This window comes from Pistacia vera, unplaced genomic scaffold (genome assembly GCF_008641045.1).
Source record: "Pistacia vera cultivar Batoury unplaced genomic scaffold, PisVer_v2 Contig375, whole genome shotgun sequence".
NCBI classification, from domain to species: Eukaryota; Viridiplantae; Streptophyta; class Magnoliopsida; order Sapindales; family Anacardiaceae; genus Pistacia; species Pistacia vera.
In genome coordinates this window covers 211,288-277,844 of record NW_022196196.1, presented here as the reverse complement: position 1 = coordinate 277,844, position 66,557 = coordinate 211,288, and the positions used below count along the sequence as shown (strand labels likewise).

Below are 66,557 nucleotides of genomic sequence, written 5' to 3'. Positions count from 1 at the left end.
ACTTCCAGAGATCGTTTATTTTTATAGCATGTAATAAATTGGGTATATGTACGGAGGCTTAAGTGACCAAAATTTACTATAATCCTAAAATAAGGTTGTTCCAATGACTAGAGCTAGCACCCAAAGGCAAAAAACCGAAATAAAATTTTGAATCACTCAACCTGGGGCGTACGTCTAGGCTGGTTACTTACTTGAGGTAATCATGGTGAATTCTGGTTCTGGGTATTGACATGGGGTTTTCTGACACTCAATAAAGAGTGCAGTAAAGTTAATTTTAATATGACACGATGACGCAGTGGTCTGCCTGTCATTAGTTATTTACCACTTCTGCAGTTGATAATGTACCAGAGTCATTAATTTCTCCTAGAAGATTGCTTTTTAGGTACATATAATACTGTATTTATCAGTCACATGCATGGGGGAACCTTTGAAATACTTTACTCAAATTTTCCAGAACTGAAAGGAGTACAATTCTTAGGGAATCAGTTAGATCATTTTCATTTATTTAATCATTATTATTCTTTTTTTTTTTTTTTTTGTTCGTACACTTACAAAATCTTTCCAGATGTTTTTGATGAATAACACACAAAGTTTTTTACGGAATCAAAGGCAACATCCTGAGAATAAGTATAGTATATGTTTATTAATTTTTGGAAGCTGGGTATCAGCACAGTCTTCTTTTCCAAAATTTACAATGAAGTTATAAAGGTTTGGACCTTATATGAAATTGTGTATCGCTGTACACGGTATTAAAATATGATATCTGCTTCTTGGTGTACTGAACCCTACATGGATCCTTATAGATATTTTCTCCAAGTATTTCCTATAGTTAAGAAATGAATTAGACTTAATCAAATCTAAAATACAGTAACTTGGTAATGTGCGTGGGATCAGCTGCCCACCAACTTTCTTGTTTGGTGAAATGGAAGTATTAAATTGTATTGATTTATCATTGTTTCTGTTCAGCACCATCTGGAAGACTGGAACTATCTTGTCTCCTACACAGTTTTATAATGCTGAATTAAAGGGTCAATTCAATGCAGCATTTTTTCTTTTATGTTCTTTTCTCCGTTGGCGATTATGCAGGGTGGACGAACAATATGATTTCATTCTTACGAAAACTATGCAAGAAATTAGTGTTAGAATACTAGGGTCTACTACGAGTTGTCTGAATTGAATTAACAAGAGATTAATTGGATAATCAAACAACTCTGAAAAATCTGAACATCCTGAATCATTCAATCAAGGCATGAAAATAAAAAAGAAAGAAAGAAAGCAAAAAAAAGCAACACGCAATAGATTTATAATAGTTCGGCTAAGTAGCCTACATCCACTCTTCAAGGCTCACAATAGGATGTTATTAATCATGATTTCAAGCAGTACAAAGAAGAATTAAAATAGAGAGTACAAGGAAAGAACACACCCAAAAATCAGACCCTAGATTTCTCTATGAGAGCTGCTACTTTCCTTCACCAGCTCACCTCATTATAAACACAAACACTCCTCTCAAGATCGACCTCCATATGTCTTGAATTTCTCCATAGCCATGAGATGAACAAAGGGCTAGAATCTTCTTCATATTCATGCTTCCAATGAGGTGGAAATGAGAATAAAGTTATTGCAAGAGAATCGGATCAAATGACACACATTGAAAATTGATCCAAGGAGAAAAACGATGTCGCGCAAGCCATCGAAAATTCTTTTAAAAATAGAAACAACTATCAAAATTGCATATATTAAAGCCAATTTCAATCATGAAAGAACCAAACTTTTTATACCACTATCGTGGTGATTGTTTTAGGCCATATAAAGATTTTTTCAAAAGGCAAACTTTACCTGGTGAACCGTAATACCCTTTAGGTTGTTCCATCAGTATGTTCTCCTCCAAATCACCATGCAAGAAGGTTGTCTTTACGTTCAGTTGCTCTAATTCAAGGTTGAATTGAACAACAAGGGATAACAACACCCTAATGGATGCATGTTTAACCACTGAAGAGAATATTTCATTGTAATCTATGCCCTTTACTTTTGTAAATCCTTTTGCAACTAGTCTAGCCTTGTATCTAGGTGATTCCTTAAGAGTTAAGCCAGGTTTCCCCTTAAAAATCCACTTGCTTTTGACAACTCTATAGCTTGCAGGTTTATCAACTAATGTCCAGGTTTCATTCTTCAAAAGAGAATTGAATTCTTCTTCAATTGCTTTCTCCCATTGCAATTTTTCAACCCCTGAAATAACTTCTTGAAAGGTCTTGGGTTCATCACTCATTTCTTCTTCAACTTGTAAAGTATAGGCAACCAGGTCAGCATATCCTAACCTTGTAAAGTATAGGTAATCTGTAAAGTCTAACTCATCATCATCATTAGCTCCACCTTGATTCAGAGTATGGTCAGTTTTTGAATTTTGAACCTCCAATTCTAGATGATCTAACCCCAAAGAACTCTCCTCTAATTTCCGGACTCCTTCTCCAGACCAAGTAGAACGTCTTCTTTAAAAACAACATCCCTGCTTACAATGCATTTCTTAGATTCTAAATTCCAGAATTTTTAACCCTTTGCCCCATCTGGGTATCCTAAAAATATGCATTTGATAGCTGTAGGTTTTAACTTATCTTCTCTAACATGGACATAAGCTAAACATCCAAAAACTCTAAGATTTATGACATTCACAGGATGACCAGTCCACTTCTCCAGAGGAACTTTAAAACTTATTGTTGAGTGTTGATGCGTGATTTTGACACCAACTAAACACACATGTGAAATGCTGAGCTGAGTCAGATGACACACGTGAACGAATGTATGAGACTGGATAAGAGATGTAGAACAGTGTTTAAAGTAGTTCGGATGCTTAAACAAGTGACTCCTACGTCCATTGATATTGTATTAATGTACTGAGGTCAGGTCGCGTTCAGCGAGCTGATTTACAAGTGATTACAAAGCAAAAATATGTATGCTATTCTAGAGAGAATTTAGCTAATCCCACAAATGGGAGAGGATCCCTTTATTTATAATGGAATGAATTGAGGTAATGATTACTAAATCAGGGAGGGGGTCAAATTGCCATGCAAATCCTTCCTTGCGTCTCATTACTCACCTGCTCGAGTGATTTACTCGACTCTTGCAGGGATTGGACACATGGATCGCCCTCAACCTTTCACCAGCCTGGCGCACACCTACTACACTAGTAAGAACATGCTGCTTGGGTCAAGGTGTGACGTGGCTGCATCTGAACAACTGCTGGACTTACCTAAGCTCTGACCACTTACGCTGACAGGGCTCTGCATCAACCCTACTTTTCCAGGCATAACACTGAGGATGATGTTTTACTTATCAGGTAGACCATTGTGTGTGCTGCTTCTACCCAAAATTTGATTGGCAACTTAGGACAAGACAGGATACTCCTAACCTTCTCTGAAATAATTCGGTTCATTCTCTTACAAAGGCCATTTTGCTGTGAGGTATTCCTAATTGTTTTATGTCTCACAATCCCATGAGTTTTACAGAAATTGTTGAATTCCTAATTTACAAACTGCTGACCTTTATCATTCTTAAGTTTCTTTAATTTCTTTCCAGTTAGTGTTTCTACCATGATTTTCCACTCGTTAAACCTAGAGAATGCCTCATCCTTTGTTTTGAGAAAATAAATCCACACATGCCTGGAAAAATCATCTTCAAAACTGATGAACTATCTACATCCCCCAAGAGAATAGTGTTTAGATGGCCCCTAAACATCTGAGTGAACATACTCAAGTGGTGAACTTGAGTAATGTTGACTAGATCCAAACTTGACTCTACTTATTTTTCCAAATACACAGTGTTAACAAAAAATTAGACTCCTAGTTTTATCCCCACACAACAAGTTTTGTTTACTCAACTCTACTAAGCGCTTTTCACTAACATGAGCAAGTCTTTGATATCACAATGAAGTTTTATCTTGACCTTCTAAAGACCCAACAGCAACAATTCCACAATCAGTCCTAACCTTTAACACATATAACCTATTTTTCTTTTTAGCTCTCATAACCACCAAGGATCCTTTCATTACACTAAGACTGTTATTAGCAGCCTTATTACTTAGGTCTATTGAGTCTAAAGTACCAAACGAGATTAGATTTCTTTTAAGGCCAGGAATAAACCTTACATCAGTAAGGGTTTTTGTTAATCCATTGTGAAGACTCAACCTAACAGTTCATATACCTTTGATATGACATACATTGTTTCCCATCATTACTTTCACATCATCTAAGGGTTGAAAAGAGTTGAAACACTCCCTGTTTGGTGTCATGTGATAGGTACAGCCAGTGTCTAATATCCATTCTTCACTAATTTTGCCCTTAGAGATAACTAGGACCTCTGAATTCTCATATCCTTTGGCTACAACCTCAGCACTACCTCTCTCATCTTCTTTTTCATATTTATTTTGGTTCTTTCTCTCAGGACAATCTCTCCTAAGGTGACCCTCTTTGTGACAAAAGAAACATTTCCATTTCCCTGTTTTTGATTTAGACCTATTCCTATTGTGTCCTCCCTTTTTCCAATTTTTCTTCTCTGGTCTACCTCTAACCATAAGACCTTCTCCATCACTACTATGTTTATCTCTCATCATATTCTAACTATCCTTAGTTGAAATAGCCTCTACAACCTTTTCTAATTTCAGTGTTTGTTTACCATATTTTAGGGTTTCCACAAAGTTAAAGTAAGGCTTTGGTAAAGAGTTTAACAGTATTACAGGTTGATCCTCATCATCAATCTCTACTGAAATGCTTTCTAGATCTTGTACAATTTTTAGAAAATCATCCTTGTTATCTTTCATAGATTTTTGTTCATCCATTTTAAACCCAAATAATCTCTGTTTTAAAAACAACCTATTACGGACAGCTTTAGATTGATAAAGGGCATCTAACCTATTCCAGATTTCAGCAAATGTTTTCTCCTTCTTAATCTCTCGAAGGACTTTGTCACCCAGTCCAAGGATCAAAGAGCTTTTAGCTTTATTTAGCACATCCTACTTCTCATTTGTTGTCATCGTTTCAGGCAGTTCAATTTCCCCTTTTAACGCCAAAGCTAACCCTTCCTTTATCAACATTGCTTCCATCTTCATCTTCCATAAACCGAAGTCGTTTTCCCCTGTAAACTTTTTAAGTTCGAATTTAGTCAACATGTTTTTCCAAAAATTTGAAAGACAACAAAACAGAAAAGAATACAGAGGTAAATGAAATCAATTGAGTGACAGGCTAAAACAAGAACAACTGAGTAAAAAACCCTAACGAAGCCCTGAACCAGGCTTTGATACCAATTTGTTAGAATACTAGGGTCTACTGAGTTGTCTCAATTGAATTAACAAAAGATTAATTGGATAATCAAACAACTCTGAATAATCTAAACATCCTAAATCATTCAATCAATGCATGAAAATCAAAAAGAAAGAAAGAAAGCAAAAAAGAGCAAGACACAATAGATTTATAGTGGTTCGGCTAAGTAGTCTATATCCACTCTTCAAGGCTCACAATAGGATGTTATTAATCATGATTTCAAGTAGTACAAAAAAGAATTGAAACAGAGAGTCCAAGGAAAGAAAACACCCGAAAATCAGACCCTAGATTTCTCTATGAGAGCTGCTCCTTTCCTTCACCAGCCCACCACATTATAAACACAAACACTCCTCTCAAGATCGACCTCCACCTGTCTTGAATTTCTCTACAGTCGTGAGATGAACAAAGGGCTAGAATCTTCTTCATATTCATGCTTCCAATAAGTTGAGAATGAGAATAAAGTTGTTGTAAGAGAAATGGATCAAATGACACGGATTGAAAACTGATCCAAGGAGAAAAACGATGTCGCACAGGCCATCTTTGATTTCTTTATAAAAAAGACTGACTTCTTTATAAAAGGCTAACTCCACCGTGGCAAATATAAGTCACATCACCACAATTAGCTTATCACAATGCAGCAAAAACAGCCATCTGCATTAGATTTGAAAATCGTGAAAACCAAAGATGGGAGGTTTTTCGTCACATGCGTTGCCCATACACGATACATGAACCATTCTATAACTTGGTTCGACCACATTTATTTCCTGGATGGTGCGAGGGACCAAAACAGGTGATCACAGATTACTCTGTGTGATCATTTTTACATTAAAGGAATCTACTATCTTTCTGTGTTCCTTTCACATGGAATTCATGTGAAAGCATGCCCGTTTAGATTTAATTAATATTTGATTTTAGAAATTAAAAATGCTGTGTGTCACAGCCCATACATACTAAAATCAACACATTAGTATCATAAATAGTAAGTGGGACCTGATCAACAAGTGTTCTTCTTCGATAGATCATAAAATCATCTGTGGTTTTCATATTACATTCAAGTGTACACATTATCAGATAAGTTATAAAGCCAGTGCAGCTTTCAGAAACTCTTGCTTTTCTATTTCAAAACTCCATTAAATTGCCAAGTTGGATTTAGGAGTTCCTTAGTAGTTTTCTTTCAATGCAGTTACTGATAATTAAATGCAGTTTGAATCACAATTTTCTGGGTACACCTGGCGTAGGGACCTCTCAATTTAATGTCTTATCCTTCCATGAAAAAATTAATTACTCAAATCCTACATATCGGTATTAACGATTCATAACATCATCTACAATATCACATTTATTGTAAGACCGGCCTTTAACATAAATTAAGACTCTGAATGTGGTTAGTATTAGCTCAAATCTCATAAATATTTGGTTAATCATAGCTGATCATGAAAGTGCTGTCACATTTCTTTCCCAGATAATAAAAATTAATGAGTATGTGTATAGCTATTTCATTTCCGTTTGTGTGCCTAAGGGCCTGAGGAGGGAGAGAAGATTATCCTGTTTAATAGATTATCTGGAAGCAACCCTGATCGGTTCTCATATTTATATGTTACTGTTAGCTTATCTTGAAGCAAACCTGATAGATTCTTATATTTATATATTACTGTTAGCTTGCTGCACTACACATGGAGCGTACATGTACCATTTATGCCTGCCTTATATTAACACCACATGCGGTTAGTGCTATGAACAGTATAATTTTCGAGATTGAGTAATTCGTTTATAGCTTTTTCCTGTCTTAGGTCGATGTGCCAATCCAAACCCTGACAAAAGAGGAGGCTAGAGCAGGAAATCTGCTAGAAGAAAAGACTTATCTGAATCCAATTGAAAAAAAGTTCTGGAACAACAAAATAACATCCTAACAAGCATTAGTCTGTTAGATTCCATATATAATCGAGGGGCAATTGTAGCCGGGCATGTAAGTGGTGCAGAAATAGGATTCTGATATCAGTGAGTACACAAACAAGAAATAAACATAAATTCAGAAAGTCGTTTCTGCTTATTGCTTCGATTAAATTAACAATATGAAGAATGTCTTGCTCTATTATTTTGATTGTTTCACAACTCCCGCGTTTTTTTGCAGTTAAATGAAGCAATTTCTAGAAATACACAACTCCAAGAAGAGAGGGGACATTTCTTTGCTAACCCTTTCTTCTCTTGGGACTGAAAATGAAGTCGTCGTCGTCACTATCTTGGTTTAATCTTTTTTTGGCTTTAACATCTCCATTTTTGGATGCCTGTTGCTGCTTCTGTGAACTCTCAGGTCTACTACTGATGAGTGGTTTTGAAGGTTTAACTGGAGTTCCCATTCGCTGTTGCTTTTGTTTTCTCTGCTTCTTCTCATTTGCCTTTTTGGCTCTATCAGGGGACAACAAGCCATGTTCCATCATCCTGCAAAAAGACATATATTACAACTTTGATATTACTTGGCAATAAATGCTGTATAAAGTTGGAAAAACAGGAACTAAATATTGTACATTTGGCAGAATAATCTTTTATTACGGGAAAAAAATAAATTTAACATTGTCCTGATCAATTACTCCGAATTGTAGGAGAGGGGTTCCTTTAAGGTCCTGCTAACCTAAGCCCAATCATATGTTGATAGGTTGATAGCAGTCCAACAACGCAGGCAGCAGACTAGTTAAAGCTAAAGGGCTAACCCACCCCGAACCATATGTAGAACAAATTACAGCAGCAGTCCAGTTATTAAGGTCGGTTCAAAATGATTTCAGATTTCTGTGACGTTGCAGGTTCTAGATTGCTGTGGGTCTGCAAACTGTCTTCTTTCTTAATACAATCTACCAAGATTGATTGTGTGGCATAAACAGCTGACTGATTTGATGGAAAAATCAAAATCAATAAATCTATACCTTGTATATATATGTATACAGTGTATATATGCATGTGTTCATTAGGGCAGGCACAAGTTGATTTGATTACCAAAGGACTCAAAGCAAATGAATAAAACCTAAGACTGGTTCTCATTTTCAACCAAAGCCAACTCTATATCAAAAAACTTTGGTTGAAGTTCACCTAGGGGCCAAAAAGAACCAAGAGGATGGAGATAGATATGCTAATTGGGCTAACAATTGTCATGGCCCCAAAGAAAATACAATGGAATTTGGATTGTGAGGCAACATGACCCCACCAAATGGATGCTGCTCTTAAATTTTACACAAGGGCCCTGACTGAATATTATTATTCCATATTGAGGTTTGCCAACAAAGTGCTACTCTGAAATGAGTCCCAGATGTTAACAACTAAAAATCATTTCATGACGACAAGGCATCAAAGTCCAAATCAAGATACTCAAAATATAGTTTCTAGTCATGAAGTATACTAACCACACAACAACTAATTTCACAAATAAGATAGGCACAAATATACACCCAACAAAGCACTAGCAGTAATAAAATAGCCAACAACATGATTAAGTTTCCCAACCAAGTGGGTGCCAAAACATGTGTTATTGTGATTATTTGATTTCAAAATACCAGACTGAAATGCTGATTCCTCTAGGATTTTAGGCATACTGTTACTAACAAGGCACGTCAGCACATCGAAGGTCAATATTAAGCCCTGCAGAAGGATAATAAACCAGTATCTGAGCGTTCCAACTGCTCAGTTGGTAAAAGGTCCTAAAAGTCATACAGAATCCACTTCAAATCTGCTCATGAGCTTGATTTATTTTCACCTTTCTAACTGTCACTTACTCAGAATACAAAAAGCAAAAAGTAAATATATAGATCTATCTTTATCAAGAAAAGAGAGCCTAATACAGGAATGTATAGACAGTATATAATGTCTTTCTTTATCAGTAACCTATCTAAAAATACTAATAGCAGCAGAATAAGCAACTCTTAATAACATGGTGTCACACATTATGTAGGAAATCAAATCTATAACTGACTATTCTATTCTCATAACAGGTGGAATGAGTCCTGAGTCCCAACTGGTTGAGTCTTCCTTTACAACATTAAAAATATGTGAAACAAAAACATAAACAACCCAGGCCCAGAGCTGCCACCTCCAAAAATCTCAGTTCACTGACTTGCATCTCGCTCTTTAAAGTTCTATGGTTGGGAAGTTTTGGTTTATGAATGAGTTGAAACAAGCAAAAGCCACTTTGATTATCTAAGCCAGAACCTAAGTCCCTATCAGTCTCCACTCTGCCAATATGACATTATGTGGGCACAAGCAATGTGGTGAAATGATGGTTCGATTTCCTACTAATCAAGTCAAGATAGTCTAAAGCATCCATTTTCCGCTGATAAAGAAATCTATAATCTCTGCTGATACACGGCAAGAAGCTTCACTTACTTCCCAACATTTCCAGTATCTGTTCTAATTGAAATCCTTCTCCTCATCTGCATCAGACAACTAGTTCCCTACAAACCCTCACACTAGGGCCTCCGTACTATATTCCATGTGTAAAATCTCCACTGCAGAGACTTTAGACTTTTTAGCAGAAAAAGGAAGGCCTTGAATCTTTAGTCATAAGAAGCTAAAAACCACCCGCAGTTTAGCAAACAGAACTGTTCTTCAAAATTTCTGAGTTAGGCAACTGAAACATATTTACAGAACCTCTTCCATTACACTTTGATCAAAAATTACACCTGATAGTCCAAACATATGACATATTAACTACCTATCAAGTTTCAAACTTGTAGACCATTGTTATCACAAGGCATTTGTTAGATGTACATCAAATAAATGATTTTGTAACTCTCATATCGGAACATAACATTATTAGGGCGGTACTAATAACATCCATCAACTGTGAGAAAATGAGAGAGACGGAGGTCCGCCCACACCCCCCAACCCCCCGCCCCATCACCTTTATTGTTCCCCAAATCAATAAAAAATTCAAGTATACATTATACTGACCATTAACTTGTTAAATTGAACGAACAGAAATTTAGTACGTAGTCACTAGTCAGCATCTTCATAATCAACCAATTATTATTTTACCAATCCAACAAAATAAAAAGTTAGTTCTAGCCCACAGCCACAGCTAAAATACCAGTCTCCATATTACCTTCCTAAGTTCCTAAATGCATCCAAGAGGTCACCTAGGCTTGAATCGGCTAGGCCCAGAGAATGTCCCTCTAAGAAATAATATACTATCAAAACATGCATTTTCAGTAGGAAAATTATAGGAGCTCTTTCTATGTGAAATTATTCAAGTGACCTCAAAAGAAGGATTGGAAAATAATTTAAGCAAGTTTCAAATCAATGAATAAACGATTTTAAAAGAATTTCTTTTGCTCTCTCTACAAATACAGTAAGATTAAATAAAGAAAGAATTGCAGGGAGATTAAAAGAAAAGCTAACCAAAATTCTGCCATTTCGCTTGATGGTATCTGTTTTGACAACGATTCATAGAATATCCTTAATGGCTCTCTCTGTTGATACAAAGCACCAAAAGATGAAAGAATGAGTGGCATTAGACCAAAACAACGTCGTAATATTTCTGAAGAAAAACAGAGAATAACTATTATTATGTTCTCTACCTCTTCAGGAGGATCATATTTCTGTCCAGGCAATGTGAACACTTTCTTCTGTCTCACTTTAGTGGTTGTAGTTATGGTGGTTTTTGAGGAACTTGAACTTGGTTTTGACTTTATCTTCACAATTGAGATAAACAGATAGGAACCCATCACACCAAATACAAAATTATACAAACGACAGACTTTTAAACAAAAGAAACGCTAGATGCCCAGAGCCAAATCTCAACAAAAGATAAACCAAAATAAGTGCGCCAAAATTCCACAATTCATTACAGATTAGTTGATTGTATAAAGCTCCATGCCCAGATCAACTAATTCTTTGCAATTGCAGAATGTTCAAATTAAAAATCTGAAATTACCAAGTCCACATTAGTGAATTCATCACAACTTATATAGAAAGCAATTCAGAAACTAAAAACCCCAAATACCAATACAGAAAACAGAAAAGCAAAGTCCCACCTTCAAAAATCAACAATATAAGATTCTAATGAAGAGAAGAACAGAGGTTTGTCAAGCAACAAGTGAAAAGCTTTGAGATGGGTACCTCTGTTTTTGTGACAGTGGAAACTGATCTATTTTGCTTTGAATCAGACGGTTGATGTTTGCCTGAGCTATCAATCTTCTTCCTGTTGACATCAATCTTTCCCTTGGAAGAACCATCTTGATTGCTCGACTTCACCTTCCCAACACTACCCTTAGTATCTGTGGCCATCAACTCTTCTGTCTATCAATCAATTTGTTTAGCTAATTGAAATTCAGGACTCATAAATATTTAATGCCTGAAAGAATAGCACAAAATGGAAGAAGAAAAAAAAAAAAAAATTAAAGTTGCTGGTTGTTGCCGCTAAACGGCTTTTAAGGTTGTCTACGTGATAAACAATGCTTTGTTAGGTTATACCTACTTAGTTCTTACAAGTCTGTTGAGGGAAAATACAGATTTAACCTCAGGTTTTTTATGTGGAAATAATTGAGAGATATTATGGTAAGAAAATCTGGAAGCTCATAATCATACGGCTGAGAGCAAACTGCTAATCTTGACAGTAAAAGTACAGGTAAAAATCTAGTGCACTGACTTTCACGTAACCGATGGTCGGGACACGTGGTGGAAAGTTATGCGCAGTTGATATAGTTATTGTTAATTATATTTATTAATTTATAGCCGCCAAAAGGATAAGGATAAAAACACATTATCTGATTGGTAATGGTGATTGCGTTTGGTTCATTATTTTGGATAGGATTTTGGGAATATGATTGGATAATTGGATAGGGTTATGATTACGAGAATAAGACTTATAGAATATGTGTTTGGTTGAGTATTTTAATCTTGATATTTGTATTGAATATTTGATTAATATATTTTTTATAAATGATTTATTAATATAATATTTTGTTGAAATAATGTATTATTATATATATAACTTATCAAGTTATATTTTAATAATACTAAATATTTTATTGGTAATTTTGTCACCCGTAGATATTAAAAAACAAAAACCCATATTAATTTCAAGTACTAATTTAACTGTTTAAAAACATCACATTAATACATATATAACAAAAGTACTAACTATCAACCCTTACAATCATTATTACACGTATACTCCATTAACAACTACGACATGATCTACTGTGCTGCCCACAGTGCATTCATTATGTTATCCCGTACAGTCGTCATGTTGTCTAATATTCAAATTTATTCACACCACAACCACCAAAACTACCACCGATCCGCCACTAGCACCGTCATACCACATCATTAATCACTCTATTATCACAAACATCCACGACCATTAAGTTCAATACCACCAATTACAACAATTTCTACACACGAAAGTCAAAGAAATAGAAATAAAAAACTAGAAAATACTTTCGTCGAAGAAAATTAATCAACGAACTTTGTATAAAAATAGCCGAATGAGAAGGAGAACAATGGCATGGAATTGAGAGAGAAATCAGCTTCACAGCTTGCGATTTGCGAACGTGAGAAGAGAAGTGACAAATCTGGGTTCACGGTGGTTGGGGAGCTGAGGTGGGTTCACGGTGGGGAGCTGAGGTGGGTTGACGTTGGCTTGGGGAGCTGAGGTGGGTTCACGGCTGTGAAGATGCAGTAGTTGAGGTGGGTTATGTCTGGGGAGCTATAGTAGCTGAGGTGGGTTCACGGTTGTGAAGATGCAGTAGCTGAGGTGGGTTCACGACTGGGGAGCTGCAGTAGCTGAGGTGGGTTCACGGCTGTTGCGATGCAGTAGGTGAGGTGGGTTCACGACTGTGAAGATGCAGTGAAGAAAATGGTGAAGAATGCAGTAAAGAAAATGGTGAAGAATGCAGTGAAGAAAATGGTCCACGCCTCAGTCAGATGCAGTGCAGAAAATGGTGAAGCAGTGACGAAAAGTGAAGAATGCAGTGAAGAAAATGGTTTAATTTTCTTAGTCAGATGCAGCGCAGAAAATGGTGAAGCAGTCAAGAAAAGTGAAGAAAAATGATGAAGAAAATGGTTCACGCAGTGCAGAAAAATGAATAAAAAAAAAAAAATTGAAACGGTCAAAACCTGAGAAAGCTGTGAAGATGCAGACAATTCAAACTTGTGTTAGGATCATGTTTTGGGGATAGAGTTTTGAAAAAAAATGAACCAAACATTATTTTAATAATCCGATCCAGAATAGGAATAAAAATAATGAACCAAACATGCTGGATAATTTACCAAAGTGCTAATCCTGACAGTAACAATACAGGTAAATGTAATGAAGAATTTTCCATTTGAGATTTTCCCCTTATAGCCCATACTTAAGTGACAGAATATGATATATATATATAATTCCTTTTATACTAACCACCACAATTTTGTTTTTTCACTTCCCCAAATGCCTTCAGAATCATGGATCATTGAATTTAATTATACAGGTGATTAAAAAAAAAAAAAAAAAAGAATCATCGGTTCATTTTTGGCCCAATAATTTTCTTTTGGCTTTCTACAAGAGAAAGAGGCATACACAGCAAGAACAACTTTATTATATCAATCTATATACATAAAAAATAATGTATTCCCAATAATTTTCTTTTGGCTTTCTACAAGAGAAAGAGGCATACACAGCAAGAACAACTTTATTATATCAATCTATATACATAAAAAATAATGTATTCCCAATAATTTTCTTTTGGCTTTCTACAAGAGAAAGAGGCATACACAGCAAGAACAACTTTATTATATCAATCTATATACATAAAAAATAATGTATTCCCAATAATTTTCTTTTGGCTTTCTACAAGAGAAAGAGGCATACACAGCAAGAACAACTTTATTATATCAATCTATATACATAAAAAATAATGTATTCCCAATAATTTTCTTTTGGCTTTCTACAAGAGAAAGAGGCATACACAGCAAGAACAACTTTATTATATCAATCTATATACATAAAAAATAATGTAATGAATACCATCACCCGTGTAAAAAATTCCTAATATTAACCCTTTTATTTCATCTTCTTTCTACTTCTACCTCTGGAAATACAATTCGTATGTATTGCACCATTGACATGTTTCTTGCTTATCTGGGTCTTGCTAGAAAAACTCTATTGTACCAAACTGAGTGGAGAATCATATTAAACATATCATACTTCACAGGCTTGGGATGCCAGAGAAAATGCTGTTGTACCTTCTTCACCCTCATCTGCATCTCTCGGTATCTCTTCTCCGGGATCGAAAGCAGTATATTTTTCAAATTCGGAATGTCTTTCTCCAAAACAAAAACAGCAAAGGATTCCCAGTTCAAAATCTCAAAAAATGGGGGCACAAAATTGTCAGATATGATCACTGGAACACATTCGTAGAAAATGGCCTCCACTACTCGTGGGCTATTGACTTCATACCCTTTTGCACAAATACAGTACTTGCTGCTTTTCATATAATGAACGTAATTCATGTTTCCCTTCACCTTAGGCAATACACCAAAAATTTTCATGTCAGGATCTTTATTTCCCCAGTGCTGTAACAGAATGGGTCTTAAATATCCATGCATGCCCCCTGCAAAGAAAGCCAGAATTGACCTCTTTGAAGGAGGTTTCCCTCCAACCTGCCTAAGAGGGTTCTGAGGTGAGCGCACATATGTCTCAGGAAGAGACACATCCTTGCCAAAGACAAAACCTTCTTTAACATCAGCATTGCAAAGGGCTCTGATGCACTTTGCCATATCTCGCTTTGTCTCAGATGGGGCCTGAAAAGCAGGGTTCATAACAAAAAACATATCAACTGATATGTGGCCCGGACAAAATAAAATCAGAATCATTTTCTGCAATTACACAAAGCATTTCATGTTACATGTTCATTATTGGACACTAGTTACTACCCAATAAGTAAGAAAGTATCAGCCCAAGAAATTAAATATTTTAGTAAGCTGAGAAAAAAATGCATTATGATTAAAGCAAAAGATAAATTTACAATGACCTCAGGAAAGTAACAAACATACTGATTTGATTACGTCATATCAAATGCTACAAAAAATAGATAGAATTATTTTTAATGCCAAGTAAAATAAAATGGAATAATTGAGAAATTCATGTTGATCCCAACCCAGAAGTCACAAGAACCAAGCCATTGCAATTAGAATAACTTAAACAGACAAAGCATGGAAAATGTACCCAGTCGTGGCAAGCAACAAGAAAATGGTCTGCTCCATCCGTTCTATTCCAGAAACGATGCTTAGCTGCAATGAAGTCCAAGTAGTTCTTCAAATGTTGTATAAGATTTTTATGACTGTGAGAATTTTGAACATATAAGGTTTCCTCTAACATTCGAGAACTGAATGGCAAGTAAAACAGTTGAGCTTTTCTAGGGTCTTTAGTAACAATTTTTTTGTTAGCTTGCAGCAGCTTCATGAACCATCCCTCAGAAGCATATATTCCCTTGAGTACTGGCTGATGGAATATGGGCTTTTGTCCTTCTTTGTAAACATATACTTTGAGTTTCTGTTCCATTAACTCATAGCTCCTGCAAATTGATTGTATCTCTTCAATCAATTCATTGCTCCAAGATATGGGATGACAAAAACATCAATATACATAAAGGATTCACTTGAGCAGCACTAATTGATTAGTTTGAAAATGACATAGCTTCTAGCCTTCTATGCAGATCAAGTATCTTTGAAGAAAAAAAGGACCATTCCCAAAATAATAACAGCAGTTCTACCACAAATTAATGAGTTGTTTGATTTTCAGCAAACAAATAAGACACAAACAATTTGTATGTTCCAGCTTAGATTAAATCAGATAGACACGGATAATTACCAATACAACCTTAACCACTAAGCATAAAACTACACAAGTCAATGAAAGGAACTCCTCGTCTTGGACTTATATTGTGCAGATTTTTCATTCTCAAACTCAAAACCAAGAAAACATAGCCTATGTTTGTACAATGTGTTATTAGCAACAAGGAATCTCACACCACCTTTATCAATGCTATCAAATACAAAATGCATAAGAGAATGTAAATCAGATAATTTAATATGAATAGAAAGTATCAAGCTTATGCGTTCTTGCTCGCAACCAATAGTATAAAAGAAAAAAAAAACCAAGTATATGCATGACAAGGGTAAAGGGAATAGGAGCTATGTGCAAGCCCAAGAAGGAAGGAGGGATCCGCAGCCCTAAACATTGCCTATGCTACTATAACATATGGAAATCACCTAAATCAAAATAAAAAATCTCAGACCTAACTTTCATATGGAAGAAAAAATTGTTCCAAATAAAAGAAAAAGAAAAAACAAATGGGTCCAATAATTATTCTATGGATTTTGTAAGCATACCTTTTGAACATTGAAACATTGCGATAAAGAGGCGAATAAAGTTCATTATCATTTTTAAATATGGGTGCATTTTCAATCTGCACTCTTGCATGTAGGAGCTCTCGGTCAACAGCTGAAGACCATCTTGGTCTCTGCAAACAATTTGTAAACAGAAGATAAGTTGAAGCAACTACTACATAGAACAAACTCTCCTCACATAACTGAAAGTTAAAGCCTAACACATACCATTGAATGATACGAAGCACGACTCTTAAGCAACAAATCATTCATCTCAGCTATGGAGATTACTGCAGAATTTGGAATCTCAGGCTCTTTCTTCTCCTCAGGAACAGCGGTAACTGAATTATTCTTGCCAAATGTAGTGAAATCACTCTGCAATTTTCCTGATTTTTCATTCTTGCGAAAAGTGGTGGTTGTATCTTTATCCTTTGAAGATATGTTGGAATAAACCGGTACAACAGGGGTTCCAACATTTGTTTCTGGCAGGGTTTTATTAGGTAAAAACTCTATCGGTGGTGAGACAGGAAAAGGTGAATGAGCACCCCCACCTGACCTTCCCTTATTTCTTGATGTCAATGTATTATTTTCTCTCTCATTGATAAATTCTGAAAAATCACCACCCACTGTATCATTCTTTTGAGTAATGCTCTGTTCAGAGTTTCTGGTTTCCACCGGTGCAGGCCCATTATCTGCATTCTGGACAATCTGCACTGTCGAGTTTTTATTTACCCAATCCAATTTCTCAGTTTCAGACTCCTCATCAGGGTCCTCACCTCCATCGTTATTTTCTGATACAAGATCTTTACTTGGGTCTATATCCTCTACTTCGGTGGTCATAGTATTATTAGCAAACTCATGTACTGGAGATGTACCACTGGAAATCAGGCCATTTGGACGAGTCACATTTTTGACCATCCCAGACTTAGATAAGGGACCAGTGGCCACTAAAGTAGTGTTTTCTGCTACTGGAACCTTACCAGCCGAAAATAGAGATGAGAAAACATTATCATATGGGAGTTCAAGATATTGGAAAATTAAGATCAAAGCAAACACCATTGCTGAAAGCCAAAGTAATCTCCTGCTTTGGCCATGACATACAGATTGAAGTTCATGACCCATTAAGGAACTTGATACACTGGCCTCAGAATTCCAACCAAAATTACAATCCCTGCACATTGTTGCCAATCTCTGAATTCAGTAATATATCCTCTTTCTACATGTATTCACTAATTACATGAAATTTGACTGGAACTCATCATAATTCATAAACAAATTTTCACACTTAACCACATCTATAAAGTCACATACAGATGATAATCCATTTAGAGAACTCAAAACTCATCGAAAGGCATAAACTCTTCAATTTGAAACATTCCAACAGCAAATCCACACAAATTCATCGACATTGTTAACAAAAACTAAAATCAACCAACAATCAAGCAACAAGAGCTACATTACTTAATCGAACAAAAATCAAAATAACAAAATCAAATGCAGTATCTTAAACAATCCACAACATGCAAAAGAAACCCTCAAATTAATCAGAAATCAAGAAAAGAAAGGAAACCTACAGAAATCAAATAAACGCTACTGCTTGCCGCTAAGAAACATGCAAAGCCATCCAATACAAACAAGAAACAAAATCATCGCTAAAGAAGTTAAAAAAAAAAAAAAAAAAAAAAGGCTAATTGGAAGTTGCAACAACAAATCAACTAAAGCTAGCAAACACTTACAGTCTGGTTGGCCTCCGAGAATCACTGGAGAAGATCTAATTAGTTGGAGAATGAGATTCTTCTCTTCATCTTTTGCTTGATTTTTAATACGAAATTAACATTTGTAGTATTGTGTAAAGAAAAAGAAAGGTGTAGAACCTGAGTTGGAGCTTCTATTAGAGTTCTGTTGGGGTAACTGATTTTTGGCATAATCGAGAAGCGGGAAGAAGTGAAGTATTTATTTGGGAAGGAAGAAGCTGCTTTGAGACGCACACTCATCATTCAGACCACTCCGATATTACGTAATTCGCCATCCCGCTGTTGACTTCCAACAACCAGCTGCACAGTCCACGCTCATTTAGGCTGCTAACGCAAATCGCTCTTATATTCCTTTTTGTTTTTAAAATTAATATTTATAAATTTGATTTTCTTAAAATTTCATGTTCAAAAGACCTATATAAAAATTGGTATATGATATTCAGTAACAAAATACTAATTTATATTTACAATTTCCTATTTTTAAATTCTTATTTTATTTTAATAGTTCTAATTAAATTAGATTTCGAGCTTTAAAAGTTTTTTCATATTAGATTTGTTTTAATTATTAGGTTTATTGTTTTCCTAATTCCTAACTAGTTAAGGTTAATTCTAGTATAAATAAAGATTTTTGTAGCCTTTTAAGGCAATAGTTTTTTAATTATTACATTAAATGAAATATTAAGAATTTTGTATGATTTTTCATCCAATCCAGTCTCCAAATCTTGATAAAATGTTGTGGTGGTTTATTGTATCATTTGTTGATTTCGGGTTTCAGCCATCGCTATTATTGTTTCGGCCTCAAATATCATATTTAGGAAATTTTAATATTTTAATTTAATAATTAAATCACGATATAAAAATAATTATATCAAAATATGGTAACAATCAAAATATACCCCAAAAGAAGGTTTCTTTATTAATTCTAAATTTTATCTTTCCCATTGGTTGTAAGATAATTTTGCCAGTATAAATATTTACTTAGATCCTTTTTAACTTAAATTGAACCACAACTTATTAATCATTTATATGTTATGACCCAATGGATGTGAAAAGAGTTTAGAGATAGTTATTTTTTTTGTCACCTCAGCATTTACTAAATCATAAGATTGTATTAAATCTATGATTAGAAATTGTGAAAAGAAATTAAGTTAAAAGATCACATACCTAAGAAAATTGTCTCTTATTTACTTTAAATTTATCCAAGAATGTGATCATTTAATGAGAACTTTATTCTTATATTATTTGAGTACATAATTATATTCAAGTTATCATAATTTTTATTATAAAATTTTAATTTGAATAGTTCCTATCATTAGTCAAAATAATTTTGTTATGACTTGGTTCATAGTTTAAAACACTACATTAAATAAGAGATAATAAATTAAAGAGATGATATAAACATTTGTTATTAAATTGTTAATTCATAAAAAGAAAACATTAGGACTTTTGAAGTAGTTTGTGATAAAACAGAGAATAAAAAGAAAACAAATAAATAAAAAAATTTATGTCACGCAACTTAAAGGCGCGTGAGATTGAGCATATGGTCATGCCTTCGTTATTTTTCTCTTAAAAAAGCAAGAGATGATGAGAAAAGCTGTTATGGCTTTATTCTCCATCAGGAACCACAATGGACTTCGCTTTCTTTCTGATGTGGAATGGAATATTAAAATTAGGGATAATGACAATATACACCCTAAGGTTTACTCAAAACCCTAAGCTTTTTAAAAATGACATAAAATACCCCTATGTTCAGTCGGACGTTAGAGATTTGTCTTTAAATATAACAGATGTTGATTAGTAATTTGCCCCTTCCTTCAAATTCAATGCTCTCCCTCTTATTTTCTTTTAATTGTGACTTGAAAATTATGAAGAACACATATAAGGCAATATGTTAACTTAAGTCTTTTTTTGCATTAATTTTTCTTTTTTAAAATTTTCAGGAAATGAGTTTTGAATTTTTAGGTTGAATGGTTATGGTTATATAATATAGCTGTATTTTCTAACTTTAAGGGGTATATTAGACTTTTAGCTCTGCCATGACAGGTTCTTGTTGATACAGAAATCTGCACCAACCAGAGAATTCCGATTGACCCTACTGGAACCGGAATAGATGTGCGCGTGATTACGGATAACTAGCAGTGGATGAATAATAAATGCAATAAAGTAAATGACAAAGAGATTTTTAAAGTAGTTCGGCAATTTAGAATTTGAGCCTACGTCCACTGTTATCTTATTATTTTTTAGGGCTTACAAAAACAGTATAATTTTTAGGAAAATTTGCTTAAAACAATTGCTTAACCCCTTGAAAACAAGTTATAATGGGTTTATATAGCACCCATTTACATGATAAAGTTGAGGTAATATTCAAATACGTAGGATTAGGAAGTTGCACGATTTTCGGTTACCTTAGTTGGAATCTAAGTCAATTTGAATATCTTTCTTCCAAATTGAGTCAATCTAAATATCTTATCTCGTAATAAGGAATTATCCTCTCCGGATTTCCTGCACAACAGTTCTAATAGGTGTAACGGTGACATTTTTTATTTTTTCGATTATTTCAAGGTGCAATTATATTATAAAATTTGTGATTATTTTTCGATTTTCTTTTAATTTAAGATTCCATTGTCCTTCCCAAAAAGTTATATTCTTTGGATTTATGTTTTTAACAGACGTTCCTAGATTTGTCAATTCTAATACAAGAATTCTCTATTTCTATAATTTAAATAATAACTTTTTAAAATCTCTTTAACTTTCAGTTTTAATTTGTTTTCAATTTTCAAATCGAATCTCCAAATTGTGGTTTGGGAAGATACTCAATACTGGAGCCAAATTACCCTAAGTATATATATATATACACATTGAGTTAATGATATCTTATGAAACTCGTGAACTGTTATGAAAACCAAAAAAATACTTTTAAAATGAGTGTCTTGTATTTATATGTGGTCGGTGGATCATCCGTGACATAATCACGGCCCACGGCCCGATTGACGAAGAACTTCACATGCAGTGGATTATGATGACACGTTTAACTGTTTAAGGCTTACCTGACAAATAAACCACCAGTAGCACGTCTCTCTGATTTTCATTTGAGTTTCACCACCTCAATATCTTTAAAAGTCTTTACCATATATTATACATTCTTTACAAGGGGACTTAAGCAGAGGTTGGCTGAGGCTGAAGATAGTCTTGATGCTCTAAATGGGACAGCGGGATAGGCATGAAATCTCCTTGGAAACCATACGGGACTCTGCATGGCAGTGTGATTTTGACAACTGCCTCGCTTGAAAACTTCCTTGTGTCAATTATATTAGCCTGTAATATTGAATTACAAATATTACTGATATTATATATATACCCCTTTACAATATCATTAATTAAAGCATGCAGTCTTGAATCAGCAACGAATTGACTCGCTTGAGATATATTTGTATGTTCGTTGTGAACAAAAGTGATGATCCAACCATCATCTTCTTCAAAACCCTTTCCTTTGGAGACAAATGCAGCTCCAGTGCAAAATACGGAGGAATTCCTCCAACTTGTGATATTCAATTTTTATCAACTTTTCAGATTGCTAATTTCATTATTTTAAAAAAAAAAAAAAGGGTTGAAAAACTCATACATCAATAAAAGAAACGAAGAAGAATGATAAAGAATATGTGAAAGCGACAACTTATTTACCGAGGGAAAACTCTGTAGCTGCTTCATCAAAGTATAACTTGGCTAGACCTCCGCATTTTGGCATGCCTGATATATCAAATTAAGTTTATTGTTCTATTTAAATGAGAAGGGATTCAATATCAGTTCACTATTTAGGGAGACTGATTCTATAATTACCTGACTCAGAACTTGCCGTAGTATCAACTATTTGGGTGTAACCATATTTATTTTTTAATACCTGTATAATCTCCATTGATCATGGGAAAATCCATATGGAACTTTTTCCCGGAGAGTTCTCTCTCCTTAACTTCTCCAGTTTGCATATTCAATCTCCATTCATATGAACGAGAAAATAGCGATGAGTCTTCTTTTGTGTTATCAATGCTTTTGTCAACTGATTCCGCACGCCTAAACTTTCCAGAAAACCACTCAGATTTATTCAAACCCAATTAAGGTCCTGGTATGACTGATTCAAGAGCTCTACACCCCCACACTACAGCCTATCCACAAACATGAACAAGTTAATCAATTAGGCGTTCATCTTTTTGATTGATTTTGGAAAATATATTATTAAACAAAAAGAACAAACTTTGTTATAAATCACCTCTTCACTATCCTCAAAACAATTTATTATGTGAAATGTACAATTTGGTGTCACATTAAACCATTGGATTGAATCTGCATCACCATAGCGAGGCATTACGCCGATCCTTGCATATCCTTCGTGTTCGTACTTTATCAATCTACATGTTAACATTGGTTTTCCAGTTAAAAATTTGAAAGCTATTTTGAGTATAGTCATGAAAAACAAATTGATATTAAAAGGATATGCACTCACGGGCCTCCTTGAACAAGTCTTTTTATGTCTATAGAAAGTGGAACATCCAGGAATACATTATAACTACAAAACAAGAATCCATAACAATTGATAAGAGCTCTGATTTTCACAGATATTTCCAAGCTAAAATAAGGAGAGTAAATTACTATATACCTCTTTGTAACTCCCATTTCATGGCAAAGGGTAGCCCTGTCGAGTTTGAGGTCCACTCTGTGAACTAATTTATTCCCATCAGCTGAAAAAAAGATAGCAATAATTCGACACATTAGAATGTTAATTGTTGCAAGCGTTACTAGGTATTGTGCAAATCTCGATCGCTGTCCATGAGATGAAGAGCAAACCTGAAATTACTCCCACTTCAACAAAAGGTACTTAACTGCATCCACCCCCATTATGACTAGCTCCCCTGTATCTGGAGCTTTCTGTCATACATAAGGAAAACGGAACTTAGAAACTACAATAAATTGCGGTAAAAAGAAAATTTAACAAGTTCTTGGTGGGGATACGAAGAATCACCTTAGGATGGCTGGTAAAAGGTCGATTCCAAGTTCCATTGACATCCCAATTATTGCAAGTTTCTAGTGTAAGTATATCAATCTCTTGTGGCAGGTGATGTTCTGCAATCGAGTAAAACTTGCCCGAATGCTTAAATACATTGGTATTGCTTATGTATTTGTTTATTTTGCCAAACCTAAGCTGAGAAAATGAAAATAAAATAAAAGTGAGTTTTGGGCTAATTAATTGGTATGACCTCCACTTGCAAGTAAATTCTTTTGATCTCTATATATATAGCCGTATTTTAATTAATTTGGAAAGAAAGAACTAGAATGCGCACAAAATTTAGCAAATGAGCTGACAAAACTGCAGCTGAATCGCTTTGTATTGCCGGTAGAAAGACGGCTTATTTCTTAGTTTTTCTAGCTTGAATGTTTCAGTCTCAACATGTCTGTTATTGTAAACAACACTCCAGCTCCCATAAACTCTTTTCTTGAAATACGAAGCATGAAGCATGCCCTCTCCTTCTACCCAAATGTGACTTGACCTCTTAAATATTGATTTTGCCGACCTCAACCCCCCAAAAAGAGGATTTGGCCCTGAAATTTCAATATTAATATTTTAACATCAGCTGTCAAACCCGATATAACTGGCATATGGTATATGCCTAATTTAATTTCTGTCTTCTCCAGCCTACCGGGTTTTGCCATTACCAATCATGGATGTACTTTAATAAATGAGAATATACGGTGGACGATTCCCTTCCATCTTGGAGGTGTGAACAAGATTAAGTACTCCTAGGCTTTGGATTTTTATGCGAAGCATCTACTAATCAGAAGCAAACATATGATTCCTCTGCTACGTGCTTACATATTAAATCTTATTTTTCACAGTTTTTTTCTATGTTTCACATGTCCTATATATCGTCAAGTTTTAACATGCTACATATTTACACATACATCTAGCTTTAGAACTACCACTTGCTGTTCTTAAGAGTCGTGACATCTGAAGAGTTGAACATGAGACATATTTTATAGATTAAAAAGATAAATTTATAAAATCCGTGACCTTCAACCTGGGGCGGAGCCACATGGCTACCCAGGTCCCAACTTTTTAATTGAAAAAAAAAAAAAAAAAAAATATATATATATATATATATAGAGAGAGAGAGAGAGAGAGAGAGAGAGAGAAATTTATCAGTTTTGTCCTTGTAATGTTAGTTTTTACCCCTTTTCACCTCAGATTTTTAAATTAACTTTGGCCTCCACAAATGTAACTTCCTATTCTGGCCCTTCATTCATTGAAAACTATATTTTAACCCTTCAGAATAAATTTTCTGGCTCCGCCTCTGCTGTCAGTGTCAACATTCCTTGAACTCTAAACATGATAAGCTACTGTAATAGTAATACTGCACATATAATAGAACTGCTTCTGGATAAACAACGTAGGTTTTTTAGGTTTATGATTCAGAAAATGAATGACATTAAAGTCATTTAATGTCACTTTTTATTTGATATATTTTGATGCTGTAATAAAAGAATATTATGGACAAAAAAATTGGCTAGTAAAAATCTCATTGATTTGGCTTTGTTAATTAAGGGTTTGGAAAACCATTGAAATATGCCTGCAGCTTTTCACAACCTGATAATGAATCCACCCACAATGATTTAAACTAAGCTTTTACGTTGTCAAAAATACATCTAAAATACTTCAAAACATCTTTGTATATCGTTTGTCGGGCTTGATTAAATGGTAAGTTCTGAAGAAATAAAACAATTTTTACTAGTAATATATTTACACTAGAAGTATTGCTACACATCTTGGGAGTTTTATGACAAATGGAAAAACCTGGAAGAGAAATATTCATTTTCTAATAGAAAAGAACTTGAATAGAGTTTTAACTGGGGTTGAAAATCTTGAAACTTTCAATGGGATTCTCGGATTGGCATGTAAGCTCCGTGGAAACCGTACGGGACTCTGCATGGCAGTGTGATTTTGGCAACTGCCTCACTAGAAAATTTCTTTGTGTCAATTATATAAACCTGCAATGAATTAAGAAGAATATGTGTATCCGTCTACACGATAAATTAAAGCAGTTTTGAACAGAAATTTTTGTCAGCTAAGAATTGACTCACTTGAGATATATTTGTATCTTCATTGTGAACAAAACTGATGATCCAACCGGCATCTTCTTCCAAGCCTTTTCCTTTGGAGACAAATGTAGCTCCAGTGCAGAATACATTTTCCTCCAACTTGTGATATTCCATTTTTATCATTTTCTCTCTCTAATTTCACATTATCATAGTTGAAAAACTCATACATCAATAACAGAAACCAAGAACGAGGATAAAATTAAGAATTTGTAACAACCTACCGATGAAACCTCTGTAACTGGTTCTTCAAAGTATAACTTGGCTATCCCTCCAAATTTTGGGATCCCTGATGAAAAACGCCATGAATATTTCTTTAAATTAATGAAGTTCAGCCACTTAGACTAATTTATTTGTAGAGAGTGACTGTTTATTACCTGATGTAGAACTTGCAGCAGAATCAACAGTTTGGGTGTAACCATATTTATTTTTAATACCTGTATAGTCTCCATTGATCATAGGAAAATCCATAGAGAACTTTGTTCCACAGAGATTTTTCTCCTTAACCTCTCCAGTTTGCATATTCAATCTCCATTCATAAGGACTAGAAAATACTTCTTTTGTTGCGGTATCAATACTTTCCTCAAATGATTCTACATGCCTATTTTTTTCAGAACTCCTCTCAGATCTATTCAAATCTAGAGTAGGTCCTGGTATGACCGATTCAAGAGCTCTACATCCCAAAACTACAACCTGTCGACAAACATGAAATTTTTTTTAAAAAAAAAAAGGAGAATCAATCAGAATTTCATCAGTTTGTGTATTAGTCCAGATTAGATGATTGTAATTTGTAAGAGTTTAGACGTAAATGATAAATTTTGTAATAAGTTACCTCATCACCATCCTCAAAACAATTGATAATGTGGAATGTACAATTTGGTTTCACAACAAACCACTGGATAGAATCTGCAACACCATAGCGAGGCATTACCCCAATCCTTGCATATCCTTTGGGTTCGTAATTTATCAATCTGCATATTAAAATTAAATCGTGTTTGAAAATCTTTGATTGTAGTCATTAGAACAAATTGATATATTGAAACTGTCAAGAGTTGTTGGAAGGATATGCACTCACTGTCCTCCTTGAATAAGTCTGTTTATGTCTATAGACAGAGGAAAATCAAGAAATACATTATACCTGCAATATTAAAAAAATATATATATAGGGATCTGGTTTTCATTTACAACCGAAAATATTTCCAAGCCAAAATAAGGAGAATCGATTTCTAAATACCTCCGTGTAACTCCCATTTCATGGCAAAGGGTGCACCTATTGAGTTTGAGATCCATTCTGTGCACTAATTTATTTCCATCAGCTGGAGAAAAGATACCAATTGGACACATCAGGATGTTGGATGTTGCATGCCTTGCAAACTATTGTGCAATTCTCGTTGTTCTTAAAATGGAGAGCATACCTGAAATTACTCCCACTTCAACAAAAGGTTTAGCTGCATCAATCCCCATAATGACAAGCTCCTCTGTATCTGGATCTTTCTGTTAAAGGAAGAAAATGGAATTTAGAAAATCCCATAAATTGCAGTAGAAGTATATAAATAAGACAGATTCTGTGTAGGGATACGAAGAATAACCTTTGGATGGCTGGTGAAAGGTCGATTCCAAGTTCCATTGACATCCCAATTATCATAGGTTTTTAGTGTAAAGATGTCAATCTCTTGTGGGATGTGATTTTCTGCAATCGAGTAAAACTTGCCCGAATGCTCAAAAACATTGGTGTTGCTCAAGTATTTGTTTATTTTGCCAAACCTCAGCTGAGAAAATTAAAAAAAAAAAATAGATAATAAATGATATTATTATATATATATGTGTGTAATGCTTATGAACTGCAGAATTTACTTCACATATGTTCACTCTTAACATTAAACTAGACCATAACAACATTTTTTAAGGCCGAACGACTTACGCATACCCAAGGTTTATCGAAACGATAAGTTGGTATCCAAAAGGTTTTGAAACGACAAACAGGTACCTTCCGTCATGTTCATTTAGTGATTTCTGTTTGTTCATAGTGAAAAGACTAAAATGCCCTTAAAAGTTTGATATTTTAGTTTTTTTATAAATTTAAAAATTTCTAAAAAACCCCCTAGGTTTGCTAATTTAACTAAACACCCCCATATATAAAAAGTTTGTTAAATGAAAAAAACACCCCCACCACTGCAGTGCCAGATTCCGGCCAAATTGCATTACGACATAGACCCCGTCGGATCTATGTCATAACGTGTCGATCTGGCCTTTTCCGGCTAGATCCGTGGCTGATCTGGCAGAAAAAGGCTAGATATACGGCTAGATCTGGCCGTCGTGGCCGCAAAACTCTATCTGCGGCGTCGACGGCCAGATCTGGCCGTAGATCTGGCATTTTTCGGCCAGATCAGCCACGGATTTGGCCGGAAAAGGCCATATCGACGCGTTACGACACAGATCCGACGGGGTCTGTGTCGTAACACAATTTTCGGCTAGATTCCGGCGGTGGTGGCTGGATTCTGGCACTGCAGTGGTGGGGGTGTTTTTGTTATTTAACAAACTTTTTATATATGGGGGTGTTTAGTTAAATAAGCAAACCTAGGGGGTTTTCTAGACATTTATAAAAAACTAAAATATCAAACTTTAAGGGCATTTTAGTCTTTTTACTGTTAACAAACAGAAATCACTAACAACATATAATGGAAGGTACCTGTTTGTTATTTTAAAACCTTTTGGGTACCAACTTGTCGTAAAGAAGGCTATGATTATTAGATTCCTAAAATGGACTCATCACATACAATTAAATTCCTATCTTTTTAAAGTTCACACTACGGTGAGTCTAAAGGCACCATAAAACGNCGGACGTTAGAGATTTGTCTTTAAATATAACAGATGTTGATTAGTAATTTGCCCCTTCCTTCAAATTCAATGCTCTCCCTCTTATTTTCTTTTAATTGAGACTTGAAAATTATGAAGAGCAGACATAAGGCAATATGTTAACTTAACTCTTTTTTTGCATTAATTTTTCTTTTTTAAAATTTTCAGGAAATGAGTTTTGAAATTTTAGGTTGAATGGTTATAGTTATATAGCTGTATTTTCTAACTTTAAAGGGTATATTAGACTTTTAGCTCTGCCATGACAGGTTCTTGTTGATATAAAAATCTGCACCAATCAGAGAATTCTGATTGACCCTGCGGAACTGAAACGAATGTGTGTGATTACGGATGACCAACAGTGGATGAATAATAAATGCAATAAAGTAAATGGCAAAGAGATTTTTAAAGTGGTTCAGCAAGTTAGAACTTGAGCCTACGTTCACTGCTATCTTATTGCTTTTGAGAACTTACAATGAACAGTATAATTCATAGGAAAATTTGCTTAGAACAATTGCCCAGTCCCCTAAAAACAAGTTATAATGGGTTTATATAGCACCCATTTACATAATAGAGTTGAGGTAAGTTCAAATACGTAGGATTAGGAAGTTGCACGATCTTTGGCTACCTTGGTTAGAATCTAAGTCAATCTGAATATCTTTCTTCCAAATTGAGTCAATCTGAATATCTTTCTTCCAAATTGAGTCAATCTAAATATCTTCTCTCCTAATAAGGAATTATCCTCTCCGAATTTCCCGCATTACAATAGCCCCCCAGTTTTTGGAGTGCGTAATGACGCTTCAAAAACTCATGTCTTTGATCTGGATGGTTGTCACACTATAGGCTACAGTCTCGAACTGAAGAGCTTGAATTATGTCTGACGTGATCTAAGAGATGTGAGAGATCTTGAACACGTGATCTCAGGCGAATGAGCAAGCTTATGAGCTCAACCAAAGAGCATAAAGAACTCGATCTGAGAACGTAAAAAGCTCGATCAGAAAGCATGAAGAGCTTGATCTGAGAGCATAGCTCGATTAGAAAACATGGCGAGCTTCATCTGAGAACATAGCTTGATCAGAAAGCATGAAGAGTTTTATCTGAAAGCATAGCTTGATTAGAAAGCATAAAGAACTTCATCTGAGAGCATAGCTCGATCAAAAAACATGGAAAGCTTGACCATAGCTCAATCAAAAAGCATGAAAGCTTGATCTGAGAGCATAGCTCGATCAGAAAGCATGGAGAGCTTGATTTGAGAGCATAACTCGATCATATAGCATGGCGAGCTTGATCTAATAGCATAGCTCGATCAGAAAGTATGACGAGCTTAATTTGAGAGCATAACTCGATTAGAAAGCATGAAGAGCTTCATCTGAAAGCATAGCTCTATTAGAAAACATGGAAAGCTTGATCTGAGAGCATGACTCAATCAGAAAGCATGGAGAGTTTGACCATAGCTCAATCAGAAAGCATGGAGAGTTTGACCATAGCTCAATCAGAAAGCATGGAGAGCCTAATTTGAGAGCATAATAATAATTATTTTGTTTGATCCTTTTTAACTTAAATTGAGCCACAAATTATTAACCGTTTATATGTTACAACCCAATGGATGTGAAAAAGACTTTAGAGACAGTTATTCTGTTTGTCACCACAACATTTCCTAAACCATAGGATTGTACTAAAACTGTGACTAGAAATTCTGTAAAAAAATTAAGTTAAAAGATCACATACCTAAGAAAATTGTCTCTTATTTACTTTAAATTTATCCAAGAATGTGATCATTTAATGAGAATTTTATTCTTATATTATTTGAGTACATAATTGTATTCAAGTTATCATAATTTTTATTATAAAATTTTAATTTGAATAGTTCCTATCGTTATTCAAAATAATTTTGTTATGACTTGGTTCATAGTTTAAAACGCTACATTAAATAAGAGATAATAAATTAAAGAGATGATATTTACATTTGTTATTAAATTGTTAATTCATAAAAAGAAAACATTATGTCACGCAACTTAAAGGCGCGTGAGATTGAGCATATAGTCATGCCTTCGTTATTTTTCTCTTAAAAAAGCCAGAAATGATGAGAAAAGCTCTTGGCTTTATTCTCTTAATCAAAGGAACCATAATGGACTTCGCTTTCTTCCTGATGTGGAATGGAATATTAAATTAGGGATAATAACAAAGACACCCTAAGGTTTACTCAAAATAAATGTCTTCATCAACTTTGTAAAAATGACATAAAATACCCCTCTTTTCAGTCGAACGTTAGAGACTTGTGTTTAAATATAACAGATGTTGATCTGTACTTTGCCCCTTCCTTCAAATTCAATGCTCTCCCTCTTATTTTCTTTTAATTGTGACTTGAAAATTATGAAGAACAGATACAAGGCAATATGTTAACTTAAGTCTTTTTTGCATTAATTTTTCTTTTTTAAAATTTTCAAGAAATGAGTTTTGAATTTTTAGGTTGAATGGTTATGGTTATATAGCGGTATTTTCTAACTTTAAGGGTATATTAGACTTTTAGCGTTGTCATGACAGGTTCTTGTTGATATAGAAATCTGCACCAACCAGAGAATTCTGATTGACCCTGCCAGAACCGGAATGTATGTGCGCGTGATTACGGATAACCAACAGTGGATGAATAATAAATGCAATAACGTAAATGGCAAAAAGATTTTTAAAGTGGTTCGGCAAGTCAGAACTTGAGCCTACGTCCATTGTTATCTTATTGCTTTTGAGAGCTTAAAAAGAACAATATAATTCCTAGGAAAATTTGCTTAGAACAATTGTCCAGCCCCTTGAAAACTAGTTATAATGGGTTTATATAGCACCCATTTACATGATAGAGTTGAGGTAAGATTCAAATACGTACGATTAGGAAGTCGTACGATCTTAGGCTTCCTTGGTTAGAATCTACGGCAATCTGAATATCTTTCTTCCAAATTGAGCCAATCTAAATATCTTCTCTCCTAATAAGGAATTATCCTCTCCGGATTTCCTGCACTACAATAGCCCTCTAGTTTTTGGAGTGCGTAATCACGCTTCAAAAACTCATGTAGTTGATCTGGATGGCTGTCGCACTATAGGCTGCAGTCTCGAACCGAAGAACTTGAATTATGTCTGGCGTAATCTAAGAGATCTTGAACACGTGATCTCAAGCGAATGAGCGAGCTTATGAGCTCAATTAGAGAGCATAAAGAGCTCGATCTGAGAACATAAAAAGCTCGATCAGAAAGCATGAAGAGCTTGATCTGAGAGCATAGCTTGATCAGAAAGCATGGAGAGCTTGAACATAACTCGATCAGAAAGTATGGAGAGCTTGACCATAGCTTGATCAGAAACCATGGAGAGCTTGATCTAAGAGCATAACTCAATTAGAAAACATGGAGAGCTTGATATGAGAGCATAGCTCGATCAAAGAGCATGGAGAACTTAATATGAGAGCATAGTTCGATCAGAAAACATGGCGAGCTTGATTTAAGGGCATAGCTCGATCATAAAACATGGAGAGCTTCATCTAAGAGCATAGCTCAATAAAAAAGCATGAAGAGTTTCATCTGAGAGCATAGCTTGATTAGAAAGCATGCAAAGCTTGACTATAACTCGATCAGAAAGCATGGAAAGCTTGATTAGAGAGTATAGCTCGATTAGCAAGCATGACAAGCTTGATTTGAGAGCATAGCTCGATTAGAAAGCATGATGAGCTTGACTTGAGAGCACAACTCGATCAGAAAGCATGGAGATCTGGGTGCCAAATCTAAAGCTGAAAATCTGGGTGTGCCATCTGAGAGATCTAGCAGCATGATTTGAAATAGGCTTCAATATCTTGACAATAACATAAGCTGTAGACCTCAGATTTAGATGATGCCTGAACCGTTGGAAAGTTTACTCAAAGATCTACAACTATTATGTTTACCACTTTGCCAAACTCATACTTTATAATGCTCAATACTCCCCATCTATCAATGACTTCGATTCTAGAGTTTGATTTGGTGACATGGATTGTAGCCATGGCTGATTTTTTTTGCGGTTGGAAGATGGAAAAGAAACTACTGGAAAACAGAGAGAGCTTGGAGTGTTCAAGCCATCCTTCTAGCGCCAAGTTATTGATACAAAAATCTGCACCAACCAGAGAATTCTGATTGACCCTATTGAAACCGGAATGGATGTGCGCATGATTATGGATAACCAGCAGTGGATGAATAATAAATGCAATAAAGTAAATGGCAAAGAGATTTTTAAAGTAGTTCGGCAATTTAGAACTTGAGTCTACGTCCACTGTAATCTTATTGCTTTTGAGAGCTTACAAAAAACAGTATAATTCCTAGGAAAATTTGCTTAAAACAATTGCCCAGCCCCCTGAAAACAAGTTATAATAGGTTTATATAGCACTCATTTATATGATAGAGTTGAGGTAAGATTCAAATATGTAGGATCAGAAAGTTGCACGATTTTCAGCTACCTTAGTTGGAATCTAAGTCAATCTGAATATCTTTCTTCCAAATTGAGCAAATCTAAACACATTCTCTCCTAACAAGAAATTATCCTCTCTTGATTTCCTACACAACAGTTCTAATAGGTGTAACGACGACATTTTTTATTATTTCGATTATTTTAAGGTGTCGATTATATTATAAAATATAAAATATAAAATTTGTGATTATTTTTCGATTTTCTTTTAATTTAAGATTCCATTGTCCTTCCCAAAAAAATATATTCTTTGGATTTATGTTTTTTTATAGACGTCCCTAGATTTGTCAATTCTAATACAAGAATTCTGTATTTCTATAATTTAAATAATAATTTTTATAATCTCTTTAACTTTCAGTTTTAATTTGTTTTCAATTTTCAAATCGAATCTCCAAATTGTGGTTTGGGAAGATACTCAATACTGTAGCCAAATTACCCTAAGTGTATATATATATATACATATTGAGTTAATGGCATCTTATGAAACTCGTGAACTGTTATGAAAACCAAAAAAATACTTTTAAAATGAGTGTCTTGTATTTATATGTGGTCGGTGGATCATCCGTGACATAATCACGGCCCACGGCCCGATTGACGAAGAACTTCACATGCAGTGGATTATGATGACACGTTTAACTGTTTAAGGCTTACCTGACAAATAAACCACCAGTAGCACGTCTCTCTGATTTTCATTTGAGTTTCACCACCTCAATATCTTTAAAAGTCTTTACCATATATTATACATTCTTTACAAGGGGACTTAAGCAGAGGTTGGCTGAGGCTGAAGATAGTCTTGATGCTCTAAATGGGACAGCGGGATAGGCATGAAATCTCCTTGGAAACCATACGGGACTCTGCATGGCAGTGTGATTTTGACAACTGCCTCGCTTGAAAACTTCCTTGTGTCAATTATATTAGCCTGTAATATTGAATTACAAATATTGTATATATACCCCTTTACAATATCATAAATTAAAGCATGCAGTCTTGAATCAGCAACGAATTGACTCACTTGAGATATATTTGTATGTTCGTTGTGAACAAAAGTAATGATCCAACCATCATCTTCTTCAAAACCCTTTCCTTTGGAGACAAATGCAGCTCCAGTGCAAAATACGGAGGAATTCCTCCAACTTGTGATATTCAATTTTTATCAACTTTTCAGATTGCTAATTTCATTATTTTAAAAAAAAAAAAAAGGGTTGAAAAACTCATACATCAATAAAAGAAACGAAGAAGAATGATAAAGAATATGTGAAAGCGACAACTTATTTACCAAAGAAAAACTCTGTAGCTGCTTCATCAAAGTATAACTTGGCTAGACCTCCGTATTTTGGCATGCCTGATATATCAAATTAAGTTTATTGTTCTATTTAAATGAGAAGGGATTCAATATCAGTTCACTATTTAGGGAGACTGATTCTATAATTACCTGACTCAGAACTTCCCGTAGTATCAACTATTTGGGTGAAACCATATATATTTTTTAATACCTGTATTAAGGAGCCCTAAAAAAAAAAGCCAAAAAAGTCCAAATTTATTATAAACTTTTTACATATATTCTCACCCAAAGTTTAACAAAATATCAAGTTTATACCTCTAGTTTTATATATTCTATTTATACCCCTAAATTAACACATTGAATCTCTTTTAACAATAGAAGACTAAAATAGTCATTTACATATCTCAAATTACTCACCCTCAATTCAATCCCAAAATTTGACATTCACATAAATCATCTCCAGCCCTCTTCTGTTGCTAGTGGTTTAGAGTTGATTTCGATCAATTTTGGTTCCGGTCGATTTTCTCATCAAAATCAACCAAAATCATCATTTTATCATTTCCCAACCTTGATAGCCCTCGATTTGACTAATTTTTGAGGAATCTCGCAACCCAACTCAACCACACGACATCTATTTTCAGCCTTTTTGGCATGTACCCGACATTGTTGGCCTTCCCCGACACCACCATCTTCCTCCCCTCAGCCCTCTCACCAAAACCCCTATCATACCTTATCCGTTTACTCTGCCAATCGCCGTCCATCAATATCTTTTGGGCCCTGACTTCTCAAGCCTTTTTTTATTAATCTTGGCATTGGAAATCATCCATTTCACCACCCATCACTTCTCCAACATCTACTCTCTAAAACCCTCCACCAACCTAATCTTGTTAGCTTGCCGATTGCTGTCCACCTCCCCTAGTGATTTTTCATCTCAAATTTCTATATATATATATATATATAGAAATTTATCAGTTTTGTCCCTGTAATGTTAGTTTTTACCCCTTTTCCCCTCAGATTTTTAAATTAACTTTGGCTTCCACAAATATAACTTCTTGTTCTGGCCCTTCATTCATTGAAAACTATATTTTAACCCTTCAGAATAAATTTTCTGGCTCCGCCCCTGCTGTCAGTGTCAACATTCCTTGAACTCTAAACATGATAAGCTACTGTAATAGTAATACTGCACATATAATAGAACTGCTTCTAGATAAACAACATAGGTTTTTTATGTTTATGATTCAGAAAATGAATGCCATTAAAGTCATTTAATGTCACTTTTTATTTGATATATTTTGATGCTGTAATAAAAGAATACTATGGACAAAAAAATTGGCTAGTAAAAACCTCATTGATTTGGCTTTGTTAATTAAGGGTTTGGAAAACCATTGAAATATGCCTGCAGCTTTTCACAACCTGAGAATGAATCCACCCACAATGATTTAAACTAAGCTTTTACGTTGTCAAAAATACATCAAAAATTCTTCAAAACATCTTTGTATATCGTTTGTCGTGCTTGATTAAATGGTAAGTACTGAAGAAAAAAAACAATTTTTACTAGTAATATATTTACACTAGAAGTATTGCTACACATCTTGGGAGTTTTATGACAAATGGAAAAACCTGGAAGAGAATTATTCATTTTCTAATAGAAAAGAACTTGAATAGAGTTTTAAGTGGGGTTGAAAATCTTGAAACTTTCAATGGGATTCCCGGATTGGCATGTAAGCTCCATGGAAACCGTACGGGACTCTGCATGGTAGTGTGATTTTGGCAGCTGCCTCACTAGAAATTTTCTTTGTGTCAATTATATAAACCTGCAATGAATTACGAAGAATATGTGTATCCGTCTACACGATAAATTAAAGCAGTTTTGAACAGAAATTTTTATCAGCTAAGAATTGACTCACTTGAGATATATTTGTATCTTCATTGTGAACAAAACTGATGATCCAACCGTCATCTTCTTCCAAGCCTTTTCCTTTGGAGACAAATGTAGCTCCAGTGCAGAATACATTTTCCTCCAACTTGTGATATTCCATTTTTATCATTTTCTCTCTCTAATTGCACATTATCATAGTTGAAAAACTCATGCATCAATAACAGAAACCAAGAACGAGGATAAAATTAAGAATTTGTAACAACCTACCGATGAAACCTCTGTAACTGGTTCTTCAAAGTATAACTTGGCTATCCCTCCAAATTTTGGGATCCCTGATGAAAAACGCCATGAATATTTCTTTAAATTAATGAAGTTCAGCCACTTAGACTAATTTATTTGTAGAGAGTGACTGTTTATTACCTGATGTAGAACTTGCAGCAGAATCAACAGTTTGGGTGTAACCATATTTATTTTTAATACCTGTATAGTCTCCATTGATCATAGGAAAATCCATAGAGAACTTTGTTCCACAGAGATTTCTCTCCTTAACCTCTCCAGTTTGCATATTCAATCTCCATTCATAAGGACTAGAAAATACTTCTTTTGTTGCGGTATCAATACTTTCCTCAAATGATTCTACATGCCTATTTTTTTCAGAACTCCTCTCAGATCTATTCAAATCTAGAGTAGGTCCTGGTATGACCGATTCAAGAGCTCTACATCCCAAAACTACAACCTGTCGACAAACATGAATTTTTTTTTTAAAAAAAAAAGGAGAATCAATCAGAATTTCATCAGTTTGTGTATTAGTCCAGATTAGATGATTGTAATTTGTAAGACTTTAGACGTAAATGATAAATTTTGTGATAAGTTACCTCATCACCTTCCTCAAAACAATTGATAATGTGGAATGTACAATTTGGTTTCACAACAAACCACTGGATAGAATCTGCAGCACCATAGCGAGGCATTACCCCAATCCTTGCATATCCTTTTGGTTCGTAATTTATCAATCTGCATATTAAAATTAAATCGTTTTTGAAAATCTTTGATTGTAGTCATTAGAACAAATTGATATATTGAAACTGTCAAGAGTTGTTGGAAGGATATGCACTCACTGTCCTCCTTGAATAAGTCTGTTTATGTCTATAGACAGAGGAAAATCAAGAAATACGTTATACCTGCAATATTAAAAAAATATATATATAGGGATCTGGTTTTCATTTACAACCGAAAATATTTCCAAGCTAAAATAAGGAGAATCGATTTCTAAATACCTCCGTGTAACTCCCATTTCATGGCAAAGGGTGCACCTATTGAGTTTGAGATCCATTCTGTGAACTAATTTATTTCCATCAGCTGGAGAAAAGATACCAATTGGACACATCAGGATGTTGGATGTTGCATGCCTTACAAACTATTGTGCAATTCTCGTTGTTCTTAAAATGAAGAGCATACCTGAAATTACTCCCACTTCAACAAAAGGTTTAGCTGCATCAATCCCCATAATGACAAGCTCCTCTGTATCTGGATCTTTCTGTTAAAGGAAGAAAATGGAATTTAGAAAATCCCATAAATTGCAGTTGAAGTAAATAAATAAGACAGGTTCTGTGTCGGGATACGAAGAATAACCTTTGGATGGCTGGTGAAAGGTCGATTCCAAGTTCCATTGACATCCCAATTATCATAGGTTTTTAGTGTAAAGATGTCAATCTCTTGTGGGATGTGATTTTCTGCAATCGAGTAAAACTTGCCCGAATGCTCAAAAACATTGGTGTTGCTCAAGTATTTGTTTATTTTGCCAAACCTCAGCTGAGAAAATTTAAAAAAAATTAGATAATAAATGATATTGTTATATATATGTGTGTAATGTTTATGAACTGCAGAATTTACTTCACATATTTTCACTCTTAACATTAAACTAGACCATAACAACATTTTTTAAATTACCCAACTGGTTTTCTGTAAAGGGTATATAAAGAAGGCTAAGATTATTAGATTCCTAAAATGGACTCATCACATACAATTAAATTCCTATCTTTTTAAAGTTCACACTACGGTGAGTCCAAAGGCACCATAAAACGTGTTGATTTTAGAAGGTAATAGTAACAGAAGGAAAGAATTAGAATGCCTACAAAATTTAGCAAATAAGCAGACAAAACTGCCGCTGAATCGCCTTGTATTGCAGGAAGAAAAGACGGCTTATTTCTTAGCTTTTCTAGTTTGAAGGTTTCAGTCTCAACATATCTGTTATTGTAAACAACGGTCCAGCTACCATCAGTTCCTTTATTAAAATACAAAGCATGAAGCATTCCTTCTCCTTCTACCCAAATATGACTTGACCTCCCAAATATAGATTTTGTCGACTTCAGTCCTCCAAAAAGAGGGTTCGGCCCTGCACTTACAATAAAAAAATAATTTTTTAACATAGGTCAGTTTTCAACACGATAAAACTACCTGGTCGCTATTACCGCCGACGCATTGTGAATTAATAGAATATAGAGTGGATCATATGCTGCCACTTTTCATCTTCATGATGTAAATTACATACTCCTATCTTGCCCTTCTGGAATTTTCTGAGAGGAATCTACTAATCAGGGGAAAATATATGATTCTTCTGCCGCGTCTCCATATATTGACTTGACTTCCAATCATAAAATATCAATAAAAGCTATTCAAGATGGCAAACAGTTATTTCATCGCCCTTTCTGGCTTAATGGGCGGCCCTATATACTATGTTTGGAGTTTTCGGTAGTTTTATGTCTAAATCTATATGCTATATTTAATTTTCACACGTCTTAACAGCCACGAAGTACTCGATTAACAAACTCTTTTAAAAAAATCAGTCTCCTACGATGTCTTAATTGTTCAATGCTTCTTTGAAGTATTCACACATCACATAGTAAATACCTTTTGTTCTACTCAATGGCTTTTCTTATTGCCTTTGTCTTCACATTAGAAGCCAGCAAAGAAAAATCCATTTACCTGAGTACATAAAACTAGGAGGAAATTTCCTTATCTTATTCATTCAGATTTACGTGTAAGGTAAGGTAACAATAAGATGGATGGACGAACCATTTCTTATAAAGACACCTTCTGGAAAATCTTCAGGAATTTCCCCTTCAATACTGGTGACAAGAACAGCTTCTCTCAACTCATCAACTGGAGCAAAGTTACCCTGTAAGTAATTAAAATTAACTCAATTAGCTTGTGAAGATGATGAATTCACCATATATATACACAACATATGTGAAGTGGACTAGGATGGAGACAATGGAGTATTTATTGGTGGCCGTCAATGGTACCTGAGATGGGAGCAAAGAGTGGTCAATAAATTCAAACACGTGATCAACAAATGTGTCCAGTAAATTCACAGAAGTTTTCTTGAATATGGTTTTGGAAACATCGATTCGCTTGGAAAGTTGCTGCAACTCTCTCAGGAATGGCTGCTCATGATGGAATGCATATATGTTAAATGTCAGTAACTATGTTAGTTTGATTATCTGAAAATATATATTAGTTTGATGAAACAACTGCTTATAAAAGTCTTGCGAATGTAACGGTAGCATTTGAATGAGCTTAGACGATATTGCTTCAGTATATAGCGAAAGAGAGAAAGAATTAAGAACATATACATACCTTGAAAGCAGAGGAGAGTGTGGGCTTAAAACGATCAAAGTTGTATGGGATGGAAGGTTTGTGGAGACAGCAACTCCCTTGAAATGCCAAATATGAAGAAGTCGCCATCTCTTTCACAAATCACAGGTTTACAATTACAAATAATTAAGGGGCATGTNTATGATTATTAGATTCCTAAAATGGACTCATCACATACAATTAAATTCCTATCTTTTTAAAGTTCACACTACGGTGAGTCTAAAGGCACCATAAAACGTGTTGATTTTAGAAGGTAATAGTAACAGAAGGAAAGAATTAGAATGCCTACAAAATTTAGCAAATAAGCAGACAAAACTGCCGGTGAATCGCCTTGTATTGCAGGAAGAAAAGACGGCTTATTTCTTAGCTTTTCTAGTTTGAAGGTTTCAGTTTCAACATATCTGTTATTGTAAACAATGGTCCAGCTACCATCAGTTCCTTTATTAAAATACAAAGCGTGAAGCATTCCTTCTCCTTCTACCCAAATATGACTTGACCTCCCAAATATAGATTTTGTCGACTTCAGTCCTCCAAAAAGAGGGTTCGGCCCTGCACTTACAATAAAAAAATAATTTTTTAACATAGGTCAGTTTTCAACACGATAAAACTACCTGGTCGCTATTACCGCCGACGCATTGTGAATTAATAGAATATAGAGTGGATCATATGCTGCCACTTTTCATCTTCATGATGTAAATTACATACTCCTATCTTGCCCTTCTGGAATTTTCTGAGAGGAATCTACTAATCAGGGGAAAATATATGATTCTTCTGCCGCGTCTCCATATATTGACTTGACTTCCAATCATAAAATATCAATAAAAGCTATTCAAGATGGCAAACAGTTATTTCATCGCCCTTTCTGGCTTAATGGGCGGCCCTATATACTATGTTTGGAGTTTTCGGTAGTTTTATGTCTAAATCTATATGCTATATTTAATTTTCACACGTCTTAACAGCCACGAAGTACTCGATTAACAAACTCTTTTAAAAAAATCAGTCTCCTACGATGTCTTAATTGTTCAATGCTTCTTTGAAGTATTCACACATCACATAGTAAATACCTTTTGTTCTACTCAATGGCTTTTCTTATTGCCTTTGTCTTCACATTAGAAGCCAGCAAAGAAAAATCCATTTACCTGAGTACATAAAACTAGGAGGAAATTTCCTTATCTTATTCATTCAGATTTACGTGTAAGGTAAGGTAACAATAAGATGGATGGACGAACCATTTCTTATAAAGACACCTTCTGGAAAATCTTCAGGAATTTCCCCTTCAATACTGGTGACAAGAACAGCTTCTCTCAACTCATCAACTGGAGCAAAGTTACCCTGTAAGTAATTAAAATTAACTCAATTAGCTTGTGAAGATGATGAATTCACCATATATATACACAACATATGTGAAGTGGACTAGGATGGAGACAATGGAGTATTTATTGGTGGCCGTCAATGGTACCTGAGATGGGAGCAAAGAGTGGTCAATAAATTCAAACACGTGATCAACAAATGTGTCCAGTAAATTCACAGAAGTTTTCTTGAATATGGTTTTGGAAACATCGATTCGCTTGGAAAGTTGCTGCAACTCTCTCAGGAATGGCTGCTCATGATGGAATGCATATATGTTAAATGTCAGTAACTATGTTAGTTTGATTATCTGAAAATATATATTAGTTTGATGAAACAACTGCTTATAAAAGTCTTGAGAATGTAACGGTAGCATTTGAATGAGCTTAGACGATATTGCTTCAATATAGAGCGAAAGAGAGAAAGAATTAAGAACATATACATACCTTGAAAGCAGAGGAGAGTGTGGGCTTAAAACGATCAAAGTTGTATGGGATGGAAGGTTTGTGGAGACAGCAACTCCCTTGAAATGCCAAATATGAAGAAGTCGCCATCTCTTTCACAAATCACAGGTTTACAATTACAAATAATTAAGGGGCATGTGATGTTATATATATATATATATATATATATATATAGCTTGAGAAATGGCAGTTACAAGTTTTGAGTGGTGACGGTCATTAATTATATTATAGTTCTATATTATGTTTAAATAATAAAATATTATATATTTAGTGTTATAATGTATATCTGCTTTATCATCAAGGTGTCATACCTGTTTTTTTTTTTTTCAGTCGAAATGCAATATGCCGATGGCTTTGCATACCCCTAATACAGCCAAACCAGGTTTAATATTTTTTTTTATTAGAACATCCACCATATAATTACATATAAACACCTTGACTTTGATCTTCCTTTTTTCAATATATATATATATGCCTGCATTTCGACTGAAGAGAAAAAAAAAAAAAAAAAAAGGTATGACACCTTGATGTTATATATATATAATAATATATAGCTTGAGAAATGGCAGTTACAAGTTTGAGTGGGGACGGTCATTATATATTATAGTTCTATATTATGTTTAAATAATAAAATATTATATATTTAGTGTTATAATGTATATCTGCTTTATCATCAAGGTGTCATACCTTTTTTTTTTTTTTTTTTTTTCAGTCGTATGAAGGCATATGCCGATGGTTGCATACCCCTAATACAGCCAAACCAGGTTTATATTTTTGTTTATTAGAACCACCAACAATAATTACTAAACACCTTGACTTTGATCTTCCTTTTTATATATATATATTATATATATGCCTGCATTTCGACTGAGAAAAAAAAAAAAAAAAAAAAAAGGTTAGACACCTTGATGTTATATATAATATATATATATATATATAGCTTGAGAAATGGCAGTTACAAGTTTTGAGTGGTGACGGTCATTAATTATATTATAGTTCTATATTATGTTTAAATAATAAAATATTATATATTTAGTGTTATAATGTATATCTGCTTTCTCATCAAGGTGTCATACCTTTTTTTTTTCAGTCGAAATGCAGGCATATGCCGATGGCTTTGCATACCCCTAATACAGCCAAACCAGGTTTAATATTTTTTTGTTTATTAGAACATCCACCATATAATTACATATAAACACCTTGACTTTGATCTTCCTTTTTTCATATATATATATATATATGCCTGCATTTCGACTGAAGAAAAAAAAAAAAAAAAGGTATGACACCTTGATGATAAAGCAGACTTGATAATATAAAGAAGGAAAACAGACTTTTGGAGATAATTAAAAAAAGAGTATTAAAAATTAACCCCTTTTAAATTTAATAATAATGCGCAGGAGAATTGTAGGGTTTAAGGTATTGAAAAACATAATTATACTTGTTTTATTCCAATGGTTATCCCTAGTTTAATTATTATCTATTGAAAAATATAGTATCAAGTGAATGGTTATAGTTAATAGGTTAGTTATTGTTGATACGAAGGCTTGAAACAGTGTCATTGTGCCTTTAAGTTGTGTGATGTCGTTTCAGTGGATTGCTGGAGTGAATCTTGACCTTTGATCCAATTTAGATCCAATGGTTGTGGTTCAATAGCTAGTCAACGGTATTTAAAGAAGCAAAATCACAAATTTAAGTAGCAAAGTGTTCTTTGTGTTCATTGAGCAATATTCTCTATTAGGGTTTACATTTTTGCAATCGAATATGTGTAACTTGTTCAAGTTGAGTGATTAGTTAGTCAGTCATTCTGTGAGAGGGGTTTTTTCTCTCAAGTTCTTAGGGATTCCAGGGAGAGTTTCTCTAGGTTGGGTTACGGGTGGGATTTGGTTGTATTCAAGTGATAGATGTTCAGATATGTGGTTGTAAACTCTTGTTCTAATTGATTAGTGCAGCGAGCTCCTCTAATTTCATAGCTCAACGTAGATGTAGTCTATCCAATCTTGGATAGGTGAACCATGGTAAATTCGTGTTGTCTTTCTAGCTTCTTGATTCTTTTGTGTATCTTCTTGATTGTGTGAATTAGAGATTTATGATTATTTCATAACAATGGTATCAGAGCTTTGGCGAGGGATTAGTTTATCTCTAAGCTTTCAATTCGATCGGGAAGGTTTTCTGGGAACCTAGGGTTGGTTAATTGTTGAACCGATTGTCACGGCCACAAAATTAAACCTAAATACCGTAGTTAGCGGTAAGCATGGTCGAATCCACAGAGAGCAAGACTAATGACCTAATGTATATTTGAGTTAACGAAAGAGAAATTGACAAAATGATTGATTAAAACAAAGGAAACTAATTACTTGCAGGAAATTAAAAAGCATCAAATAAATTGCTAACTAAAACACAATAGTAAAAGCGTTGTCGCTACGGGTTCGGTTTGACTCAAGACCAACTCTCATAATTCCTCTCCTTGCTCTTCAATTTCCTAAAACTACAAGGCTAGGCAAATCAATAAAAATATCTCCCGGCAATCTAGGTATAATCTATCCTGTCTCTCCGTCGTCTTAGTTACAGATCGATTGGTTAAAGACTATCATTGACTAACCGAAAAACGCTAAACCCTTAAACACCACTAGTTGGTACAACGTTAACAAGTATAACCTATCAACTTGTATCATCCAATCAACTAATTACACAACAAATGCATTCTTAGTAGAAATGATATTAAATGCTAATATAACTTGATTGCAATCAGTACCGAAGCAGTTTAAAGTCATAATCAACATTCAATAATCTCAAACCGACATTCAATTATGCGAAAAGTTATATATCAATAAACGTTCTCAATAGACATTATCAATTCAGTACGTTGAGCATCAGAATAATATTAAAGCATCGCAAACAAACTGAAACGAAAACAAATATAATCTGAATACAAGAAACTTAACCAAATGTCCAACATTCGGGCTCATCCAACTAGTTGAGAGCTGATGAGGAGAGCAATGGAGTCAATCTCGATCTCTTCTACACCGTAACAGACAACCGGGAACTCAGCCACTCATGGTGGTGTCAGCAGAGGTTGAAACAGTGGAAACGAAGCTTATCATGGCGAAGAGGAAGTAACCGACAGCGATATGATGCGAAGAAGGGGCGAAAATGACCAACGGACAGCCCAAAATACGAACAGTCGCACTCGCCAAAAAAAGGTTAATTTTTCTGCGGGTCTTTCGGCAAATAGTGGCAGAAATGGGATTCGAAGGTACCGATGGAAAGCTCAGGTGATGGGGAGTTCGGATTAGGTCCTGGGGAGATGAAAGGTCGTCGAAAAGTGAGCGAAATTGCGTTGGGAGGTCGAAGAGTTGTCGGATCAAAGTGATGGATCTTGCCCAAAAAAGGGTAAATCGGCGGTAGAAATGTGAGGGGAAGTTGATGGGGTTATGGGCAGCACAAAAGAAGCTCAATCGGCACCGAAAAATGGTGCAAACTCTGGTGGAAGATGAAGAGTCACGGCGTGGAAACGGTGGGTCTTCGCCGGCGTGCATGAATGACGGTGAAGGATGGTTGGTCGGCGTGAGAAGGTGAAACGTCGCCGGCCTGGAAGATGAAACGTCACCGACTGACGACCAAATTCCCGCGATGGGTGAAGTCCCTGGCGGCTGGCTCCCCTTTTGCGACCTTTCACCTGCAATTTATACAAAATGTGGTAAATTTCAATTTGGTTCTTGCACGATTGAAAAGTGACAAAATTAACCTCTTGAAACATGACATTTTACCCCCTAAACAGCATAAATGAGACAAAATCACCCTTAATCCATAAGCCACAACCTAATATTAACTCACACCATTTCCAATTTCATCCCAAATATGCTAAATTAGTAAGAAAAACTCAAAATATGATTTTTATACATAAATTCATAATTTCTCTTAATTGTCTCAATATAATTTCAATTCAATTACATATGAGATCTTTTTATCAACAAAATAGAGTCACTTTCATGACTCTAACATTAACTTTTGGGGGTTTTCCATCTGAGTAACTCCTTAGTACGTACTCTAGAGTTTCTAAAACTGTAATTCGAAGTACAATTTAATCGATCTAGAACATTTCCTAGAGATCTAGGGTTTCTTGGGTTGCTTGAGTCAAAAATCGAAAGTAAACTTCTAGGGTTCAATTGGGGTCATTCTTGAAATATTCTCAATCATACACCATGTCTACGACTACTAGAATGGAGATTACCCAATACGATGGGAAAATCGACTTTAGTAGTTGGAAGAAGAAGATGAAAGCACTACGCTCCCACAATAACGTTGCTCTTGCACTAGAGAAGAACGCTGAGAAGTGGCCTGAAGAAAAGCTAAAGAAAAAGGTAGAGATTGATGAGGAGGCGTACAACTTCATCATAATGAACCTCTCGGACAACGTACTAAGAAAGGTGGATGGCTTAGAGACTCCTCTGGTCTTATGGGGTAAACTTGAAACTCTTTACGTTTTACAATCAGCACCAAATCTTGCTTTTTTAAAGGGTCCTTTGTTTTCTTATAAGATCGATAGTTCTAAGCCTGTTGAAGATAACCTAGATGAGTTCTTAAAAATGACTTTAATACTTAAGGGGACTGACCAAGAACTAAGAGATACCAGCCTTGCAATGATTCTACTGGATTCTTTAACTGGTGATTATTTAGTTGTAAAGAATGCATTACAGTACTCTGGTACTGTACCGAGTTTAGATTTGATCATAGTTGGACCAAAGGCTAGAGAACTAAAACTAAAAGTCCAAAAGAGAAATGGTAGTAACCTATTTGTAAAGAGTAAAGGTGAAACTAGTCAACTTGGAAGAGGCAACCTGTACAATAATGGTACTAGGAACAAGAAAAAGGGGAAAGGAAATAATAGGCCTAAAGGAGAAATTAGGAAATGCTTCTATTGCAATAAAACAGGTCATTTAAAGAAAAAATGCTTTGAGTGGATTAAAAAACATAAATACTGAAAGTAATTTAGCTTCAACTAAAAACCATATAGAAGAGCCTGAAGTACTTACTGTGTCAAAACTTGACTGTGTACATGAATGGGTGTTAGACTCTGGTTGTTCCTTTCACAGGAGCCCTAATAGAAATTGGTTTCAAGATTTTGAATAATATGAGCATGAAACAGTGTTTATGGGTAATAATAATGCATGTGGGGTTAAAGGAATTGGTAGTGTTACTTTAAGGCTAATAGGTGGGAAATTGATTAAGTTGACTAAAGTTAGGTATATCCCTAAACTCAAAAGAAATTTAATCTCCTTAAGGACACTAGACGAAGCTAGCTGCTATTACAGAGCCAAAAATGGATGTTTAAATGTGTACAAAAATGAAAACCTAGTCCTTAAAGGAGAGAAGAAAAATGGCCTATATATTCTCTCTAGAAATTATAACTCTGAATTGTTTAATACTGCACTTGTTTCTACTAACCTTTCTGTGACAAAAAAATGCCACCTCAGAATGGGCCACATGAGTCAAAAGGGGATGGACATCCTCAATAGCTAAGGGATGTTTGGTAAGAACACTATTTCAACTTTAGAATTCTGTAAAAATTGTGTGTTGGGAAAACAACATAGGCTGAGTTTCAAAAAGGGAACTCACCTAGCTATTAAATATCTAGAGTACCTTCACTCAAATTTGTGGGGACCTGAAAGAGTAAGGTCTCATAGGGGAAATAGTTATTTCCTATCCATAGTGGATGACTATAGTAGAAAGGTTTGGGTGTACCTCCTTAAATCTAAAGACCAGGCCTTAGCTAAGTTTAAAGAGTGGAAACTGTTAGTGGAGAATCAGGTTGAACATAGAGTTAATGCACTAAGAACTGACAATGGTTTAGAATTTTGCAATGCTGAATTTGATAGGTTTTGTAGTGAAAATGGTATCCTGAGGCATAGTACTGTCAAGAAAACCCTTCAGCAAAATGGGGTTGCTGAGAGAATGAATAGGACCTTATTGGAAAAGGTTAGGTGTCTATTATTTACCTCTGGTTTGACAAACACTTTTTGGGGGGAAACACTAACCATAACAGCCTATCTAATGAATAAGAGCCTTTCCACTGCTATAGATCTTAACTGTCCAGAAGAAAAGTGGTCTGGTAAGAGGCCTGATTTGAGTCATCTAAGGATATTTGGATGTGCAGCTTATGCACACAGTGGGAGGAAAACTAGAACCTAGATCCACTAAATGTGTTTTTCTAGGATACCAAGAGGGGACAAAAGGCTATAGGTTATGGGATAGAGAATCTCCAAGGGTAAAGATCATTGTAAGTAGGGATGTTGTACTTAATGAAGGAGTTTTTCCATGCAAGACTACTAACAATGGTGTAAGGACCTTTAGCACTTCTGAAATAACTACAACCTCAACTAGAATTACCCAAATTGAGGTGGAGCCTACAACACAACCACCTGATCCACCCCAGTTAGAAACAAAAGAAGAACCAAAGGCTGAAACTGGACCAAATGGTCCTGACCAAGAAGAAGAACATAAACCAAAAGATTTGACTGAACCTCAACATGACCTGCAACAATACCAACTTGCAAGAGACAGGACCAGGAGAGAGGTAAGACCCCCAACAAGACATTCTTATGCTGATCTGATTTATCTGCTTTGCTTGCAAGTACTGAAGTGCAAAGAACTAAACTTGAAACATTTGAAGAAGCAATAAAGTCTAAGGACAAAGGCAAATGGTGGGCAACAATGAAAGAGGAAATGCACTCACTAGAGGTAAATGGGACCTAGTTCGTTGTTCCCAAACCAGAAAATCAGAAATTGATAAAAAGTAAGTGGCTGTTTAAAATAAAAGATGGCATCTCATACAAAGACCCCCCTAGGTATAAAGCTAGGTTAGTAGCCAAAGTGTACACCCAATGAGAGGGCATAGACTTCAATGAATCCTTCTCCCATATAGTAAAGTATAAGACTATCAGAATGATGCTCTCTATAGTTAACCACCACAACTTAGAGCTAAAGCAGTTAGATGTAACTACAGCCTTCTTGCATGGTAATAGAGAAGAAGAGATATTCTTGTGCCAACCTGTTTGTTTTGTAAATCAGAGTTTGGCTAACCATGTATGCCTATTACACAAATCATTGTATGGCCTTAACCAATCCCTAGGCAATGATACAAAACCAATTACTAGAAAATATAAGCATTAAGCTTATAAGTTGTAATATACCTTTTTTCAAAAAAAAAAAAACTAATTCCTTCTTGTGGCTCAGGTACAATATAATAATGGATTATGCTCTTACAACTGACTTTAATTAATACACTTCTCACTAGTGGACAGTGAGTACAGATCTTGTGGCTGGATGGTGCTTTTCAAATCAATCCCTTGTTGATAAACATCCTTAAATCCATAGAGTTTGTGAAATACAAGTTTATGAAGTGTGAAAAAGAAGGAAATGCAGGAATATGAGTGATGCCTCATTACAGAACTGCAGATTCAGTAAAATGGTTTGAGGTAGAGCCGTATTACACATTTCACCTAATCAACTGCTTTGAGGACAGTAATGAGGTCAGTAACTCCTTCTAATTGTCCTTTAGATCATAAAATTCCTTATGATTTCTGACAGAAAATTCACTTAGAGATCTTTTAACATATATACTCAAAGAACATGGATATTGATGTTTATTATTTCCTAAAATAAGAGCACTTAGTTGTGAGGGGATGTAGATCTCTCCAAGCCATCATACCAGGCTCTGATTGGGGTCAAAACAAGTTTGAGTGGTTCTCAAGTGGATTTAAGTTCACAGATTACACTCAAAAGAATTCTCACAATTTAATACAAGATGGATTTCTTTTTACTCATGCATATAATGGAGACTAAACATGGTAACTGGAGAGGTTAAAGGGAGAAATCTATCTGGTTCAGACTTGTCTATGGACTTTTCTATGATCAATGAGAAATATAATGGTGTAAAACACAAGTATGGCTACACCCAAGTGGTAGATTCCACAGCAAGCTCAATGGCTAGAATGACAAAATTTCGTCAAAGTTGTGTCCTATGGTAATGAAACATTGTCAAATGCTATGTATAATTGGTGTTCTCTTTATATCAGGCCTTCCTATATATGGTGGTCTAGTAAAGCTATACTTTGATGAATCACAAGCACTCCTTGAGCCAATAGAGGTAATGATAAACTTATACATCTTTTGTAAGTTCAATGTTATTATTTGCTTTCTAATCTATTTGGACTTACGTTTTACATACATGCTTCTTCTGATTAATCCATATCCATGAATGAAACTAGGATGGGGATCAAAAGAATCAGCTAATTAATAGAAGTGGAGTACTTTAGCTTGTTGATGTTGTCTCATTATAATTATTCGGTGAAACATAGTGCTCATATTCTAGTTGTTGCAACTGCAAGGAGAACTGTTAAATTCTGATAATTAGCTGCAAATGTAGCAGTTTGTCAACTTGTTTTTGAATATGTTCTGGCACCAAAGGGTATTGCAATCTACCGTCCGTTAGTTTTGTGAGGCATCCTAGTTTGATTCATTTTGTAATGCTTTAGATTTGTACTGCCAGGTTATATGGGATGTGTTTATAATGTTTGTTGTAAGTTGGTATTAATGTATGTCTTTAGATTAATGTTGGATAAAATATGTCTACAAAGTTGTTGTCAACAGTGAACTTTTGCTTTATTAGTTATGATGTAAACTCAGTTGGTAATGCAGTTAGTTTACTCTCTTCATTTTTCATCAGTTGCTTTCTTTCTTTTCTTTGTATTCTCCGATGTAATCAACAACAAAATGGTATCAGAGCACGGTTACTTGAGCTAAAAAATATCTGAACCTTTTCTTTCCCTTGATCACCTCATCTGTCTCTCCAAAAAAACTACCCTGCATCAGACCTGTTTTTCTTAAATCAATGGCCACTCAGACAGCTTCTCTTCTACCTTCTGTATTTAATGGTGAGCACTACCATATATGGGCTGTCAAAATGAAGGCATACCTGAGGGGTCAATGACTCTAGCAGTATGTAGAATAAGAGAAACAACCCTCTCAGTTGGGACCAAATCCCACACTCAACCAAATCCGGATGCATGAAGAAGAAGTTTCAAAAGCTCTAAGAGCCTTGTCCCACATTCACTCAGCTGTCACAGACCTTGTTTTTACAAGGATCATGGCATGCGAAGCAGCAAAAGAATCTTGGGACAAGTTAAGGGAGGAGTTCATGGGGAGTGACACTACAAAAAACATGCAGGTGTTGAACTTGAGAAGGGAATTTGAGACATTGAGAATGCAGGAGGCTGAGCAAGTGAAGGAATATGTTGATAGGTTGATGAATATAGTCAACAAAATCAGGTTGCTTGGAGTGGAGATGTCAGATAGAAGAGTAGTGGAGAAGGTGATAGTAAGCTTACCGGAAAGGTTTGAAGCAAAGATCTCATCTTTGGAGGACTCAAAAGACCTGACTCATATCACTTTGACTGAGCTGGTCCATGCTCTGCAAGCACAAGAGCAGAGAAGGCTCCTAACCTTAGAGGATGCGAATGAAGGGGCAATGTTAGCAGCTCACAAGGGCAAGTCTGCACAAGGAAATAACAAAAGGTTTGCTGGAGAAAAGAAAGGAAAAGAAAGGTCCAATAGTCAGTGGAACAAAGCTGGTGGAATGAAGAATTTTCCAGATTGTTCCCACTGTAAAAAGAAGGGGCATGCAGAGCATAAATGTTGGTTTAGGCCTGGAATACAATATAGGGCTTACAAACAATTTGGCCACATCAAAAGAGTCTACAAAAGCAAGGGAGAGTAGCCCCAACAGCAAGCTCAGATAGCTGATGAACAGCACCCGGGGTAGGAGATAGAGCAGTTATTTGTGGCCTCATCCAGTTTGATCCAAGCTTGTGATGATACCTGGTTGATTAACAGTGGATGTACACATCACATGACACCTGATTTGCAGAGTTTTGTGAACCTAGATCACTCTCATCGGTCAAGGATCAAAGTGGAAAATGGAGAATTTGTGGAAGCAAGAGGGAAAGGTGATGTTGCAATCCAGACACCAAGAGGTATGAAATTAATCTCAAATGTACTTTATGCACCTGATATAAGTCAAAGTCTCCTTAGTGTAGGACAAATGTTGGAAAAGGATTATGCATTGCATTTTCAAAACCAATCTTGCATAATCTTGGACAGTGAGGGAAGTGAAATTATGAGAGTAAGAATGGTGGGGAAGAGCTTTCCAATCATGAGAAGAATCACTCCACACAAAGCATGTAATTCTAGAGAAGATGAAACTGAGATATGGCATAAGAGATTAGGCCATGTACATTATAGAAGTTTAAGTGAGATTCAGTCAAAAAACTTAGTTCAGAATCTGCCCATTGTTGAAGAACCAAAAGGAGTCTGCCAAGCATGTCAATTAGGCAAGATGAGTAGAAAACCTTTTCCAGTGAATCAAGCATGGAGAGCCTTTAAAAAACTTCAGCTTGTTCACTCGGATGTGTGTGGCCCCATGCAAACCTCATCACTAAATGGAAGTAGATACTTTGAATTGTTTATAGATGATTGGTCCAAGATGTGCTAGGTTTACTTTCTAAGGCAGAAAAATGAGGTGGCTGGAGTATTCAAGAAGTTCAAATAGCTAGTGGAAAACCAAACATGAAAGACCATCAAAACCTTGAGAAGTGACAATGGTACTGAATACACTTCTCAAGAGTTTGAAGTAATTTGCAAGGAGGCTAGAATCAGACATCAATTCAGTAGCCCTTATACTCCACAGCATAATGGAGTTAGTGAGAGGAGAAACAGGACTGTTATGGAGATGGCCAGATGTTTGATGGCTGAGAAAAGACTTTCGAAATTCTTCTAGGCAGAGGCTATCAATACAAGGGTGTACTTGCTCAATAGACTACCTACTAGAGCATTGATCAGTCAAACACCATTTGAAGTCTGGACTAGAGTCAAGCTAGCAGTGGACAATCTGAAAATTTTCGAAAGTATATGTTATGTTTTGGTACCACCTGCCAAGAGAACAAAGCTGGAGGACAAGGCTTTGATAGGAATTTTTATTGGCTATAGCAGCCAATCTAAAGCTTATAGAATATATATTCCTGACTCAAAGAAAATACTTGTGTCCAGGGATGTTACAGTTGATGAGAGTGGAGTCTGGAATTGGGAGAAATGTAAGGCTGATGTAGAAGCAAAACCTCAATTGTGAAGCTCCAACTGATCAGGTTGAAGAAAATTCAGGAGATGAATCAGATGAAGAGGTTGTTGTCGGAGGAATAAGGTTTCTAGCTTATGTGTATGACAGATGCAATTTGGCATAAATAGAACCTTCAAGCTACTCAAAAGCAGTGAAGTCAGAACCCTGGAGGATTGCCATGAAGGAGGAGCTAGCCATGATTGAAAAAAATCAGACCTGGAAGCTTGTGGACAGACTAGAAAACAGGAAGGTGATCGAAGTAAAATGGATTTTCAAAAAAAAGTTAAATCTGGATGGTTCAATTTTGAAGCATGAGGCCAGGCTTGATGTTAAAGGATTTGCTCAGCAATATGGAATGGATTTCCTGGAGACATTTGCCTGGAGACATTTGCACCAGTTGCCCGGCATGACACCATCAGACTGCTGCTTGTCGTGGCAGCTCAATTTTCTTGGAAGTTTCATCAATTGGATGTTAAATCTGCCTTCTTGAATGGTTGGTTGAATGAGAAAATTTTTATTGAACAACTTGAAGGGTATCAGATTCAAGGAGAATAGGGAAAAGTCTACTTGCTGAAGAAGGCCTTATATGGCCTAAAATATGCACCAAGGACCTGGTATAGCAGGATTAATGAACACCTGCTCAGTTTAGACTTTGTGAGGAGTCCAAATGAGCACACTCTATATTAGAGAAGCCAAAGATGATGTAATGATCATTTCTCTATATGTGGATGATCTTCTAGTGATTGGAAGCAATCATGCTCAAGCGGAGGAATTCAAAAAATCCACGCACAGTGAGTTTGAAATGACAGACTTGGGTGAAATGTCATACTTTCTTAGGATGGAGATTGATCAAGATGCAGATGGTATTTTTGTGAATCAAAGGAAGTATGCAAGTGAAGTCCTTAAGAAGTTCTGCATGGAGAATTGTAAACAAGTGGACCTGCCATTGGTTCCAAATCTGAAGTTGTCAAAGAGTGATGAAGCTGAGAAGGTTGATGAAGGATTATACAGGAGCTTGATTGGTTGCCTGCTATACTTGATAGCAACCAGACCAGACATAATGTATGCCACTAGTTTGATGTCCAGATTTATGAGTCAACCAATCGAGACACATTTCAAGACTGCAAAAAGGGTGCTGAGATATGTGAAGGGCAACACTGACTTTGCAGTGTGTTCAGGAGATCAGAAGACTTCAAGTTGGTTGGTTTTTCTGACAGTGACTAGGCTGGTTCAATAGATGATATGAGGAGCACTTCAGGATATGCATTTTTCTTGAATTGTGGTGCTATTTGTTGGCTTTCCAAGAAGCAAGAAACCATGGCTCAATCCACAGCAGAAGCACAATATATATCTGATGCTGTTGTTGTGAGTCAAGCCATTTGGCTGAGAAAGATTCTTAAAGACTTGAAGCTGAAGTAGGTCAACCCTATTGCCATCATGTGTGACAACCAATCTGCTGTAGCAATGGCCAAAAATCCGGTGCATCATGGACGTACAAAGCATATCAAAATAAAGTTTCATGCAATGAGAGAGGCTGAACAAAATGGTGAAGTGGAACTGATGCACTGCAGGGGTGAATTACAAGGCTGACATTATGACAAAAGTTGTCTCCAAAGCCAAGTTTGAAGAATTCAGATTCAGATTTGGTGTTTCTAGCCAACTATCAAGGAGGAGTGTTAAATTCTGATAATTAGCTGGAAATGTCGCAGTTTGTCAACTTTTTTTTGAATATCTTCTGGCGCCAAAAGGTATTGCAATATGTCGTCTGTCAGTTTTGTGAGGCATCCTAGTTTGATTCATTTTGTAATGCTTCAGATTTGTACTGCCAGGCTATATGGGATGTGTTTATAATATTTGTTGTAAGTTTGTATTAATGTATGGCTTTAGATTAATGTTGGATAAAATATGTCTGCAAAGTTATTGTCAACAGTGAACTTTTGCTTTATTAGTTATGATGTAAACTCAGTTGGTAATGCAGTCAGTTTACTCTCTTCATTTTTCATCAGTTACTCTTTTTTTTTTTTTTTTGTATTCTCCAGTATAAGCAACAACAAAAAGAACTTCAAATCAAATGCTTTGAGAAACCTAGACTTGGAAAAACGGGTCCAGACCCGCAGGTCGGCCCGTACCCGGGTAAAAAATATAGGGTATGGGTCCAATATATTAAACCCATTTTTTTGGACCCATACCCAACCCGACCCATATAACTGACGGGTTATATGGGTGAACCCGTGGGCACCCGCGAGTACCCATTTTTGCAAATCCCTAACCCTAACCCCCCTAAGTCTAACTCAGTAACTCTCTATGCCGCCTCTCATCTCTCTCAATCTTCAACATAACAATTCATCCTCTCAATCTCTCATCAGTCAACTGAGTACCTCCCTCTTTGCCATCTTCTTCGTACCTCAACTCCCTCTTTGATTAATCGTCACTCATCAGTCATCAATACGGCAATACCTCACCTGATTCATTCATCCAGTCCATCATTCCCATTCCCAGTACCACAGTCGTCGGTCGCCCTCGCTCATCCTCGTCGGCTGGTCATCTCCTCTCTCTCACGTCGTCAGGACTGGGGCATCGACTCGTCATCTCCTAAACTCCGGTTCTTGGAGCTCCTATTACCTTAGTAAGCTCATTTTCTCTTGAATGTGTTTCAGCTCGTAGATCTATGACGGAGAATGTGTTTCTACACACTTCCTGTATTTTGCCTTGGTTTTTCCGTTTTTTCTTTCAAATTTTGTGTGTTTGTTTTTGTTTTTTTGACACATTTTGTGTTTTCTTTTTTGTTTGAACGGTTAATGTAGGTTACTGCATATTTTTTCTCTCGTTTGATTTTGTATTTATTGAAGAATTGGATGCTAAAAGTTGAAGAATTGTTCTATTTATTGATTTTGTATTTTAATTTTTTTTGTGAGATTAAAATTGTTTACACTTATATTGTTGTTTGGTTGAGCTTTCCCTGTACGTCGATCTGTGTAGAGTTGTTTTCGTTGAGTGTGTTTGTGTTGGGCTGCATTTGCAGGTTTGGAATACCAGAGTTTTATCTGTGCTTGATTAGCTATTTGTGTACATCTATTGAACATGCCGATGTTGAAGGACATATTACCCCCTGTGAAACAAAATAATCCCTCTTTTTATGACCATGCTAGTGATCCATGGTTTAAGAATAGATATAGTTCATCTAAGGAGGAAAGATCCCATGAGATCCATGTTTAAAAATCGATATGGTTCATCTGTGTGGATTTTTGTTTTTGTGATCTTTGATAAAGGCCTTCTACCTATTTGTCATTTTGTCTTATTGCTTTATTAGTTTCATGTCTCTATATGACTTTGGTGATAAAATAATTTGTTACAAAATTATAAGAATACTTGTTCTTGTCTTCTATAGCTTGGTCTTGGAGCAAAATGAGTATTCTTATGAGAGATGCCACCATTGTTATAAGACAATTGAGTTCACTTTTGATGCCAATTTCTTTTGGAATATTTGTCTTTTCTTGGAAATTATAGCTTTACATGGTCCTATATATCTTTAAATCTAATGTATTTATGATTCTTTGGTGTATTTCTTCTTTAGGCAGTAATGATTATCTGATAGCAATTTTTTTCTCAACTCATGATATTTTATTATGCCTGTTTTGGTAAAATCATGAAATAATTTCCTCAAAGAACTTGCTAAGATAGTATGATTTATTGCTATTTTTCAGATTTCATGACAAAAATTAAAGCCGAGAATTAGAGACCAACTACAAATAGACATGGGATTTGCTGTTTTTTTCTCACAGATTCGAGCATGCAACAACAGCTGTTTTTGGTGGCAAAAATTTGAAGTAATGCGAGAGTTTAAAAACAAATGAAAAATCTCCTTTGAAGCAGGTAGTGAAAATTTTGCAGAGGCGATTTTTGTTGTTATGTTGAGTGTACATACGTCATCAGCTCCAGTGGCAGATATACGTTTCATTTGATTTGTGTATGACATAAGGTACACTACCCACAAGAACAAGAAAAACAGTAGAAAAAGCTTGGCATATCTGGGTGTGGTGGGGATGGAATTTTGTGCACATGTGCATAGAAAAAGCCAATTAGGAAGTTGCCTTATCTTGTTTTCTCTTTTGACATTTACTATTCCAATGTAAACATTTAATCTCATTTCCTAGTTGATCACAATGTAATTATCAACATCCATCTCATAGTTTGTGTAAATATTTATGTACAATACATTGGTTTTTATACAGAAGGAAACAAGCAACCTTTTTGGTTGTAGTTGTACCTTCTAGTAAGCTGCTTTGGAGGTAAAGGCTGCATCAGATTCATGTTCCTTGCCACCATCTCATTTGGCCTAGAGGCTACCGTTTCTTATTTGAAAACTATTTTGTAGCAATAAGATTACTATTATTCTGGCTTCTGAAGGTGGCAAATTCAATTCAACTTGCTTTGAGGTCTTATTCTCAGGCTCAGTGAAAGTCCTAGAAAATGGATTCTATTGCTGATGAACAACACTAGCAGGGGTACTCAGTTTTGCTTTGGGAGAAGCAAAGAATGGGGGCTTTCCTTCTGAGGTTGACCCATTTGGAGGACGAAACAAAGATGAATTCCCTTCTGAAATAGGCCGACTAACAGGGTGCACCTTAGTAGGAACAAGGGTCTTAAAAGCCATATCATCTTTTTGCAGATCAGCTGTAGATTGGAATTTTGTAAATAGAGAAGATTCTTTCTAGTTCCTATTTGTTTATATTCTAAATTGAATTGAATTTAGAGTAGTTGATTTAGGGGGTGTAAATATAAAAAATTAAAACTATAGGAATTTTGGGGGTGTAACTATCATAATTGAAAACTATTAGAGGTGAAACTATAAAAACTAAAACCTGGAGAGAGAAAAAACGGATACCCGCGGGTCCACCCGTACCCGTATAGGGCAGGGTACGGGTCCAATATTTTGGACCCGTATACTTCGACCCGTATTGGGTCCGTACCTATAAAGACCCGACTCGTACTCGGCCCATCCACCTGTTTTGCCAGGTCTAGAGAAACCATAATCAATCAAAGATTAGACGATACTAATTGAAGTTAACTAGCCTTAAGCCTTAAATTATATTTTGACTTTTGAAACTGATTTTTTACACTTGATTTCTGAAATCTATCCAATAGAATAAGGATAGAATCCTTAAGATCTGGACGCACTCATTCAAGCATAATGACGTTCCGCCATTCAAGTTGGTTTGTCGATTGTCTAATGCATTCTTAGGAAACTACGATACAACTTTTACTATTGCATTAATAATAATCAACTGAAAATCTCCAAGCAAAGGGAGTTAATGTTCCTTCAGTAATAATAACCATCAATCATGGTGTAGATACATTCCTAACTCTTCTATCTTCTGACAGGTGGTGATGATTTTTTTATTTTTGATACCAAGAATATGTTAAGAACTTCTCTACTGTTGGATAAATTCACCGTTGTTCTGTTTAATAACTAATGCTTTCTGAGGCATAGGCACAGTGATGGAGATTATAGAGAAGAAAATCACAAAAGAAAGAGAGAAATTTGAAGAACAGGAAAAATGAAAAATAAAAAACAATCTAGAACAAAATTAAAGAAGGTGTAATTATCAATTCGTAAAAGGATATTTTCTCTCTTAGTTAAGGTTTAAGCTAAGAAAGAAACAAAAACAAACCCAACTATAGATAGCTAAATACAGAAATAGACTCAATCAGTTTGGGTTAATTTTCCTCTCACCATATTCAATTAAATCAAAACTATATAATAATAAAATCATTATTTTTTCTTTGCAAAATTAGCAAATTTCTTTCATCTTCCTCATCTCCTCCTTAAGAGAAACCCATAATTTTTATCTCTAGTCAATCACCTACAGCTACAAGGCTTCTCAGTAGTTTCTCAGGGGGATTTTGAGGTGGCGAGATTCAGCGAGGAGATGCGGAGTTGGAGCAGTGAGGGTGATTGTGGAAACGGAAGGATAGTTTTTGAAAATTAACCCCTTTACCTTAATGTTGAAGATTTTTCTTGAATTAAAGAAACAAACTAAGGAACAGTAGAGAGGAAAGTATCAGACATAAACACGAAAAAAACTGGGAATTTTTATTAAGTGAGAAGTTTGGTACAGGAGAGAAACACTTTTGTAGTTAGAGTGCTCAAAACGCACCGTATAGGAGATTTCTAATATTACAAACTAACTCAGTTCAGTTCTCAAAACTTACAAATACACTCTTTTCCTAACATTTCCCCTTAAGCTAAACCACGTTACAATTACACCCTTTGTCTAAAATTTCCCCTTAAGCTGGACCACTTGTACACCACCTGTGCTGCACATTCCCTGCAAGCTGTACCACTTCCAATGCAAACTGCACCAATACCATTCAATTCCATTCAAAACTAAGCTGCACCAATTCCATTCAATTCCATTCAGAACTAAACTGCACCACTTCCATTCAGAACTACTTCATCTCTTTCTTACATCCATCTCAATTTTTACTCTTAACAGATTACAATGAAAAAAAAAAAAAAACAGATCAACATAATGCTGCAATTGTGTAGTCTGCCAGCCTGCACACTTTACTTGAAACTACTGCAGTCTGCACATTTTACTTCCATTCAGAATTACTTAAACTCCTACTTACAATCATCTCAATTCTACTCTTTACAGATTACAGAAAACAGAACAACTACTGCTTCAGTCATGTATTTTGCCAGTCTACACACACAACTCTTGCAACTACTGTAGTCTGCACAATTAACTTGATCAATCAGACAGTAATTCAGAAAGTTCAGCTGCAACACACAGTTTTTGTCTTAATAAAGCAAACCTTGAGCTAGGAAGAGCTTTAGTAAGAATGTCAGCTATCTGATATTCAGTAGCTATGTATTGGACATTTAATGTTTTATTTGCAACAAGTTCCCTCACATAATGGACATCAATCTCAATGTGCTTTGTCCTTGCATGGAAAATAGGGTTTGAGGACAAAGCACCAGCACTCATGTTATCACACCAGATAACAGAGTTGTTTTTAATGTGAATATCAAGTTCTTTAAACAAATTCTGGATCCAAACTACTTCAATTGCAGCTTGGCTAAGAGACCTATACTCTGCCTCTGTTGATGACAAAGAAACAACCTTTTGTTTCCTTTAAGCCCATTGGATTAGATTACCACCAAGAAAAACACTACAACCACTAGTGGATTTTCTGTCAATTGTGTCTCCTGCCCAGTCAGCATCAGCAAAGGCTTCTATAGTAAATGGTTTCCTTTTTGTGAAGAGAATCCCATGGGATAAAGTACCTTTCACATACCTCAACACTCTTTTGCAGGCTGTCTAGTGAGTTGTAGTAGGATTCTGCAAGAATTGACTTAGTTTATTCACTGAGAAAGCCAAATCAAATCTAGACAAAGTCAAATATTGCAATCCCCCAATGATACTCCTGTAAAGAGAAGGCTGATTAAATTGCTCACTGTCTTCTTTTCCAAGTTTTAAACCAGTGGCCATGGGGGTAGAACATGGTTTAGAATCCTCCATACCAGCTTTACACAAAAGCTCCTAGGCATACTTGGTTTGTGTAAGCAGTAAACCAGAAGAATTTCTTTTAACCTCAAAACCAAGAAAATATTGAACTTCTCCCAAAGTTTTTAGAGCAAACTTGCTGTTAAGATCAGCTATAAGCTGTGAAATAAGATGACTATCATTTCCTGTCACCAAGATATCATCCACATATTCTAGAAGATACATCACTTGGGATTCTCTCTTGTAAAAGAACAAACTAATATCTGCGGTAGTGTTAACAAATCCCTATTCTAATAATGCATTTTTCAGTTTATCGAACCAAGCTCTTGGAGCTTGCTTAAGACCATAGAGAGCCTTATGTAATTTGCACACCAGCCTTGAATTAAAAGAACAAGAGGCAGGAGAGAAACCTTCACGGGGCAACATAAAAACTTTCTCTAATAGCTCCCCATTCAAGAATGCGTTATTTACATCAAGTTGTTGAATTTGCCAACCTTGATGGACAGCCAAAGAAATCATAATTCGAATTGTTGCAGCCTTCACAACTGGAGAAAAAGTGTCAAAGTAGTCCAGTCTAGGTGTCTGTTGAAAGCCTTTGGCTACAGCCTGACTTTGTATTTTTGCAGAGTTCCATCTGAGTTTAACTTGGTCTGAAAACCCATTTACTTCCAACTATAGCATACCTTCTTCATAAGGTACTAATTCCCAAGTCTGATTCTTCAAAGAGGCTTGGTATTCACTCTCCCTAGCCTGCTTCCATTCAGGCATAAGTAGAGCTTCAGTTACAGTTTTGGTTCACTAAGAATGGGATTCGTGGTCAATAAAGCCTGATAAGTAAAATCAGATCAGCTTTAGCTTTTGCAGAGTAACCAGCCTTAGCTCTAGTAATCATAGGGTGAGTATTTGTGGATTGTTGGGCTGTACAAGGTAGTAAAGCTTCCTGGTGACTATCAGGATCAGTAGAGGTGATAGGATGGTCACATTCTTGATTAGTGAACTCATCAGGAAAGCTGGATAGAGTGTGAGTAGAGGAGCTAGATGTAGATCTATTTGAGGCCTGAATATCAGTGTGTGGGACTACATTGGTTGGACTTAGGTTGTGTGCTACTCTTGCTGATGGTAAGTCAGGAGTATCATTCGATGTGAGCTCAAATGAGGCTGTGCTAAGATCAATTCTTGAAGATAATATTGTTGTTCTAGGATCAATTCTTGAAGATAATACAGAGGTAGGAATGCACCAGGATTTATCAAGAGAAGACTGAACAGAATTGTCACTATTATTTGTAGAATTTTCAGATTCATTCTTCTCATTCTTGAATGGAAAATCTGTTTCATTAAATTTCACCTGCTGAGCAATATATAATCGACCACAAGATGCTAGGCACAAATAACCTTTATGGGAAAGACTGTATCCCAGAAAAACACACTTTTCTGTATGATATGACAGTTTGTGTCTTTGATATGGCCTGAGATATGGATAGCAACTACATCCAAATACTTTAAAATTAGTATACTTAGGCTCTTTATGAAACAAAGTGTAATATGGTGACTCAAACTCAAGAGGTGCTGAAGGTAACCTATTCAGGAGAAAGGTTGTTGTGCTAAAAGCTGACCACCAAAATTTTAAAGGCATAGTGGCATGAGCCAAGAGTGACAACCCATATTCTGTGATGGACCTATGTTTTCGCTCTACTCTTCCATTTTGTTGGTGAAGGTAAGGACAAGGATGTCTAAACATGATTCCATTTTCCTGAAGATAACTTGAAAAGGACCTAAACTTTCCACAAACTTATGAAATTGCACAAAAACAGTATATGCTTCAGACTTGAGTTTCAAAGGATATATCCATGTGTATCTACTAAAATCATCAACAAAAATCACATAGTATCTATACCCTTCTCTAGACATAACAGGGGTTGGTCCCCACAGATCAGAATACACCAATTCTAATAGACAACTAGCTCTTGAGGATGAAATAGGAAAACTACATTGCTTCAATTTTCCAAATTGACAAGCCTCACAAAAGGAACTTTTATTACTAGCAGTTGATTGTTTTACATGCAACTTATTCAAAACATACTGAAGAGTTTTAACATTTGGATGTCCTAATCGGGCATGCCACAACAATGCAGAATCTAAAGGTACATTATTAGTCTTAACATCAGAATTCCCATGAACAACATTAGTAATACTATCTGAAGTAGAAACATTAGCTTCATGAACCACATTCCCAGTTACATGATGTGAAGCAGAAGGAATGGATGATGCATAAGGAGAGACATTGCTTGATAATTCCAGTTGATACAGGCCACCTTTCACTGAGCCTTGCAACAAGACAGCTTTGCTGCTCTTATCCTTTACCAAGCAATGATCAGAATGAAATTCAACTATGACATTATTATCCTTGGTAATTTGAGAAATACTAACTAGATTCTTTGCAATTTTTGGAACACATAAAATATTCTTAAGTTGAAGTATTCTATGTGAGGCATGTGAAGGAACAAGTAACATACCTGTGTGAGTGATAGGAATAGCATCCCCATTGCCAACTTGAACTTTAGATTTCCCTGGATAACTAGACTTGTGCATCAGATTGGAAGCATCTACTGTCATGTGGTTAGATGCTCCATAATCCATATACCAAGACTGATCATGTACAGTTTGTGGAGTAGCTACAGCTTGGTAGGAAGTGCCTGAGGATGACAGTATTCCAGTTTCAGCCTTGGTAGGATTAGCTCCAACTACTCCTACAGTGGTAGATTGAGGTTGTGGACTCATTCTCTGTCTATGATCAAGAGTTTGAAAGTTTGCAGTAGGATATTGAGGCATCTGTGATCCTACGGTAGCTGAGTAATCATGTAAGCCCAGAACTGAGTTATGGAAGCCATTATTTGGATGCAAGCCAGTGTTAGGAACAAACTGACTAGCAAACAATGCTTGAACAGAGCCATCAGGAACACCAGCAAGGTTAGTCTGAGAGGATATAGAAGGATTATAAGTAGAGGCCTGAACTGAGTGATTGTAGTTGAAACCCTGAAAATCTTGATCAAATCTATAGTAGCATTGTAGGGCAGAGTGGCCTATCTTGCCACAAACCTGACAGATCAATTTAGGCTTGAAGTAGCCTCGGCCTCTCCCTCTCCCTCTCATCATATTGTTATTAAATTGATTAAAACCAGTAGGCATAAACTGAGAACCATTTGGATAAGACAACTTGTTAGTACCACTTCCTGAATATCCAGCATTACCAAGATCAAAAGCCCCAAAGACAGCTTGTGAAGGTACATTGGCTGAGACATTTTGTCCTTGTTGAAAGATCATTTCAGGGGACTGACTATTTAGTACTCCTGGTTTCAACATATGTTTCTCGCCTGTAACTTTAAGTGGGTGAGGGAGTTTGAATTTTGTGAAAAGAGAAGAGATGGGGTTCTTTGTGTAGAAAAGGGCCATCTGGGTTCTCATCTTTTTCAGCAGCTGAGGAAGTTATAGAAGGAATTGATGGGACTGGTCTCACTGCCATTGTTACAGTTTTTTTTTTTTTTTCTTTTGTTACATTAGTTGATTACTTGAATGAGTTCATTTTTTCTGACCTACCAAATAATATCTGTCTGGTAAGCGTAGTGCGTCTCTTCCTTCGCGGTTGATGCTTGATGATTTATTATAAGCTCAAAAGTTGGGATAACCATGAATCGGGCAGCCTAACTTATGGTTTTAAGTTTTTATTCATGGTAATTAGTAATTACTAGTCATGAGGAGGTTTGTCTCCTACTTCTTACATATAATAGCTAGCCATTTAGCTGTTCATATTTCTCTGCTGTTTCAGGATTGATCTGAAACAGATCTATCTACCTCTTGTTGAGTAGTAGTCCAAATTTTCCCAGAACTTAAAGCTCTATCATGCTCTATTCTATAAATGCAGCTAGTAGTATTTATGCCTATAAAAACAACAGCATCAATTTAAAGGAATGTTTGTTGAGCTTATGAAAATTAGCAAGTACTTATAACATTTGAAATTTTAAGAAATAAGTATTTGGTTAAAGTACTATAGGTGACTGATAAGTTGTTGACGTGTTTGATAAAATGTGGCTTATAAAATGATTAAAATGGTACTATATTAAATAAGGGTATACTATGAAATTTTAAAATTAAACAAGGTAATATGGTAATATACATTGGTTAACTCTGCTTATAAGCCAAAAGAAAAAAATACCCCTCAACTTATTTTTTTGGCTTATAAGTTTAACTTATAAACTCAAAAAAGTTATAAATAAACAGGTCAACTTAATTTTAGAGCTTATAAACTAGTTTGACCAGCTTATAAACTTAGACAAACATCTCCTAACTTGGTAATGTTAACCAAATAAACATAAAATTATAAATTTAAAAACATACATAAATCATCTTCCTTACAAAATAGTGTTAGTGGGTCTCTGATTCGCACTTCTCGAATTTATTAATGGCACACGAAAAAATCATCACCATATCATCATTCCAAAACAATTAAACTATTAACTAATGAAAATAATAAAACAAAAGGCAAAACATGAAATATCAAACTCATGGAAATATCAAAGAATATAAAGAAGCAAAATAATAATTTGATTCTCTTATTTAGTTGAAATGATTTTTAAGAGAATAATCAAGTGTCAAGATAGTTATAAATTTTTGTCTCTTACCCATCTCAAATAATGAAGGTAAGAACACGTACCTCTTGTTCTGAACCTATTTTATAAAGATGCCATGGGTCCATGAACGCCATACTTGTCACCATATTACATTCCACCCCTTTTTGAAGGGTTTTATTGAACGCCATTACGCACCTCATATTTCAGTAGAAGTTTCCTGGAATGCTACCGGTGTATGAGAACAAATCACAAGACTAACTATTAACTTCCATTTTAGCTAAATCTTATTGATAATAACTTTATAATATTAATCACTAAATAATTTTCATTGAGTTCAAAAATATATGTGTAACTCCATGAATTTGACAATAATGTTAAGATAACTTTTTTTTTAATTAAAAAAAAAAAACTCATGAAAATATCAAAGATATAAAAAGAAAAAAAAAATCATTTGATCACTTATTGAATTGAAATGATATTTTACAACAGAATAATCAAGTGTCAAGATATTATAAAATTTTTTCTCTTACCATCTCCAATAATGAGGATAATAACACGTACCTTTCAATTAGAATATATTATTGTTGGAGGCAGTTGATTTTATTTATAAAATAGAAAAAGAGGAATTAAATAATTATCTTATAATATAAACTGAAAATAAGGAATGAATTATTGTTTTAATTATTTATTTATAAAAATATAATAAAGAAGGTTAATGTTTCATTATATTTTTATAGAACTTAAAAGATAAAAATGATTTATTATTTACTATTTTTATAAGATCAAAATGAAAAAAAAAAAAATTGTTGTTTCAGGTATTTATGATTAAAATGCAAATAAAACAGGAAGGTTATTTAAATATTTATTGATAAGAAATAATATTAACAAATCTTTTAATTATTAATAAATAAAATAAAAAAAGAATGGTTATTTAATTATTCATTTATATAAAAAAAAATGATTCTTATTTTATAATTATTATTAAAAATCAAAATAGAATGTTGGTTACTTTAATTATTTAAACAAAAGAAATAGATTATAATTAGCTATCAATTCCTCTTAAAATTGGATTCTATCAATTATGTGCCACTCTTCAAAATGAAGAATTTAGCCCAAAAAAAAGTGCCACACAAATTTTATCAAAAGAATTGACTACCATTAACATTTTAAGCTTTTTTTTTTCCCAATAATATTTCTGAAAATAATAATTAATTCTTATTAATATATTAAAATCATAATCACAATTCTTTTATTAATCCATCCTATTGATTTTGTTTGTTTTATATTCTATAAAGATAATAACTGTTTAACTAGTGGTTAGAAATGACATAGAAATAAAATACCTTTGATTTTAAACACTAGTCTGAAATCAGAATTTGTTATAGGTATAAAACGATATGAGTTCATTTTTTTAAGAGGATATACATGAACACCCTTTTTAAGGGGATGTTACCCGCCACCACCTTTTTATTACATGTCACGACTTTTTAAGGGGATATTACTGTTCACCCCCTTTATATTACATGTCACCACCTTTCTAAGAGGATATTACATGCCGCACCCTTTTGAAGTCTTAACGCGTAAATTCGTAAGTCAATCTTTAGCCTTAAAGTCTAACGCCTCTTCTCTCTCCACCTTCAACACTTCCAACCAATACCATCTCCGGTTCTCTCCATTGCAATACATCATCTTCCCCTTCGATTGGACCCTTCCTCATTCTCCGTCGCACCGG

The 66,557-nt window shown here is 35.2% G+C and overlaps 7 protein-coding genes and 1 pseudogene across 8 annotated transcripts; 1 reads left to right on the top strand and 7 right to left on the bottom strand.

Moving 5' to 3' along the window:
• Window positions 1-7,327: 7,327 nt before the first annotated feature.
• Window positions 7,328-11,706, bottom strand: LOC116140692. Its single transcript, XM_031426288.1, has 4 exons — window positions 11,412-11,706; window positions 10,871-10,984; window positions 10,692-10,762; window positions 7,328-7,748 (listed from the first exon to the last, which is right to left on the bottom strand). The coding sequence occupies exons 1-4, from the start codon at window positions 11,577-11,579 to the stop codon at window positions 7,499-7,501; spliced, it is 603 nt and encodes a 200-aa protein (XP_031282148.1). The 5' UTR covers window positions 11,580-11,706; the 3' UTR covers window positions 7,328-7,498.
• A 2,502-nt stretch (window positions 11,707-14,208) lies between these two features.
• LOC116140690 (probable glycosyltransferase At5g25310) lies at window positions 14,209-18,695 on the bottom strand. 2 transcript variants are annotated; one of them, XM_031426286.1, is made up of 5 exons: window positions 18,401-18,695; window positions 16,893-17,835; window positions 16,668-16,798; window positions 15,502-15,850; window positions 14,209-15,077 (listed from the first exon to the last, which is right to left on the bottom strand). In XM_031426286.1, exons 2-5 carry the CDS (start codon window positions 17,784-17,786, stop codon window positions 14,412-14,414), a joined length of 2,040 nt encoding a protein of 679 aa, XP_031282146.1. In that variant the 5' UTR covers window positions 17,787-17,835; window positions 18,401-18,695; the 3' UTR covers window positions 14,209-14,411. The 2 variants fall into 2 exon arrangements, with proteins under 2 accessions (XP_031282146.1, XP_031282147.1); XM_031426287.1 differs by having other exon boundaries at window positions 18,539-18,695.
• A 2,879-nt stretch (window positions 18,696-21,574) lies between these two features.
• On the bottom strand, window positions 21,575-24,121 carry LOC116140685 (annotated as a pseudogene).
• A 1,187-nt stretch (window positions 24,122-25,308) lies between these two features.
• LOC116140684 (carotenoid 9,10(9',10')-cleavage dioxygenase 1-like) lies at window positions 25,309-32,432 on the bottom strand. The gene is given in 11 exon segments (XM_031426281.1): window positions 25,309-25,350; window positions 25,352-25,453; window positions 25,547-25,696; window positions 25,786-25,850; window positions 25,939-26,254; window positions 26,394-26,532; window positions 26,637-26,699; window positions 26,796-26,877; window positions 26,977-27,055; window positions 27,151-27,330; window positions 32,337-32,432. Coding segments are annotated over 11 exon segments (1,314 nt in total).
• A 3,226-nt stretch (window positions 32,433-35,658) lies between these two features.
• On the bottom strand, window positions 35,659-39,836 carry LOC116140710 (carotenoid 9,10(9',10')-cleavage dioxygenase 1-like). Its single transcript, XM_031426305.1, has 13 exons — window positions 39,691-39,836; window positions 39,357-39,497; window positions 39,127-39,229; window positions 38,187-38,446; window positions 37,684-37,863; window positions 37,510-37,588; window positions 37,329-37,410; window positions 37,170-37,232; window positions 36,927-37,065; window positions 36,472-36,787; window positions 36,319-36,383; window positions 36,080-36,229; window positions 35,659-35,986 (listed from the first exon to the last, which is right to left on the bottom strand). The coding sequence occupies exons 1-13, from the start codon at window positions 39,796-39,798 to the stop codon at window positions 35,870-35,872; spliced, it is 1,803 nt and encodes a 600-aa protein (XP_031282165.1). The 5' UTR covers window positions 39,799-39,836; the 3' UTR covers window positions 35,659-35,869.
• Window positions 39,837-40,896: 1,060 nt separating this feature from the next.
• LOC116140682 lies at window positions 40,897-41,647 on the bottom strand. The gene is made up of 3 exons (XM_031426280.1): window positions 41,502-41,647; window positions 41,168-41,308; window positions 40,897-41,040 (listed from the first exon to the last, which is right to left on the bottom strand). The coding sequence occupies exons 1-3, from the start codon at window positions 41,607-41,609 to the stop codon at window positions 40,897-40,899; spliced, it is 393 nt and encodes a 130-aa protein (XP_031282140.1). The 5' UTR covers window positions 41,610-41,647.
• Window positions 41,648-53,356: 11,709 nt separating this feature from the next.
• Window positions 53,357-54,108, top strand: LOC116140681 (uncharacterized mitochondrial protein AtMg00810-like). Its single transcript, XM_031426279.1, has 2 exons — window positions 53,357-53,885; window positions 53,927-54,108. The coding sequence occupies exons 1-2, from the start codon at window positions 53,357-53,359 to the stop codon at window positions 54,106-54,108; spliced, it is 711 nt and encodes a 236-aa protein (XP_031282139.1).
• A 6,909-nt stretch (window positions 54,109-61,017) lies between these two features.
• LOC116140680 lies at window positions 61,018-63,650 on the bottom strand. The gene is made up of 2 exons (XM_031426278.1): window positions 61,990-63,650; window positions 61,018-61,606 (listed from the first exon to the last, which is right to left on the bottom strand). Exons 1-2 carry the CDS (start codon window positions 63,648-63,650, stop codon window positions 61,018-61,020), a joined length of 2,250 nt encoding a protein of 749 aa, XP_031282138.1.
• Window positions 63,651-66,557: the final 2,907 nt, after the last annotated feature.

What these genes read in the sequence shown, in the direction of transcription:
- LOC116140680 (XM_031426278.1), bottom strand. Translation starts at nt 63,650, where the DNA reads ATGGCCCTTTTCTACACAAAGAACCCCATCTCTTCTCTTTTCACAAAA. An exon ending in GTTTTTGTGCAATTTCATAA is followed by an intron (nt 61,607 to 61,989) that starts GTTTGTGGAAAG and finishes TCTGGGATACAG; the next exon opens with TCTTTCCCATAAAGGTTATT.
- LOC116140690 (XM_031426286.1), bottom strand. Translation starts at nt 17,786, where the DNA reads ATGGGTCATGAACTTCAATCTGTATGTCATGGCCAAAGCAGGAGATTA. An exon ending in GTGCTTCGTATCATTCAATG is followed by an intron (nt 16,799 to 16,892) that starts GTATGTGTTAGG and finishes AATTGTTTGCAG; the next exon opens with AGACCAAGATGGTCTTCAGC. An exon ending in TTGTTGCTTGCCACGACTGG is followed by an intron (nt 15,078 to 15,501) that starts GTACATTTTCCA and finishes CCTGCTTTTCAG; the next exon opens with GCCCCATCTGAGACAAAGCG.
- LOC116140692 (XM_031426288.1), bottom strand. Translation starts at nt 11,579, where the DNA reads ATGGCCACAGATACTAAGGGTAGTGTTGGGAAGGTGAAGTCGAGCAAT. An exon ending in CCACTGTCACAAAAACAGAG is followed by an intron (nt 10,985 to 11,411) that starts GTACCCATCTCA and finishes TCAATTGTGAAG; the next exon opens with ATAAAGTCAAAACCAAGTTC. An exon ending in AATATGATCCTCCTGAAGAG is followed by an intron (nt 10,763 to 10,870) that starts GTAGAGAACATA and finishes TTGTATCAACAG; the next exon opens with AGAGAGCCATTAAGGATATT.
- LOC116140682 (XM_031426280.1), bottom strand. Translation starts at nt 41,609, where the DNA reads ATGGCGACTTCTTCATATTTGGCATTTCAAGGGAGTTGCTGTCTCCAC. An exon ending in CACTCTCCTCTGCTTTCAAG is followed by an intron (nt 41,309 to 41,501) that starts GTATGTATATGT and finishes CATCATGAGCAG; the next exon opens with CCATTCCTGAGAGAGTTGCA. An exon ending in ACTCTTTGCTCCCATCTCAG is followed by an intron (nt 41,041 to 41,167) that starts GTACCATTGACG and finishes AATTACTTACAG; the next exon opens with GGTAACTTTGCTCCAGTTGA.
- LOC116140710 (XM_031426305.1), bottom strand. Translation starts at nt 39,798, where the DNA reads ATGGCGACTTCTTCATATTTGGCATTTCAAGGGAGTTGCTGTCTCCAC. An exon ending in AGACTTATTCAAGGAGGACA is followed by an intron (nt 37,066 to 37,169) that starts GTGAGTGCATAT and finishes TTTAATATGCAG; the next exon opens with ATTGATAAATTACGAACCAA. An exon ending in CAGTTACAGAGGTTTCATCG is followed by an intron (nt 36,230 to 36,318) that starts GTAGGTTGTTAC and finishes ATGTGCAATTAG; the next exon opens with AGAGAGAAAATGATAAAAAT.
- LOC116140681 (XM_031426279.1), top strand. Translation starts at nt 53,357, where the DNA reads ATGAGCACACTCTATATTAGAGAAGCCAAAGATGATGTAATGATCATT. An exon ending in AGGAGATCAGAAGACTTCAA is followed by an intron (nt 53,886 to 53,926) that starts GTTGGTTGGTTT and finishes CTGGTTCAATAG; the next exon opens with ATGATATGAGGAGCACTTCA.